The following is a 57,233-nucleotide window of genomic DNA, read 5'->3' on the forward strand; positions in this document are numbered from 1 at the left end:
ATTTGTACTTAGGGAATAATGATATCTTATAGCATCCAATTTTCTTTAATAATTAGTGTTACGAAAGGCAATGTAAGTACGAAATAAAGGTGAAGTGAAGGACATTAGATACGTGTTCGTCGTCTATCAAACATGGTATAGTCATTAACTTGTGACAAAATATTTTGTCGGAAAGACTTACAGTAATAATGTGTTTCCAATTGATATGAAATAGTTAAAACGTATAGTAGAACTGACATTTTCTAAGATGGTATTAAGGACAGTTTTTAATTTTTTCATGTTTTAAGTACAAGTGCATTCCTAGAGTACTATAAATGAAACCACGGACAACTGCGACAGGGAATAATCTCCGATCCGTGGCCGTCGTCGGAACCCAAGGGTACTGATTCCGCTGAAGAACATTCATAATTGTTTAATTAGATCACTAAAGAAGTGTATACGTAACGAATACGCATGCGTCAACGAATATGTCTCGAGGCGTGCACGTCGCGAGGAAGGTACACAGCAGGTCAAGGTCAAGTCATAAAAAGTACCAGGAATGATAAATAATAATATCACTGTCAATAAATTATAAATGAAAACTCATGTACATTTGTTTATAGTTTGGTGAACAGCTAAGTTTGCAAGCAAAATATTTATTCTGGAAAAAAAATTCAATTTTGACTGAATCAAGGACCAAAGATATGTCATTAACTGAAATACTAAATATATACAGCTAAATACACCAATCATTGTGACTGACAATTTGGAGACTCCAATGTCACAAGACTTCGGGACGGACGGAGAAGAGCAAATCGATATACTAAGGAAGGGGTGGGTATAAAAGCTTCCAAAATCACGACACCCCAATGCAGTACCGCCAACTGCCATTGATATTGGCGTTGTCATCGTCTGTATAATGAATGGCTGAAGTTCATCCTCTTTATGTGCTAAAATTGCGCAGGTCCCAAAATAATTATTATTATGCGTTGAAAATCATTGCGTAAACGTCAACATTAATGCGGTAGCGCTGTCATGCGGCCTATAACAATGCGTCTCTAAAACAGAATCATACCCTTAGAGTGCATTATCACTTTGTTCAATGGTATGGATTTAGTCATTACACTCAAGCAGTGACATGTTATTATTATTCGATGCAATAATGCGTTATTCATGACTTTTTTGTCAATGTGTAATTAATGACAATTTCCAAACAGGAGAATGTGAAACATATTTATCTACATCTAAAAATTCGAATAAGTCAGTAACGTGTTTTCTTTATTTGTTTCTGAAGAAAACCCAAAATACTTATAGATGAAAATGAAAGTTTATCAATAATACTTATAGAAGTTTTCTTAACTCCCCTTTCCGTTTTATAAGCCATATTTATCTTGTAGCATAAAATAACCATGGAAACTTAAACAATGATATTTAATCAAGTAAGAATTTTAATGGCCGTAAATCTTTGTCGCTGTAATTTCAAACAAGCCGTGTCAGACACTTGATCTATTATCATGTAGTTTCACAAAGTGATAAGTATCTACGGATTCTTCTGATTACCCTAGCTAGAGAAATCCTTCTGTTTAATACATTAAAATGTCATTCTTGTAAACTTGTCATTTGATATGGCTTCCAGCTTATAAATGCTTATGTTCATAATAAAATGAAAAATATCTATATCTAATATAAGCAAAGTAAGGATCTTTTATCATTGCATTCTTGGTCAATAGTCAAGGTAAACATATTGAAACAAGTTGAACTATTTGTAATAAAGTAGAAAGTAATACAAACCGTTAGTTATTTTTGTACCTACATTCTGCAGTCTTTTTTTACAATGAACCTTTATACATATTGTAAAGTACCTACATGTACATACGACAGCCTTTACTACAACAATATTTTATGTATGTTGTATGGTACATATATTTTGTAGCCTTTATTTAATGCATTATTATTTAATGAATATTGTATTGCTCAGGGATAAGACGCTTTAACCTGATATTATCCCTTACCTCTACCACCCACCTCCCTCCAGTCACTGTTACATCCTCCTCCCTTCACCCCCCCCCCCCCCGAGAAAAAATATATATGATTTAAAGTCAATTTCCACAATTAATATTCATAACAACAATTATATGACACTATTACACAATTCTCATTATACATTTATAATATAAGTTATACATTTAGATTTGGACGGGATTTTCGTTGTGTCATTGATTGTTTAGTTTTTACAGATGCAATAGCATTTCTTACGCAATTTTGCCTCCTTTCAGTGTAATTCAGACGTAGAAATATCAATGTTTATGTCAATCAGATCTTGTCAAATTCCAAGTTTTCGGCTGTTTCGGTGCTTGTTTAAAACAAAATATTTAACACTGCTTATCATGGAAGATGTCATTGTATACATATATCTATACTACATTGGTCGAGACCAAGTTTTTAAAAATATGTAGACTTTTGGCTGAGTAATGACATTGAATGCAGACTTGGGTAGAATCAAAGCACAGGAAGGGGAAGGAGTTGCAACCCTTGAATATAACTAATACTCTAGAGGTATAATGAAAATTGTGTAATATTGTTGTTGCTATGAATACTAAATGTGAAAATTGACTTTAAATCATATTTTTGGAGGGTTGTAACAAGGACTGGAGGAAGGGAGGGAGATAGCGAATAATTTCAGATTAAAGCGTCTTATAATACCTACATTATGTAGTATTCTGCAAGAACATGTTACTTACAGGTTTTGAAAATTTACCCTAAGACAAGTTATCTAGTTCTTGGTATTATATTTCTAAACAATATCTTAAATCGCTGCGTCATACAGTAATACAATAAACATTAGCTAATGAATATTTATGATCGTCTTTTTGTAAAATGGTAATAATTAGAATTACAATTGCAAGTTTAAAACAGTTCGTATATTTCTTGTTTATTGACCAAACAAAAACTTTTACTTGCGTATGAAAATATAAACCCTAATAGGTATTTCGCTTCACTTAGTCTACATTATATGTTATGTACTTTGCTGACGTTATTCTGAAGACGTAACGAAAAGTTCAAAGAACGTGACTGTAATGCATTTTGAAAACGCGAGTTGTAAACTTTATTATATTACGTACATAACATTGATATTTAATACACAATGCTGACCACGTGATCATTACTTTGTATATTTTTGTTATCACCATAACATACTTTGTTGTATTTACGTTAGCAAAAAAATATCTTAAAACAAAAGTGCATTTCTTATTTTTAGATAAAGTGTAAAGAATAAAGTATTTTAACAAGTTTCAAGTTTAACAAATGAACAAAACATGCCATTGAAACAAAAAAACGATATAGTAAGACATTGAAGAGGTGACGTATAATAGCGTAAGAAAATGCATAGTTTGTATCAGTATAAAATGATTATGATTACAATTTAGTACAATCTTGAAATTATTATCACAATGGCAAAATAAACAATTCATAAACAATTCATATTACAATATACTAATTTTGTCGCTATAAGCGACAGTCATATTTCTTCTTCCCGCCTTGTATTGTTTAGGACGAACAATGGCGTCCATTCTGCACAGCGGGCACTTGGCTCAGAGCACCGTTCTTCTATAAGTTGGCTTGATTTTTCAACATTCTCGACAAATCTTCGTCATAATGATTGTGTATAAAGTTGAATTCACTTTAATATATACAACAGGAAAATACTTACAGAAAACATGTGACCTTAAGATTTGTATCGAGAAGGTAAAAATACTTCCATTCGTTCATAAACATAGAATATATGAATAACATGACGTATACCTCGGCATTTCTCATTCATTCACTCATTAATTATGCATAATGAAAAATATCAAATATCCATCACATATGTGAAAATCAAACACAAATACTCGTTTGCAATTTGCATTAAATATATGTATGTATAGATTGGAAGAATGCACATCTCTCTGCGATATAAAGTATTGCAGTCAGGCACATTACTATTCCACTTCATTCTGTTAACGAATACGTGACAAAACTTATAATTACTTAATATCATGGCAACTGTCAATAGAAGTAATACACCATCCACTGGTCGTAACTATGTAATGTAGTGCCCAAAATGAAGAGATCATTATCATACCCGCATTTTACAGCAATGTTAAGGTTTTTTCGACTGTTAATCACAAAACTCAAACATTCTAAATGGTCTGCGTTTGTGTTTAAACAACCATCATCATTCGAGAAACAAAAGGTATTCCAATCACTGCAAAATATAGGAATTAATAACTATAAATCCATGTATATATAAACATGTTACTACCTAGTAACATGTTTAGGCATATTCAATGAAATATCATTTTAAAATACAAATGTAGATATACACATATCATTTAGATCTAATAAAATATAAAATTCTGAAATTTGATTGCAATCAAGCCTGTTGATGTATTGAGAAACAATCTAGCTGAAATTTTTCTACCTAAAATTTTACTTTATTGTTTCGTTTCCTGACACTTTTGTGGAATTTCTTCTTCTTCTTTAATCTTTTCCTATGATTCTTTGATCCTTTTAATTTCTTCTTCGTTTTATTGTATAACTTATGTCTTTTGCACGCTCGTTCCGAGTGTAGATGTGTGACGTCAATATTCACGTCATCCATAATAATGACGTCGTCGTCAAAGGCATAATTTTGATTGTCGTAATCCCTTTCAAATATAGTTAACAGTTGCTCTAAAAATATATATCAGAGAAATATACAAAATGCTATTGTTAATTTGTCCAGATATTATATTTAGAATGCATTTTTTTGTTGTTTTTGTCTTCAAATTGATGTTCACGCTTAGGACCTAGTTTGATCTCTATATGAGATGTAACTACTGTGGAGGAAATAAGCCAAACATTTACGAGCACCTTGCTATACATGTAGTTCGACACTTATATAGCCATATGCCTCTTTTGTTTACTTTAGTAGCTAATTAAAGGGACTCCACTGAGGCTTTTTGACATGATGGGACTGAAAATATTTTTCCAGATAAACGTGCTATTTGATGTAGGTTTAGACCACTTATCTTGGTGCAAAATTTCACTAAAAAGCATAAAAATACGATTTTCAATTTATATCAAAGTATTTTTCTTATCTATCTTTGCATATATTTCTGTTTAAAGTGCCCCAGCTCATTTATGTAAGAAATTTAAATGTTATGTTTTTAGGCTTTCAAACCTCAGTGGAGTCCCTTTAAATTCTTTATTTAAAATGGGTTCTATCCTTGCAATTAAAACACAAAATGTATGAATTCCATTTTTAGTTTGTAACAATGACTTTTTATTTCTATAAAGTTTTTGAGTGGTAGACTTGTTAAGTAATGAGTTTTTATTTCTATAAAGTTTTTAGGTGCTACTTGTCGATTTAAACATTCATAATCAACTTAAGGTATATTATAACATAACATGTTTTAAAAACATGGCAAATGCCGTAGAGTTACGAAATTCAGAGAATTATTTATTGTGTAAGGACAATAAATTGCGACGTTCCTCAAAAATGGCAGTTTCTTATTAAAAAAAACATACGCGTATATAAAGCTACATCAGGCTGCCTATAATCCGCTGAATATACATATAAAATCATAACGACGAACTACTCAAATGGTGTTAAAGCAGTTGGCGAACGCGCAATATCATCCAACGCCCTTTAAAATATCAGTTCGGGAACATTTTATCGGTATTCCTTTATAATTTATTTTATCTGTATTCCTTTATAATTTATGACCGTCAAATAAAAGGGACACTTTTTGTTTAAATATAACCACAATTAAAGATATTTTCCTTTTGATAACTAACTTTTGAATAATTGAATATCTAATAATTGAGCCGCGCCATGACATAACCAACATAATGGGTTTGCGACCAGCATGGATCCAGACCAGCCTGCGCATCCGCGCAGTCTGATCAGGATCCATGCTGTTCGCTTACCAACCCTTTTACAAGTCGAGAAACTGATAGCGAACAGCATGGATCCTGAACAGACTGCGCGGATGCTGGTCGCAAACCCATTATGTTGGTTTTGTCGTGACACGGCTCATATGTTAATATTTCACAAATCAAACAATTAATGATACGTTTTCTTCTTATCTCTAAAAGCCTGCAGAAATAAAAAAAAAGTACTTTAGAGTTTAAGTGATAACGTATAACCTGTATTATATGAGTTAGGGCACCCCTCTATGACGTCACTGTTTCTCTCCTGACCATGACCCGTGTTGGCGAGGAAGCTCTGTTTAACCAAAAGTAGCAACAATATCACTGTGCAAAATAACGGCCTTGTGTACGCCGTGTTATAAATCAATGACATGTTTTCCTGTATAAAAGAGAAAAAAGATAACTATAAGCATTTCCAAAAAACAGTAGAGCTAATGTTTCTTCCTTTAACAGAAATATTTCAAACATCGTTTACCCCGCAGAAGCCTACGCACTGGTTTCAGTTAGGATTTCATTCTATATAAAGGTAAACAGACAAAAAAATGGCGGATTGCGTTTCCCGTAGAGTTTTTTGGCATCCATTTTGTTCTCATTTGGTATTAAATTCTCCAGTCTGATTGGCTTAGGGCAAGCGGTGTACAGGTAGAAATCGTCAAATATTGTCAATTGTATATGTCGCAGTCCAGGAACGTCGGCAATAAAGGTGGGTGTTAACAAATTCATTCATGACTGATATGTGTCTGGTCGAAACTTTTGCCATTCAAAAACGATAAAATATGTAAAGTACATGTAGTTTACAATACTGCTCTATTACGACATGAGAATGATAAGTGCAAATTTCCACGGATAAACTTTGTCAAGAACACTCCAGATAAACTGGGCCTTCCTGAGTACATGCATTATTATTATTATTATTATTATTATTATTATTATTAATATTATTATTATTATTATTATTGCTTTTGTAGGAATGGTACAATACAGTTAATAAATCTCCTAAATATTAATAAGTTTATCGTATATTTGAAAAAAAGAATGTCTTTTAGAAAATCTGGAAACAAAGTCATCCCTCGGAAGCATTAATCACAACAAAATTACAAGAGAATACTTAGGTGTACTACAAACTAACCTTATCAGATATTTTTGTAAATTAAACTACAAATCACCAGCTGCCTACAGAAAATGGCCGTATTGGTATTTTCTATAAACATTGTAATAAAAACATAATTGGGGATGAATTTCATTATTTGCTTGAATTTGAGAGTTTAACTAAAGAATACTAATATCATTTCATCCAAATGCATATAAATAAATGGGAAGAATTAATGAGCTGTATAAATCAGTGTAAATTAATAAAACTAGCTTAACTTTGATTTTGTTGGTTGTCAAATACTGGTTATTCGTATTTGTCATTTTCTCATACTTGGAAAATATTCAAAAAGCATATAATAATAAATCAAGATTAAAATTGGGACAATTTTTGTGCATTTTAATTTGTAATGGTATGTAACATATATTTGATGAGTTATTGTTGTTTTGTAAATTGTTTATATTTATATGAAATATTTTCAAATGAATTAAGAATTTAATTGAATTGAACTGAATTGGTTTTTTTATATAATATATTCACTTCAATATTCGTGAATGTATGTTCATAAAGATATACTTGTAATGCTAAAAATAACAACAATACAAAAAACAAAGAGTTATTACATAACAAATCTTACAAATGCAATAACAATTACTTATTGTACATGACAGAAATATATAAAACCGTATAATACGGCCATATTTTAAAAAAGTACAATAAAAATAAGCATTTATAATTTTCCTCAGACGAAATCATATGATATATAAAAGTTCAGCGATAGGTTTAAGCTAACCTACGTTATAGTTAATTTCGATATTAATTCCAATATAAATCAAGGACCAAGCATTTACCTTTATTTCATAATTGTACGTTATGAGAGTCAAAAAGTTAAATGTAAATTAATAAAAAAACAAATAAACAAGCAAAGGGAATTTTTTTTAAAAAAAACATCCTTGAAATACGGACATAAATGGTTCTCTTGTTGAAGAATTAGTACTAGATCAGAAATCTTACATTATATATAAATATATTCAAAAACACACATGCAAACCGATAGTTTTGCAGGAATTTAGATTTTTATAGATTTTATTTTCATTGACAATGACATCTTTAGAATATTTCTAACACTATATAATTAACACATAAAATAGATAGAACAGATATAATACAAATATACACATATAATAGAGAACAAAGTCTGTAAAAATATATAAAAAATATTTAATCACAAGAAATCTCACTAACCTATGAAGTAGTCCATTAATTGTCCACATTCTCATTCTGATCACAAGACGCAATTCTTCTTCAATTTTAATTATAAAATTCAATTAATGATTCCATGTCGCGAAAATTCATGACATGCCATAGAATAAAGTTTAAGAAATAAGACGCACACAATTACATTAGTCGTTATGGTGACTTGTATCACATTTACCTGAATATTAAAGTAAAAATGATTGATAGTTCTATGTTATTACAAGCTAATGAAATGCAAATTCTTACAAAAGCATGGCTTATGTTCCATAGAAGAATATTGTATCCAATTTTCTCGTAATACGGTTGCTATGGTAAAAGCGATACAAGCATTGATTTAAGGAATATATGAGAAAAGAGCGACGCTTTGATTGTATATAGAAACTAGAGTGATTTGTGATGAATTACTACATTGGAACTACTTTATTTACCATTAATCTTCGGTAATAGAAAAGAAAACTAGCAAAGTCGGCAAATATCTTTTATAAACGAGCCCGTATGCGACTGAATATGTAACGAGATTAAAACGCATTGAATAGACAGAGGTGACGGATTATTCAGCATTTTGTGTGCATCTTTTGTCAACTTTCTTCAAAACATTATAATGAATTTATTTTAAGATAGAAAAAAGTTAATGTTTGGAAAATGAGTTCAGAGATTATACGCATTTCAGAGACATTGTGATTTCGTTTATATTTTACATATACTGCATTAAAACATTCTATGTTTCACGTATATTGAAGCATTTTATGTTTCACGTATATTGAAGCATATTGTTGAACGCACTGTATATTGAAGCATTTCATGTTTTACGTATATTGAAGCATTTCATAAAGCATTTTATGTTTCATGTATATTGAAATCTTTTATGTTTCGCGTATATTAAAGCATTTTATGTTTTACATATACTGTATTGAAGCATGTTATGTTTCACGTATATTGAAGCATTTTATGTTTAACGTATATTAAATCATTTTATGTTTCGCGTATATTGAAGCATTTTATATTTTACGTATATTGAAGCATTTTATGTTTCGCGTATATTGAAGCATTTTATGTTTCACGTATATTGAAGCATTTTATGTTTAACGTATATTAAATCATTTTATGTTTCGCGTATATTGAAGCATTTTATAGTTTCCGTATATTCAAGCATTTTATGTTTCATGTATATTGAAGCATTTTTATGTTTTACATATAATGTATTGAAGCATTTTATGTTTCACGTATATTGAAGGATTTTATGTTTTACTTACATTAAAGCATTTTTATGTTTTACATATAATGTATTGAAGCATTTTATGTTTCACGTATATTGAAGCATCTCATGTTTTACGTATATTAAAGCATTTTATGTTTCACGTATATTGAAGCATATTGTTTTACGCACTGTATATTGAAACATTTCATGTTTTACGTATATTGAAGCTTTTATGTTTCGCGTATATAGAAGCATTTTATGTTTTACATATATTGAAACATTTTATGTTTTATGTATATTGAAGCATTTTATGTTTCACGTATATTGAAGCATATTGTTTTACGCACTGTATATTGAAACATTTCATGTTTTACGTATATTGAAGCTTTTATGTTTCACGTATATAGAAGCATTTTATGTTTTACATATATTGAAACATTTTATGTTTTATGTATATTGAAGCATTTTATGTTTTACATATATTGAAACATTTTATGGTTTATGTATATTGAAACATTTCATGTTTTACGTATATTAAAGCATTTTATGTTTCACGTTTATTGAAACCTTTTATGTTTCGCGTATATTGAAGCATTTTATATTTTACGTATATTTAAGCATTTTATGTTTCACGTATATTGAAGCATTTAATGTTTCACGAATATTGAAGCATTTTATTTTTCACGTATATTTAAGCATTTTATGTTTTACATATATTGAAGCATTTTATGTTTCACGTAATTATACTATATTGAAGCATTTTATATTTTAAGTATATTGAAACATTTTATGTTTCATGTATATTGAAGCATCTTAATGTTTCACGTATATTGAAGCATTTTATGTTTTACGTATATTGAAGCATTTTATGTTTTACATATATTGAAGCATTTTATATTTCACGTATATTGAAGCATTTTGATTCAGGTATAATGAAGCATTTTATGTTTCCCTTATATTGAAATCTTTTATGTTTTACATATATTGAAGCATTTCATGTTTCACGTATATTAAAGCATTTTATGTTTCACGTATATCAAAGCATTTATGTTTTACGTATATTGAAGCATAAATAAGGAAATAATCGCACGTTTGCATATATAAGTAAGCCTATTTCCTTTTACATGCTAAAGGAAAATTAAAGCCAATTTATAAATCATGTTAAAAGAATAAACATCCAAGCTTTCAATAAAGCCTTCTCTTTTATACATATACTTTGTAAAACTAAAATGCATAGATCCAACAAATGTTATCAATATTTTTTAAATTTTTTTTGGTGATGTTTGCATTTTATCCCAATATATCCGCCAATTCTGTGAAAAACGTTAATCAGACACTTGACTAATTAATTTTGACGAGGACACATTACTTCTTAAAAGCCATTGTACTTCATTATACCATAGACTTAACTAAGAATTTCTGGATAGCCCGGATTCATTCTGTTTACTTTTTGCAAAAGTTCTGTATAATCCCATATGGCACAAATAAATTTTAATGAAAATTGGTTCTACATTTTGTCGCAACTTGATTATTTTGAATACATGTATGTAAAATTGTGAAACAACGTAAAATGAATGACACCGAAGAGTGTTTTTGAAACATCTTTCTAAAAAATTTATTTGAAATATTTACATCATGGTCAAAAATATCGTCGTTCGGTAATTAATGAAGGATCATAAATAAACAAAACATTCAGAAATGTTAAGCTTATTTGAAGGTTCGTCATTTCATGACTGGTCAATATACAATGTATAATATTCCATTTTTCAGCAACAACAAATGAGAAATAAAAGAGTTTGAATATGGATAGAGTGAAGACAAGATTTAAAAAATACCAAATAAGATTCTGTAGACTATGAAACTGCATGTAGTATGTTGCGTGTTACTTGGGTACATCAAAGAATTTAAATATTACAAAGTTTGAAAGGACCAGGAACGATATTGTCCGGATATAATATAAATGTTACACAAACACATTCAGGCTGTTAAGAGAATAAGTGACACCATTTATCATTGTATAAAATGCTTGTAGGAAAACAAAACGTTACCACAAAAAAGATTTTTCTGTAACGTTATTAGAAGAAAAGGATCTTCCAGCATTATTACATAACTGCAGCAGAATCTGTAAATGAATGTATTATAATACCTTTTGTTTATCAGACAAATAAATAACTGGCATGGAAAATGTCGTGGTTTTATTAAGCATTTGTTGCAAATAAATGCCATTGTCAAAATATTAATAGATTAAAACTTACTTTGTAAATAATGTTAGGCATCTCTCAGCCGGACAGCTACATAGCAACGTGATGGAGCTGGAAAAAAAAATATAATAAATATATAATATATTTATAACTATGCAAGAGAATGTGCTGTCAATGTAGGAAATAGAATCGCATGTCATGGGAAGCCGAGTTAAAACATATGCTAAGCGTAAATGAGAACTAGATAATATCACTAAACACATTGTCGTGATGCTGACTGCCAACACAGACTGGACTAATATATAGCCTGCTAAATAATATGGAATATACATGTATAAATAAGTACCATCAGTGTTACACTATTATGAATGCAAGAGAATTAGTTGTTACTATGGTGGCTGATTTGGAACACTTTAATTTGTGCGTCTTGTTGTCGCTAGGGACAGAAAGATAAAGCACCAGACGGCGCATTGTCGCACTGTCGTCCTGTCGCTAACGATGCACACCAAACGGCGCGTTGTCGTGCGGCGTGTTGTCGCGATGTCACATTGTCGCTCGGCTCAAATCGAAGGATTGGCTATTTCTATATATATAAACCAAACGACAGGGCGGCATCGCGACAGCGCTGCACAAAACGCGCCGTTTGGCATGCTTCGCTAGCGACAGGACGACAGTGCGACAACGCGACAATGCACCGTTTGGTGCTTTATCTTTCTGTCGATAGCGACAACAAGAAAAGACGACAAGACAAAAAGGCGATAATGATATAGGTTGTGTTGTCGCTATCGACAACGCAACGCGCAAAGTGTACAAAATCCGCCACCATATATAACCATTATAAAAACCAACGAAACCCAGACATAACAGGGGATAATTGTTACACCGGTTCGGGTGAGTGTAAGAAGTTTAGATTCCGGATCACGGCAGCGAGCCACATCAGATTCACCAAAGCAAAGTTTAGCTACTGCACCGTTCCTGTGTCAGCTGTTCAGCAGTTGTTCTGAAATAAGATGTCGAGCTGCTAGTTACATGCCAGTCCAGAGGTACAGTAAAAATGACCGTAAATCAATCACAACGAAAGCGACCTGCACCGTCCGGTAATCGAACCCTGGTTGCCCGATATTCTCAGTCCAACGCTCCACCAATTTATATAATCGAGCGGTGCTTTGAGTTATATACCATACACGACTTCCGCCGTAAATAGCGTACACCATATATATTTTACGTAATAAATAGTTTATATGTGAGCGGTTATACGTTGGTTAAAAACGCAGACAGTTTAGCTACGTAATGTTTATCCACTTTCGAGAAAACTTTTTTTACTAAATGTAAACAGCTCATGCCTAGTGACAAATAATAAAATCATCATCATTATCCTTATCATTACTTTTTGCCTTCCATTCTTCAGATATTGTACGGATATCGATCATCATCATAAATGACCTATTTTAAAGCTAGTAGATCTAAGTCATATTCAAGGTCCGATCAATAACGAAAAAAGTAATTTGCCTTTATTATAAGAGAATTTAATCATCAGAAAATGATCCCTATTGATTTTGTGGTAAGATGATTAAAGGCCAATGACCTTGTGACCTTATGACCATAACCACTCAAAAAGCCAGATTAATTACTGGATAACCCTTTCCAAGTTAGAAAATTAAGTTGGTCGTGATTAACAGATAACCCCTATTGATGTAAAATGACAAGATAACTGGCTAACTAACTGTGACTTTGTCCATAAATGGGTGTTAAATTAATTACTAGATAATCATTTGTCGTACAGTCCTCATATTCATGACTTTTGACTTTTTCGGGCCAGTAGTTCAAAGGACAAACTCACTGTAACCTTGACTATTTGATCCTCCTCAATCAATATCTAGAAAATTGATGTGACCTTGACCTTAAACAGTCTACACATGATGTACGAATAGATTATGCTTTGGCTTACAGTCCTCATATTTGTCGGGAAAGTTTTTATTACCAGTGAATTATCTCTTTTGATTTTGATTTATTAAGTTAAGAATGCCAACATTCAACAGTCTTGTCTTCGTTATTTGTAGTGGTAAAGGAAGTATAGTGTTGGTGGAAGTAAAGAAGTGATAGTAGTGGTGGTAGTAGTAGAAGTGGTGGTGGTGTTGATGGTAGTGGTAGTTGTCGAAGTGGTAGTGGTAATCAGATAAAAAGAGGTACTAGAAGTAGTGTTGAATGTGATATTGATGGTAGTTGTAGAAATTGCGTTAGTCATAGTGGTGTTGATCCGTAACAGATGAAATAAGTGGCAGTGGTACTGGTGCTGTCTGTAGTGGTGTTTGTGATAATGGTGGTGGAAGTGGTGGTTTTAAATACTATATCAATAGCTGACACTACCACTAATAATACTACTATCACTATCCCTGCAACAGTACCAACTCCGCTATCATTAGCACAAATAACACTACCACACACTACCATCTTTATCATCACCAACACTGCTACCATAACAACCACTTGCACTACTATTACAAAATGTATTGTAACTTTTAAAGCATCAACGTTTATCATTACCACCATTAACACTATCCCTTCTTACACTACTAACACTATAACTTTTATATCACATAACTAACATAACCATCATTAACGCTCCACCTTCTAACATTAATAATTATGACTATAATAATTTTTACAGCATCAACAGCTAACATTTAATTCATTAACACTAACACTTCTAACACTACTAACACTACAACTTTTACAGCATCAACAGTTTTCATTACCATTGTTAATCACTTCTTACACTACTATCACTATAACATTTACAGGATCAACAGCTAACATTAAAATCATTAACTAGCATACTGTTACAATCCACTTTCACTACTTTTATCAACCTCTTACGCTCGCCGATCAACCGTGCGTGAGGTTGCTTGTATATAGAGGACCAACCTTTAAAAAACACTTTGTACAATTAACCACTAAACCGTCTTGTTTGCTCAATAGATAGAGTGTTGGACTGTAAATTGGGCGACCTGGGTTCGATTCCCGGACGGCACAGGTCACTTTCGTTAATGAAATCCTGTCTACGGTCATTCGCACTGTACCTCTGCTCTTGTACGTACAGATGTAATCAGTTCCTTGCGAAAGACAAGGCAACTAGTACTGGGTACTTCGAGACAGCCTGTCCAGGGACGATGCGGTGGCTGGTAAATTCAAAGTGGCTTACTGCTGTGATCCGGAGTGAAAACTACCAATACCAACACCACTTACCCACTACGTCTGTTTTATGACCCTTACTCGGTGTAATCATAATAAATCTTTGTTTTTTACATAATTCATAGTTTTACTATAAGGACTGGTGTTTTATATATTTGAGTTCATGCAGGAAATATGGATATCCTTCAACACTTATCCATGATATCATGTAACACCAGTTATGATTCAGTTAGCATAAGAAAAACACCACAATAATAAATGCGGAATAGAATTTTGAAACAATTAGCGACCTTGTTGATTGTGGACGCATTAAATAAAAGAAACCATATAATGTTGACCATCACCATCCAAAATTAAGAAAGAAATTCACAAAAACGTATCTCAATATGGCCTATTTTCTTTCTTTTTTTACGTTACGTTACGGGGTAACAGAATTTCGTACATTTCTCGCTATTTTTAAAATTGTGCGTCTTGATATTCATTATTTTGATTTATACTGATACCGGTGACATTTTAATATGATATTATAGTCATCATTTGGTCATTCTTGGCTGCTTTATTATAAACAAGCATACAAAAATACACAAACTTATATACTTAGTCATAAATTGCAAGACTGACACAAACTCCTGTAAAAAGCATAGAGTTCCGTTTGTGTCTTGAAATACTGAGACGTATAACTTTTTTATGAAAAAAAAGTCAAGTAATGTCACATCATTACTTGAACAACGCAGCAGCCATTCTACTAAATTTTTTTTAAAATAGCCAAATTTTTCTATATAAAGAAATGTTCCATAATTTCCGTTAAATCTGCTTACATAAAACAATAATTGAAATGAAAATAGGAAAATGGCAAAAAGAGAATCATTAATAATAGAATAATTGCATTACAAGATAAATTTATGAAACCTGGGGCGTAAGATCAACATAAATTCTCTCATACAAATTTTGATACAATTGGTTTATTGACACTATCATTCCCAATATATATCTACATATAGTTAAAGGAGAAGAATTTTACAAGACCTAGTCTTTCGTTCTAATCCTCTTCTTTGAATATTGTCAAATTTTGTATGTGTATATATTTCAAATGTTATTACGTATATATTTTGAAAATAAATATGTTTAAACTAATATTACGTATCCCGCATATTGTGACCGACTCGTCCAGAGAGATATATGTTTGAAAAATAATAAAAAGATCAATAATGCCGATTCGTTAAAATCATAAGAGAGACAACTCTGTTGCAATCTTAGCTTTCCTTAATTTGAGTTTTTTCCCTTCTTGAATCAAACCGTTTCTTTATTAAGATGCATAATTCACATGTAATTTATCCAGTTGTATTGCTATCACGTGTAGCTGAAGGCTGCCTCCTTCCTCCAAAATCCAGCTAAATGCTTCCCTAATTTTTTTTTCATATTACCCTAAATATGCTACCTTTTCTTTGAAATAATCCAGCTAGATTCTATATGATTCTTGTGTATAAAGTAAAAGGGCTAAATGTGTTTGAAATAATCCAAGTTATTGTTACCTGATGAAATAATTCAGTCAAATGCTACATTGTGTTAGAAATAATCTAGCTTAAATTCTGATTTGTGTTTGAAATAATCTAGCTAATTTCTACCTTGTGTTTGAAATAATCTAGCTAAATTCTGATTTGTGTTTGAAATAATCTAGCTAATTTCTACCTTGTGTTTGAAATAATCTAGCTAAATTCTGATTTGTGTTTGAAATAATCTAGCTAAATGCTACCTTGTGTTTGAAATAATCTAGCTAAATTCTGATTTGTGTTTGAAATAATCTAGCTAATTTCTACCTTGTGTTAGAAATAATCTAGCTAAAATTCTGATTTAAGTTTGAAATAATCTAGCTAATTTCTACCTTGTGCTTTGAATGATCCAGCCAAATTCTACCCTGGTGTTTGAAATAATCTAGCTAAATTCTACATTGTGTTTGAAATAATCTAGCTAATTTCTACCTTATGTTTGGATTAATCTAGCTAATTTCTATCTTATGCTTGAAATAATCCAGCCAAATTCTACTTTGTGTTTGAAATAATAAAGCTATAAATGTTCATTTGTGTTTGAAAAAATACTGCTAAATGCTACCTTATGTTTGACATAACACAGTTATCTGTCACCAGGTGTTTAAAATTAAAGAGCCTTATACTACCTTATGTTTGAAATAATCCAGCAATCTGCTACCTTGTGTGTGAAATAATCTAGTTAAATTCTATCTTGTGTTTGAAATAATCCAGCTAAATGCTCCATTTTGTTTGAAATTATACCACTAAATACTCCTTTGTGAAAAAAAACAGCTAATTGAAATAATCCAGCATAAAACTACCTTGTGTTTGAAATAACACAGTCATCTAAAAACTACCTCGAGTTTGAAATAACACAGCTAAATACAACCCTATCTGTGCTTGAAATAACACAGCTAACAGCTATCTGTTACCTTGTGTTTTAAGTAATAAAGCTAAATGCCCCTTAGAGTTTGAAATAAGACAGTCATCTAAAAAATACACCTTGTATTTGAAATAACACAGCTAAATACAACCCTGTGTTTGAAATAACACAGCTATCTTTTACTTTGTGTTTGAAGTAATAAAGCTAAATGCTCCTTAGAGTTTGAAATAATACAGTCATCTAAAAACTACCTTGTGTTTGAAATAACACAGCTAAATACAACCCTGTGCTTGAAATAACACAGCTATCTGTTACCTTGTGTTTGAAGTAATAAAGCTAAATGCTCCTTAGAGTTTGAAATAATACAGTCATCTAAAAACTACCTTGTGTTTGAAATAACACAGCTAAATACAACCCTGTGCTTGAAATAACACAGCTATCTGTTACCTTGTGTTTGAAGTAATAAAGCTAAATGCTCCTTAGAGTTTGAAATAATACAGTCATCTTAAAACTACCTTGTGTTTGAAATGACACGGCTAAATACAACCCTGCGCTTGAAATAACACAGCTATCTGTTACCTTGTGTTTGAAGTAATAAATCTAAATGCTCCTTAGTGTTTGAAATAATACAGCTAAATACTACCTAGTGTTATAAATAACACAGCTATCTTTTACCTAGTCTTAGGAATAAAAGAGCGAAATGCTACCTTGTGTTTGAAATAATCCGACTATTTGCTACCTTGTGTTTGAAATGATAAACTAAATGCTACTAAGTGTTTAAAATACTACAGCTAAATGCCACCTTGAATTAATACCTCTAAATGCTACCTTAGGTTTGAAATATCCAGCTAAATGCCACCTTGTGTTTCAAATAATGCAGCTAAATGCTACCCTGGGTTTGAAATAGTATTGCTAAATGTTCCTTTCTGTTTTGAATATACAGCAAAATACTACTCTTTGTTTGAAATAACACAGCTATCTGTTACCAAATGTTTGAAATGATCCAACTTTCTCCTATTTAGTGTTTAAAATAACACAGCTAAATTACTACTGTGTTTAAAATAATACCGCTTAGTGCTACCTTGTGTTTGAAATGATTTTAGTTAAATGCTACCTTGTGTTTAAAATAATACCCCTAAATGCTACCTTGTGTTTAAAATAATGCAGCTTAATGCTTCCTTTGTGTTTGAAATAATACAGCTATTACTACCTTGTGTTTGAAATAACACAGCTGTCATTACAAAGTGTTTGAAATGATAAACTAAATGCTACATAGTGTTTAAAATACTACAGCTAAATGTTACCTTGAATTTAAAAATAAACAGCTAAATCCTATCTTGTGTTTGAAATATTTCAGCAAAATGCTACCTTGTGTTTAAAATAATACAGTTAAATGCAACCTTGTGTTTGAAAATAATCCAGCTAAATTAGAATAATCCAGCTAAATATCACATTGTGTTTAAAATAATCCAGCTAAATGCTACCTTGTGTTTAAAATAATCTAGCTAAATGTCACCTTGTGTTTAAGATAATCCAGCTAAATGCTACCTTGTATTTAGAATAATCCAGCTATATGCTCCTTTGTGTTTGAAATGATAAGCTTTATGCTACCTTCTGTTTGAAAGTTTTCAGCTAAATGTTTCTAAATATTTAGAATTATGTAGCTAAATGCTTCTTTAAATGTAATATTGCTACTTTCCAGCTTCCTGCTGTAGCCTCCCCATGCATTTTTTCAGATACGAAATGGAATCGGAGTAGAACCACAAACATTTAGTAAGCTAGCTGGATAGCTTCCTCACATGAAAGAATCAAAAGTCATTGACAGGATTCGAACCCACAGCGTTGAAAGGCAAGTGGATTAAAGTCAACAGCATAAGCCACCCGGCAATGAACATTCTATCAGAGGACAGAGGTCTGTCCAAGTTTAGTTCAACTCTCCTATGCAAGATGGAATCAGGTGGTACAATTTTGGATCAGTCAAATTACAAACAAACTTGCTGCGACACATGAACACAAATAAGCATCTTCTATTTACAAGTTAGGTTCAATTCAATAAATATGTTACTGTGCTGACAGACTGTGGATGGGTTCACTCAGGTGTGTGAAAAGTGGGAGATACAAAGCACTGTAACAAAAGTGTGAGTCTGACACCTTGATGAGCAGGTTTATGAATTCATTTTGTCATATCTTAATAGCCAGTCACATACAATTCTCCTACATAACTAGTAAGAATCTATTTTCTCCACAAGTGACTGACTACTATTCTCACATCATTTCTGAATCAGGAGTGGAAAGACTCATTGTCCGAATCAACTGACACTTTAGTCGTGCCCTAGAATCAAACCAGCAACCTCTGGAATACAACTTACAAGTCTGATGCTCTAGTCAAGCTAATAACCAATTACAAACAAAATGAAACAAATGAATATAGATAAGATATTGTATTTTCAATTTTTCATCTTTTTTTAAAACAAATATAAACATACATTTACGCACCACAACATCATATCAAAATATGAGCAAGAAAACTGTACAGAACATGTATAGACTGTTTTAAATTGTGGTCAGAAGTTTTTGTTAATAATTTCAACATTTAAAATATATAGAAACACATTTAATTTAATTCAATATTTAAGGGAAATTATAATGTAATCATATATTTCCTTGTTTAGGATATCATGTCAGTTTAATGATAAGTTTTAACAGTTTTATCAATTTTAAGTCCTAAACTCATAAGGTCAATGATTTTTCACAAAATATCTTCCGAAAATGAAGCACATTACTTTACTGTTTTTGGAAATTTTCAGAAAATAGTCGAAGCAATGTTCATAATTAAAATGTGTGTTAAAATAATTTTTTGTTTTCAAACATTCATTTGTGCAAAAATTACATACTTATCTATAGTCTATAGCATAATAGAAGAAAAAATAAAAAATTCATATTTATAAAGTTTTCACTATAATCAAACTTCTTTACCATATGGAGATTGCAGTCAGGTTTTAAACATTACTTTTGCATTCATAATATATCAACATATCTTATACATTGATAACGTATCATTTTTCAAAAAATTTTTTTCTGTAATTCAAAAAGCAACAAAATTTTAGTAATCAATTAAAAACCAATTAACTTTTTCTTCTAATTTATAAGGGGAGAAAAGATTTTTAACTTATTAATCATTTTAAATTTTACTGAAAATAAAAAAAATTATTCGAAAAGCCTTTACATTCAAATTTTTGTTAAAAAATAATTTAAAGGAGAACGTATCATTTTTTCAAAAATAAACTACAAAAAGAAATCACAATAAACATATATGGCAAAGTATGATATCTATATGAAAAGACATTTCAAAGCAAGTGTCTTGTGAAAGAAACTGTCCAACACAGGTAAAAATCATTTAAGGTTTTAGCAGACTGGGCCCCAAGAATAATTTTTGACAATTCTATGAAGTTTTCATAATCACATATGTATGACCTGTAAGACAAACACTGGTCCTGTGATACCTATATATTCAGTATATTCCCCTCTGAACTCATTTCAATAATTAGCACTATAAATCAGTTTAAATATTTCTTCATAAAATAAATTTAAAACCAGTTACCTGAGAGGATTTCATTTTACCCTGAACTAATCAGATTTTTTTTTCTTTCTTGTCTTTATCATATCCAAGACATTAAATTCTGATCGGAGAAAATCCATAAAAAGATGTTTGTTATTTTTTCAATGAATCAATCTTTAGAACAAGAGTTACTTTATACTTATTTTGCTTACATCATATTACATACACATATAAAAAATTTCATCAATTCTATGCATCAAATGATCATTTGTGCTTTTAAAAATTGGGAAATAAATCTAAAATTAGACTTTATCAAGGAACTGCTAAAATTACTTGTCTTTGAAATCAACATTTTAATTTGAAGTCCCACTTCAAGAAGTGGAGCAACAAATACAATCTTAATACACTTCTCACTGACAAGAATGCAAAATCAGCACATTTTCAAATTTCAATTTACATGTGTCTATTTACTCTGAAAAGGACATTGATTTAGTTTGTTCACTGGTTTTTTTTCCATTTTTCATAATAAATTTGATTTTTCAAAGTTCTTCTTTCAAGATTTCTTATACAAAACAAAAGTGTTTAAAAATTAGATGAAAAATAATAAATGTAAACTAAAACTAGTTGATGAAAACATATGCATTGGAATTGATATCCACTAGCCAGATCAAAATGAATCTAGTCTGTATTTTTGGACAAATATAAGAGACTGGAAGTGAAATCTTTAGTTCTGTTTTAAAATAGAAGATCTTTTTCTAATAATCCAAAGCGCAACAAAAATATACAGGAAAGCATATTCCAGCTCATAATCTACTAATGAATGCTAACTTCATAGTGTTAACAAAAATTCTGTTCCACTAACCCATATAGCATTTCAGATCATTGAAATAGTGACATATAATGATATACTCATCAATGAAGTAAGAAAAAAAGTAAAATAAACTATTACCATAACTGTATCATCAAATCAAATTCTTTAAAATTATAAATTTACAATTGAGTTAAATGTCAAACCGTCTGTATGTTAAATGACAATTTTTTTTATATTTTCATTTAAATATATCTACTTAGAAAGAAATCATATATAAATTTACAATAATAGTTTATTCCACTTTTCCTCTGTGAAAACATATGAAGATTGCACTTGTAAGGTATGGTGATCATCGGGACATAACAGCTGCTAATGCACCCAATCCCCCAAGAGTTGCTGTAAATAAAAGTCCTTTCCAAATTTTATCCTCTACTGCATTTTCATCTGAGAAAAAGTCTGCAAATGCATCCTAAAATAGAAGATACCATGATAATGTGAGATAAAGTTAAAATGAAAAATTATGAATTAAAAGTATATGACATATCTATATTCTTAATCAATACAGTCAATAAGTTCTAGTTCTACATCATACTGCTTTAAAATCGTTTACGATCACTCTAAGCAGGTATACATTGTATACATTTTTAAGAGACAGCTATGAGATACAAGGGAATCCGGGAACCAGCCCCTAGCTCTTATTGAATAGACCCCTTGGTTCTTTTACATGCCCAGTGTATAGCACTGATACATGCGAGGATTACCTGGATTTCTTACCAGTACACCTCTAGTTAGGTGGGAAACACTGAAAGTGTCTCTGAAAAATCCCAAGGTTATAACCCAGGATCGAACCCGGGACCTCAGGAGTGATAATCAGTGGTTTAACCAACTGACCTATCGCGCCACCTACAATAATTTATATTATTCTTCAAAATATAAGAAAAAAAAATAGAACAAAAATCAAAGTGTGCAAATAACATTAATGTTATGGCCAGTCGTCTTATTGACTCACACTCACAGACTTACAACTGGTTTATATGCAAATATAATATTTATAGTACATGTAACAAAATGGTCATATACAATGATACATACATATTTTATGTATGGACAATATTTCCCCTCACTCTCCCTCTAAAAGTTATATTTTGACTCAAGAACAAACCTAAATACACGTCTCAGACAGAATCTAGCTTTGGCAGTCAAAATATTTTGACAAGAACAAGATTTTAAATGCTGCCAAATTTCCAAATCTTTTTAATAGCTTTTTTTTTAACTCTGTTTAAGTCTTTAATGTCCGCCACAACTTACCCATCCTCCATTATCTAAAATCCATCGTCCAAGTTTATTACCGACATACTTTCCAACATAAAGAGATATCTTCTCTTCGTAAGTTGGATTTCCTTGTCTAAAGTAGGCATTTAATCTGGCCGCAAACGCGTAAACAACAATGACTCGTCCCCAATTTATTTGACCGTCTTCGAAGATTTCATCAGCAACATTTACAAAAGTAGCAAACATATTAGAATCATCAAGATTCAGCTTGTTGACCATTGATTTCAAAGCTATGTCATGTCTATCTGAAACTTCTTGCACTGTTTTTCTCATTGTTTTACAGAATCTGTCCGGACATTTCTTTTCACAGTCAAGACCAAAATTAACTACAACATCCGTTGCTATTATCTCTGCCTGTTTTCTTACATTTTCTAATGGTGATAACATAGAACCTGTTGTCTGTGTTTCCTGGTTGATGTTATTGAGCCCTTGGTTTCCTGGTAAAAGTCCCCAATGTTTATGAATTTCAGCGAACAGATTTGAATTGTTGTGAAAACCTCCATTCCCTCCTAATGATTTAATTCCACCGTATGTTGGACTTGTTGTCGTCATTTTAGTTTATATGGGCCCTTCTAAAAGCAAAAAACTGACCATAAACGGCCAAAAAATTCCTCCCAGTTTCTTCTCTTGTTGTTCAAAATGGCGACGGATTTCTCACGAGCAGTTGATATTACGCTTACTTCCGAGAATTCCGTTTTCTAAATTTAGACACAATTACGGGATAGTTTCAAAACATATTTTATTTTTTATGCTATTTCACCAATATTCCAATATTTTTACTAATTTACAATCTGTATCTCTTTATAACAACTTTATAACAACTTTTAACACATATTCATATTCAATAATATCTTTTTGACGTAAAAATTTAGAAATATAGCATTAAAAATATTTGCTGAATTGTTCCCTCTTGTTTATCTTTATCAGAATAGGGTTATACTTGTTACTATTTTTGGCATATTTGCGCATTGTTTCCCCATTTGACGTCACACGAAAGTCCAAGAAAGCTGAACACATAATAGCGAAAGCTGGTTAATTTCCTCATTTATTGTGGGATCATCGTCAAACCTGATACTCTTACGGTAAGGAATTTAATTTTATATCAATTAAGGTATGGGATTCTGTTAAGTAATGTTAAAGAAGGCTCTTCCAACAAAAACGATTTGAGAGGTGGGGATTATCCATTTAATACGGTTGTGTCTAAACTGGGACGATTAACATGTTGCCGTTGTCCCGGGTCGAATCAATGTGGCACTAAATATTAAGCAGTTAAACTAGGCCAGGGTCTTTCAAATATAAATTTAAAAGACCCTGGCTACTGTAGGCATATAAAGGCAAGTACATGAGATTCTGTTATCGAATATATTATAGGATAATGAATGAGTGTATAGGTTCAATAAACGAGTTGATGACACCTGTAGACGCCACTCTGCCAAAAATAGTTCGAATGGGACATCTGTTACAACGATAAAACTGGTTTTCAAACATTTTTTGCGCATATCGTTGTAACAGTCAGAAGTCCCATTCATGTATAAATGTGAGTGTGTGTTTACAAGGGCGTATCACGTTGGGGGTGGGACTGGGAGGAGTGGCAGACTCTGACTCGCGAGCGTCTTAGCTTGATGACTGAGTTCAATAAATTTAGTATTACATATGAATATAATATTCTGTTTATCACATATCCAAAAAAAGCACTGTTTACGGTAAAAAAAGAATCATCTTTTCATTGACGTGCATATAGTATTTAGTGTTACGCTAATGAGTGCGCATCTTAATATGCACGGCCGTGCAAAACCGTTTTTACATAGTCCAAAAGCGGCATGGGTGTATGTGATAAATATAATAGATTTTGTGTTACTTTTGTATCTCAACTATGATGTAGCCACAGTTTAATGCATATCTGTAGAATACCAGATGTTCTGTAAAATTGTTGAATTTATTATGTGAATTACATAAACAGTACTTAACAATTACCTTACATATAATACTTTCAGATAAACAAGTATGGCAGATAGCACCGAGGAAAGGCAAACAAACGAGTTTAAAGAAATATTAAAAGAGCACGTGAGTGGTTTGAAATCAGATATATCAGACACTTGTATGGAAACAGACAAAAAAGAAAATGAAGGAAAACAGGCATGTGAAAGTGCAGAACTTCATGAAATCAGTGACGAAACTATAGCTGCAAATTTGAATGAACATGTTCAAAATGAGACAGGTTCAGATTGCCTTATGCTTTGTGGAAGGATACTGAGACTTATAGGAGATGAAGCCACGTGCAGGGCATGTGGAAAGAGTCTTAGAAACATTGGTGATGAAATATTTTGTAACTATGCAACTAGAAATATGGTGCATTCGCTACTGAATGATTTATCCGAAAGTAGAACAACATCTGAAACTGTTCGATAATTGTGTTCATTTGCTTTGTTGTCGATTGTTTTCTTCCATAATTAGTCTTTGTCTAACAAGGCTTAGCAATGTTTACCTTTTTTGTAATGTTTATTCCACATGTTACTCAGATAAAGTCGATCAGTGATGTAAATACATGTATGTATACAATATTCCTGATTGTGTAAATGATATTTTGTTTGTTGTTGTTCATTTGAACAACACTAATCATGTTTAATAGGGCCAGATACATGATGTTGTTCATGCCAAATTGTATATTGTAGAATCGTTTGTAATTTTGCTCAAATATTGAATACATATTTTAAGATGTTATATTCCTAAATTGTCAATTGTTTTATGAATTGCAATAAATATGTTATTGTTAAACTTTTGTCTTCTTGTGACTCCAAAGGTTGTATGTATTTATCAAAGAAAGAAAGATTACATATATTTAATTCGATAAAATTATTCTTCATCCAATAAGTTAAGCTGAATTTCTTAAATGGACATTTCTAGCTTCCATCTTTGGAACTGTTCTGATATCACTACTGTCTTATGGAACACAGTTTAAATTGTATGCTGCATTGTTAACTAAAACTTTCGCAGCAATTCTGGTGAGTAAGTTATGTATTATGCCGACATGGCACGGAAAAACCTAATTCCATGACAGGGATTCATAATGTTAAGACAATGGAGATGCTTATCACTTGAAGAAAATAGCGCTGAATGTGAAGTTTTTATGCTCCCCGAAAAATTTTGGGGGAGCATATAGTCGTCGGGTTGTCCGTCCGTACGTACGTCCCGAATTCGTGTCCGACCCATAACTTTGTTATTTGAAGTCAGATTTTAAAACTATTTGACAGAAATGATCACCATATTAAGACAATGTGTCGCGCGCAAAATTTGGGTCGCTACCTTGAAGGTCCATGTCACAGCATGACCTTGCAGCAAAATCGTGTCCGGTCCATAACTTTATTATTTGAAGTCTGATTTTAAAACTATTTCACAGAAATGATCACCATATTGAGACGATGTGTCATGCGCAACATTTGGGTCGCTACCTTGAAGGTCAAGGTCACAGCATGACCTTGCAGCAAAATCGTGTCCGGCCCATAACTTTGTTATTTGAAGTCGGATTTTAAAACTATTGCACAGAAATGATCACAATCTTGAGACGACGTGTCGCCCACATCATTTGGGTCGCTACCTTGAAGGTCAAGGTCACAGTATGACCTTGCAGCAAAATCGTGTCCGGTCCGTAACTTCATTATTTGAAGTTGGATTTTAAAACTACTTCACAGAAATGATCACCATATTGAGACGACGTGTCATGCGCAAATTTGGGTCGTTACATTGAAGGTCAAGGTCACAGCATGACCTTGCAGCAAAATCGTGTCTGGCCCATAACTTCGTTATTTGAAGTCGGATTTTACAACTATTTCACAGAAATGGTCACCATATTGAATCGACGTGTCACGCGCAACATTTGGGTCGTTACCTTGAAGGTCAAGGTCACAGCATGACTTTGCAGCAAAAGCGTATCCGGCCCATAACTTCGTTATTTGAAGTCGGATTTTACAATTATTTTACAGAAATGACACCATATTGGGACAATGTGTCGCGCGCAACATTTGGGTTGTTTTTACACATTGAACTTTGTCTGTGACATAACTCTGACACTACAAGAGGTGTACCTTCCTGTGTCCAGAACCTATTCGGGGAGCATCACCCGGTTCAACCGGCTCTTTTTTATGAAGGTTGTCGATTGTAAACAAAGTAGTCTTCCATACAAAATGCTTAATCTCAATAATTGTAATAATTGCTAATATACAACAAAAGCATAAGATGTTTCAGGTAACTGGCCAGTGAGTAACCTTTTAGAAACTCTAACCGGACAGCAAAGGAATGAAAATAAATTAAAGTATTTATATATGAGCCATAGAATAAATTTAGTGCCTTTAAAATAAGCAGAAATGTTGGCATACACGCCTTTAGGCTTAAATTTGTCGTAAGTTAAGGCGTTCAAATATTTTTAGTTGAGCCCTGACTAAAATGAAAATGTTGTTTTTGAGAAACTCCTTGTTCCTTAGTAGAAACACAATATCCCACAATTCTAGTCGCACAAAGATAAGTTTCCACACGGCTTTATAATTTATATACGTTTTTTTTTTCAGATATATTTTATTTAATTGTGGAGTATTGTGGGATTTTGCAAAGTAAATTGTTTTATCATGGTTACTCTAGTTTAAAATTCGAAATATCATGCTTTTCAAAAAAAATGTTGCGTTGGGGTTGGGAGGCGATATTTTTTGTAGTTTAATCATAATAATGATAATACTGTTGTTGTTAAAAAATCGAATCAACAAGATCACAAAGTATTTTAAATTCTAAATTTTATAGCAACGCGTACCTAGATTGTGTAAACAGCCAACCATATTGACCAATATCTTATGTAACGCTCTGGTAGGAATTATAGATGCAGCAAAGTCAGCAGTCTTATGAATTTAATTATATTCTAAGCAGGACGGATGAAGCTCGTTTACGACTTTATCTTTACAGTCAATGAGTCACAGATCTTGATCTGTACGAAGATTAACCTTAGTATTCAAAACATTTTTTAAATACATTGTGTTACAAAAAATACTTTTTTCTTTTGAAAGAAATTGGCATTGTTATAACTTGTCATTCTTATTTTAAAGACCCTGAATTGTATTTGCTGCCATGTACACATCTATTTCACAATGTCTCATTGGAATAATTAAACAGCGTTTACGTAGCTGCATATAATTGTATTACCATTTGAATACAAGTAGAGATTTTGATGCTAAAGCATCAAGTCGCCGGATAGAAAATGACTGTATTATCATAAATATAAAAAAATCTGTTTAATTAATGGTTCAGGTATAAAGAAAAGAGGAACAATTTATGTTGAGTAACAGTTTATTCACAATAAAACATCATATATGAAGCAAACTTGCTTAGCAATATTGTTAAGGAACTGCTATGATTATTAAGCAAGTATTTCGTACGTTAGTTTACGTAACTTATTATGATTTATGCTAAAGATTTTATTGATAGTATAGATCTCGATTTTAAATTAATTAATATGTGGTAAGTATAGGACGAAGTTGTGACCTAGTAGGCCAAATTCGAATCTTTGAAAATCCCTTTTGCAGTTTTCATAAAACTATTTTTTTGCGCTATCGAAAAAAATAAGCTATTTAGTTGAAATCAATATTCCTGTCGTTACATACGATAAAGTTAACGTTTAATTGCCTTTCAGTTCGATAAAATATTAACAAAAAGATATTTTATTAGTTTTCATTAAATTATGTGTCGTACCGTTTTGGTAACCTGCGCGACGGAAATCGACGGAATATAACGAAGACGACGATTACCACTATTTATTTCAATAAATGTGGCTCTTTAGCATAAATCTATTTTGTGATGTTCAACCTAAACTAAACTATTGAACATTGACAGAAAGGGCAAAATTTAACCCTTTACCAAGATAAAATGAAAAGGTTTTGAAAATTTATTTAATTCTTTAATGTACTAATCCTTTCTAATAATATAAAATATGAAACTGATTAATGAAAGATAACTTTGTAATTATTTATACATTTGCATCTAATTAGCCCCCATACCAATTTCCAACTAGCATGTCTTATCAGCAATCTGTTACTATTAATAGATTCTATAACACTAACATACAACGTGTAGTCACGTGATTCTTACAATAGAACAGGGAGAATCTGTTTATAATTAGATAAAATAATGAAATATAATAGGTGTCATAAGATATAAAACAACCAGATAATTTAAATGTGTCATTTTAAATATCATTCATGATTTATCAATCATAAAATAGCAACGCTTGACACTTAGAAAAAAGTAAAAGTATCCCTACATTCAATGACTGGTCCATAGGGATACATTATTAATTCATTTTATGAAAATTGTAATGTTGCTTTTTAAGATGTCAATATTTGTATATTTCATTTCATTTAGCAACGTTAATTTATTTTTGAATTTTTAAGATTCTGAAAAATAATTGTGGTTCTTAATTGTTCAGTAATTGATTTGCTTTTATTTTCAGATTTTAAGGCCTTCTCCTACCATAGATATAATATTAAACTGTTACAAATATAGTCGCCGGTTTCTACCGGCGACTAATAAAATCTCACTTCGCCAAAGTCAACTCATAATACATCGATTAAATAATCGATAATGTTCAATTAAACTGAAAATATCAAAGTAGTATGAAGAAAAAGTATGGAACGATCTAATCGGAAAAAAATATAATTTCAACCTCTTATGTCTAAATCAAACGTGTCAAATATGATTAGTCCATAAAATTTAATAAGATAACAGAATAAAATGAACCCCCGAAAACACATATCATTAAAATAGAACTTTCCGCAGTTCATATTTTATAGAATTGGGTTTTTGTGAAAATTGATATGCTCTCATATAGTTATGAACAGATATTTTTTCTATAATTCACCTTACCGTTTTTGCGAAGAGTTAGATATATTTCTTAATAAAATCGTACAGCATTATTATATATAATATATATTATAATGTCATTCATACATCTGCGCTGTGAAATCATAAGCAAGAAATTTCATATGACTTAAGATGTAAAAAGAAAGGGCCGGTGTGGGACTCGAACCCACATCATGCACTTTAGAAGAGTGACGCTCTAATCCAGTTAAGCTAACCGGCCGTTATTCTATTTTAAATATTTTTCACCTTATAAAGTTCTCATGCAATAGTAATATTGTTGTGCAATAATTTGCCGTCTAATTATTCATACATTTAGAATTAGTTATTGTACGGTCATCATTAAATATTTTTCAACAATGTCGCTTACATAAAGTAAAAGTTTTATTGCACGTTGATTTTAACCAATATCGATGTATTTTCAAAGAAACCAGTTTGTATCCATAATATTGCACATTTTTTTGTAGACGACAACGATAACTTTCAGAATGAGTGAGCAGATTAGTATTTTAATGGACTATCGCATCTTCTTGGTCTATTCCGCCAAACTTCGGACTGTTAATAATAGCCGAGGAGTCCGATTGAACCAACGGAATGACGGAAACGGCCGTAGTGTTGCGATTGTTAACGGAAATGGCCGTGAAGTTGCGATGTCAAAATGTCTCAATATATGTATGACAATGAGAGTATAATATTTACCAAACAATGGTATTTGGGCGTTTCTACAGTTACGGCTTATAGTATGATAATTAATGTCTATCTTTTTCCTAAATAAAATATTGGTTCTGCCCTGTGATGATTAGAACGTTTATATATAAACTTTGACGTCATTATTGTCAACAGTTGTCGTGGCCGAGTGGTTAAGGCGATGGACTAGAAATCCATTGGGATCTTCCCGCGCAGGTTCGAATCCTGCCGACAACGATTTTTTTTTTCTCGTTCTTTTTTTTTAATCATTATCGATAGTTATATTTCCATCGTTCAGTAATAAAAATTTTTAAGATCACAAAACATATATATATTACTATCAAAATTACTCAAATCAACTGAAGCAATGTATTGATTGTTTGTTTGTTTCCTTGTTTGGTTGGTTGGTTGGTTGGTTTTACGGCGAATTTACACAGTCTAGGTCATATGGCACCGAAACAGGATTTCAAGATGAGCGGTGGGCAAAACCACCTCACCTGCTGGAGCTAAGAGATGCATAGACTCCAGTAATTCGAACCCATTTAGTCGCCTTTGAAACACACGCTTCTATTCCTACGAACAACAATTTCGCCTGGAGATCATGTTGATTGCAAAAGATTTCTCTAACAAGTCAGCGGCATGCATTTATTAGGTATATTGTACTTAACTTTCATATTATATGTACAATGTATTATATACTATACCTGAAGGCCTATTATTATTTGTGTTATTATTCTGCATGACGAACGCTATCAGCGTTGTTAAGTAGTTTAACGAATTGGTCAACTTATTAAACATTTTAATCTGCTGAGATAAAATTATATTTGCCTTAAAACAAAAAACAACTGAATATAAAAAAATGCACTGTTATTAATATGGACTCGTGCAGTTTACAGTCAATTATACCCTTTAAAGAAGGGTTATTAAGTTTATAATGAAATAAAATCAATGTGTCAGTTATTCGATCTGCAATACCACAGATCATGATATCTACGGAAAAATATTAATTTACGATAACACACAACGGGCGTGCTGTGACGAAACGTTTAGTTTACATGTCTTTTGATAAACCTAAAATCGTTTATTGAATAAATAATTTTCAAATATATCAAATGATCCGGCATTGACAGACGAGAATGCCTATTTCACAGTTTACTAAATATTAAAATGTCTTTAACGCGATTTAATGCCATATATAAGACTTTAAATATAGTCATATCATGTATGTTACTACAAATGTAAATGTATATGCTTGATTCCACGGTCTTGTTGATATAACATTAGTTTTATTTACTTACGATTTTTAGTGAAAAAGAAACAAATGTTTTATGTGTGTGACATGCGGTGAACAATTCTATATATGTACATGAAATATTTTGCTTTATAATAATAATTTATCAACTTTGGATTAATCATGGCAACTTCTCGTTTAAGACAGCGGAGACAGGAGGTATGATTTTCTTTCTTTATTTTTTTATAAGGACTAGATGCACAAAATTATGTGACATATCGAATATATAGATATTTTATTTTTTCATTAAAAGTGTAAAAAAGTGTATTTCAAGAGAACATAGTTATAGTGAAATTCTTAAAGGAACTCCACTGATGTCAAAAAGTCTGAAACTATAAAACTTGCAATTTTTACATAGATCAAGTGAAGCACATAAAGTGGCAAAATTTGCAAAGAATTAAACTCAAATGAAATTGGGGGAAAAACAGAAGGAAAAAAATACAACATTGCCATTTTTGGCTCGTTAGTTCATGTTTCGATTTTTTGTAAGTTATTGAAACACTCGAATCCGTTCGACCAGAACATACTAAGCAATGAGTTTAAAGTTTCTTGCTCACGAGTCATTTTGCAAATTAATTAAAATGATATTTCTTGAAAACCAGGGTGAGTAATTGATATGAAATTTAGCACACAAGTAATTAGTTCAAAAATCTCTGAAAAATTTTCAGGTCCCAAAACAAAAACAAAAAAAAAATCAACGCTTTTCACTCAAATCTAGCTAAGAATCGCAAACAAAAACGGGACATGTCTCAAATATCTAGGGACAGAGTGGGATATAGATGCAGAAATGCGCAATTGTTATTATTTTACGTTTCGCATGTGGTCAATTTAGAGGTTTTTATAAGAGCTCCAAACTAGCTAGGGTGTCCAAATCTCATTGCAAGCACTTCTAGCGAGGATTATAATATCTAACTGTCCTCAACCAGGGCCTTCACTAGGAGGGATTTGGAAACCCAAAAGCAAAACCTCCTGCAATTCCAATTAAGGGATCGGACTGCCGTTGTTATAATCACTTGGTGTGTTATCGCAATCGTTTAATTGTTAAAACATAGGTCTTCCATCTAAACATTGTCAAACCGATATTGCTGTATATATATTAATTATATTGATCCGTTATGTACATGTTTGCCGGGCACATGTAACTGTAACTATCTACATTATCAGTTTGCATGCATAAGTATATAAATTCGCTGCACGATTACTTATATCAATGAAACATTCACAAATGTGTCTGCTTGTCACACATCAGCTATACAGAACACCTAGAATATAACCTTCATTCTATATTGATACGATAAACTTATCGAATAATGATCACTGGGATTAAAATGCTTTACTTACATAAAATATATTATATTTATATCTTATGCCATGATAAAATGAAAATATTATGGCTGAATCATCTACCTTTGGAGTTACACTAGGTCAACATTAATAAATTGCATATAAATAAAAGAGTACAAGAGTGTCTTGCAATTACATTGAAATGTATATTGGTGGTCATAATAACAATGAAAGGCTATTTTCTAGCAGTTTAACAACTTTTAAAATGTTATTTTCATTGTTGTTTTAAGGGTGGAAACGGTCAAATATGCAACATTAGGTAGAATTGATAACAAACTTTAAACAACAAACAAGCGTTGGTCGTTTTATTTAACATACTAAATAGTTTCTCTCTATACGGTGTCCCGTTAGTGCCAGAGCGTTTTCTCTAAAACAAAAAGCGTGAAACACGACAATACGATGGTGCCAGTATTACAATGTGCGACGGTACAATGGTGACAGTACGATGGCGAAGCACGATATTACGATGGTGATAGTCCATCTTACTGACATACTGTCACCATCGTACTATCGCCTAAAATCATGCTCATGCCCATAATTAAAAATGAACATGGAGAAAAACGTTGACCATGTCATAAAAAAGAATAGGTCAAAAGTTACTTATCTTCATTTTGCCAAGCAGAGTGAATTAAAATTGTTTGTGCTTGCTTGACAGGAAGGGAACAGTACGATTGTAAAGCTCTACAGTATGATGGTGACACGATTGTGAAGGTGCGATGGTGACAATACGGCAGTACAATATGGACTGTATGGTGGCTGATTTGGTTCATTGTGCGTTGCGCAACATATATCCTTTCGCCTTTTCGTCTTGTCGCTAGTGACAACACGACAAAGCACCAAACGGCGCGTTGTCGCGCTGCCGTCGTGTCTCTAGCGAAGCAGGCCAAATGGCACGATGTCTCCCTGTCGCTTGGCTTATAAGCCAATCATTCGATTTGAACCGAGCGACAATGTGCCATCGCAACAACACGCCGCTCGACAACGCGCCGTTTGGCGTACATCCTTAGCGACAGGACGACAAGAGGAAAGTCCGACAGTGCTTTGTCCTGTTGTCGCTAGCGCCAACATGACGCACAAAAGCGTTCCAAATCAGCCACCATAGGACTGTCACCATCAAACTGTAGTGCTTCGCAATCTTACAGTCGTATTGTCACCATCTTACTTTGTGCTTTTCGTTCTGGCCCAACGGAACACCGTTCAAGGGTCTAAAATCTAGATTTTTGAGACAAGTTTAAAAAGAAAAAAAAATGATATAAGATATTTTCAAAAACATGACGCTTTCAAAAGGTACTTCACTTTTTATTTCATATTTACAGATTATGTCAGCTCCACCCATGAGTCGCCTTCCTCGGCTAGATTCATTTCAACTTCAAAGAGAGTTGACTCTACCAGGACGCCGCCAAGGTAATTAAACTTCCCTATGTGTAGCGCCGATATATGTCCAAACGCGACGATAAATGTCCAAAAATTGACGATAAATGTCTCAATCGCCGATAAATGTCCAAAACTCCTTTAACGATAAATGTCCAAAAATTAACGAAAAATGTCGCAACAAATTAGGTGTGTCGCAAACTTTGCGATTTTTTTGTAAGTTATACATGTTTTGATTCATTTGATAATTTTGTAATTTCATAATCTTTTATAGCAAAGTTAAATTGAACTACTTTTCATTTGAGTATGCTCCTGACTTTGTTAAAGTAATAAGAAAACTCCTTAAAATGTATTATTTCATTGTAAACTCCTTTCTCTTTTCCCGCCGCATGCTTTATATGCTTTTCTTGATTATTTTCCCGCCTTTTATTAGTATATAAGCTTAGATGATTTAGCATACAAGTCAGAAAATTCTTTAGGTTCTTAGTGTGTAAGGTCTTCTTGAAACTACTTTTGGATTAAAATTAAAGTGATATATTTTGGATATTTAAAATTATTTAGTTTCTGTGGTTACATTTAAAGATAAAAAAGAGTTTTATATTGAGCATAGTAAAATTGATGTTTGTTAATAAATCATAAAAGTTAGGTATCATATTAAACTGTAAAACGTTTCTTGTGAACCCCAGCTATTATATTTTCACTCGTGGCTACGCCACTCGTGGAAAATATTGCATCTGGTGTTCACTCGGTGAAATATTATTTGATCTCACATGTAAAACAAACAAATTTTCTGTTTATTTCATGATTTTTTAACGATTTTTACACCATTTTACTGATTTTTGCCGCGTAACGTCATGCTCTTATCTTCATGACGTCATCAAATAATGACGTCACAATGTTGAAGCAAAATATAATTCCATGATTATTTTTAGATTTTAGATGTTTTTCAGCACAACGTTCGTAAATATTTACGAACTACAGTTATCACGTACATTTTTTATTATGATTGACTACATTTCCGCTGAAAAAACATTCATTAATGATAAATATTTTATTTTTACGCCAAATATAGTTCGGCTACTGTGAAATTATATTTGGTAATCATTACTGTGAAATTATCAGAATATAATTAACCGTTATAATTCAGTAATCTACTGCAAAACATGTAATAATACTAAGTAATTGTTATGACAAATAGTTATAACAAATACTTAGTAGTAAAAAACATAATACAAAAGGTGAAATAAATTCAAACACTGTTTCTTTGTGGTATAAAGATTTCAGTCTATGAAAAATTAGTTAAAAGAAAAAGAAAGTCTACCACAAGGTGCTCATAAATGTCCAAATCGGTTATCGATAAATGTCTCAACTTTTCATATGTTAATTTGTAATTTATTGTATTAGATACTGTAACAGTCTATCCAACTTACCCGTGATTTTATCCTCTGGTTTACCCCCGACGTAAAATGTATCATACATTATTGTGCATGGCCAGTTGCATATCCGGATGGGGCGCGTGGGGCATGTGCCTTCTTAACTCACCAAAGCAATACGTTGTAGCATTATTTGTGTTCTTCAATATTTCTGTGCCCCATATAGCGTTGCCATTGTCCGTCCGAGTGTCTAAGTGTCCGTTCCGAAAAGTTGTGAACGGTATAGGGGCGTGGACAGAGTTGCATATTCCTTTACTATCAAGTGGTCAAAAGTTAAGAAAAATATGCAACTCGAGATCTATCTGGCAAACAAAGCAGTTAACCTGTATAAACCATGTGAGCTAATCAATGGGTTAACTGCTTTGACAGTTAAAATCTGACCTACTGATTCAACAGCGAACAGTGAAGACCTTGACAGGATGACGCATTTGCTTGTCGGGGATATGGTTCGACAATGGTCGTTATAAGCATATTAGCAACACGTGGTAAATGGGTTTTGTGACTTTTCTCTTAAGTGCTGCGAAGACGGTCCTTCTCATGCTACATTGATTTAAGACATTTGTATTTGATTATCACTCATTCGCGCGTGGTGGACTGAACGCCATTGCGGGGCCACCGCCTTATAAATACAAGGTGTTGAAAGGCTATACTTTCAGTTTGAACGCAAATGCGTCACCAGATGAGGGTATGCGCTATTTAACACCAGTAATTGGTAGTTAAGGTTTGTATGTCCCTACAGTGTGGCACTTTCAAGATCAACCTACATGGTTATACATGAATATAATGTATATATAATCAAGTAAATGTTCAACTAAATAAGGGGAAGTAACTGCTATATTACCATTTTACAGCTGCTTCTGATTGACTATAATTATGTCGTGGGAACAAGATAATTATTTCGTGGGAACAAGATATTATCTCGGGGGAACAAGATAATTATTTCGTGGGAACAAGATAATTATTTCGTGGGAACAAGATAATATCTCGTGGGAACAAGATAATATATTGTGGGAACAAGATTATATTTCGTGTGAACAAGATAAATAAAGACACCCATGTGTCACATCTGTGCCACCGTTATAGACACTTGACGTAATAGTATGTTTTCTTGCTGTGCTGGTTGGATACAAACATGTACATTTAAAAATTACTTATATGTCAAATATTAGCTTAACAATAATATTTAACATATTTCCGACAAGTGAGCGTAGAGAAATAGCATCGTTATTCAATTCATGGGCAGGAACGCTAACACTATTATTGGCAGTATCGGTATCACTTGGTAAGTTCTCCGTGTCATTGTTATCCAAATTGCCATTTGCAGTATCGATATCACTGGGTAAGTTCTCCGTGTCATTGTTATCCAAATTGTCATTTGCAGTATTGATATCACTTGGTAAGTTCTCCGTGTCATTGTTATCCAAATTGCCATTTGCAGTATCGATATCACTTGGTAAGTTCTCCGTGTCATTGTTATCCAAATTATCATTGGCAGTATCGATATCACTTGGTAAGTTATCTGTGTCATATTGTTGCTAACATGATCACCATTAGTTTCAACAACATATATCTGCTCTGATTCGTAAATTATATTTCGAACTATTTCCTTGTCATAGCTTAGGGCCTTCACCTTCGGGATAGTGACCTAGAACTATCATAGGTAAATTTTCATTTACCTCGCCGTCGGGGCCATTTGGACTTATTAGTGTAGTCCTGTTGTTTAAAGTTGAAACAATTAAAATCTGTGCATTATAGATATTTAACTCAAAACCTGATAAATACATTTTCAAAAAACAGAGAATAAATTAATTCTGTCGATAGACTTCAGCAATTTGATGGTAGAAGCAAGAATATAATATAAATATAGATGAATTATTATTGTACACAGACCACTTGCTCATTATAGTCAACGTTTTATTCTGCAAATCATTATCAAAAGTACATGAACAAATGATGTCTGTACCAAAGTCATATTTATGATACCTTCAAATCAATACTTATCTTGAAATCCAATTGATATTCATAATGAATTATGTAATTATTGTATATTTAATTGAACAGATCACCTATAACAGTGATCTTACGGGTGATTTGCAACTCAAACATTCCTCGGGTAAGTCGAAGAAGACTTTCAAATATGAATACCAATTCTACACTTGAGTGCACCTTGACCAAGGCGTCCTCAATTCGTCCTTAAGGGGGCCTTTCCCGAGTTTGAGTGGAGGTTGAGTTCGAGTGACGACACTGAATATAGCTATAAGTGTAGAGAAGTGCAATGCAGAGGTTAACAAGATATGGTTGTAAAACATGTATGCCCCCTCCCTAAACATAGCCAATTTAATATTATAACATTAGATTTTTAAATGTGTATAAAAATGCATAGTAAATTTGTTATGAAATACATGTATATCATTGCCATGGGGCAGAACCAATATGACCCATGGGTCCATGAATTGAGTAAACCCTGTAGTTGTCAATGAGATAATGTTATACACAAAATATCTTCTAAAAACAAGCTTTTCATGGTGAGGTCACTGTGACCTTTACCTTTGACCTACTGACCCCAAAATCAAACGGGGTCATCTACTAGTCATGACCAACCTCCACACCAAATATGAGGATCATCAGCCACAGCATTGTCTAGTTATTGAGCGGAAATGGCATGGTCTACAGACCGACAGACCGACCGACCGACATGACTGTGCAAAGCAATATACCTCCACTTCTTCAATGGGGGGCATAATAGCTTATTTTATTTGACTTTTTTATCGTTGGTACCGGTTGCCCATATGACCAACGTCCCCTGAAGGTTGTTAGTATATTATTTTTCGGGGGATAGACTGTATCCAACAATCAACTTATTTTTAAATACATTTTTTAAATTTTTCTAACAATCTCACAAGCATCCCGCTAGAGTCCTGGTGGTCGGTCGTGTGATCCAGGAACGACCGGGGTACGTCCGTAACTCTGTCGGCAACGTCCGGGATGATCAAGGGCTCTGCCGGGGCTCTACCGGTGATTGTCGGCACTCTATCTGACCGTACCGGGGCTCTGCCGGGATCACCCGGGCCTCTGCCGATATCATCCGGGGCTGTGCTAGCATGGATCTCGGCTTTTATGATCTCTTTGATCGAAATCTTAAAAGCGTTTGAATATTGTGTTAGGTCATCCGTCGTCCACTTACTATCTGCATTATCCGTAGTTTCAACGGGACTCTGCATGGATGGCCCGGAGTTCATCCTGGTTGTTATAAGTATGGAAATTGGGTATCGCCGTAGTGCTACCGGGGTTATTGAGACTGCAACAATATTTTCATCCCGGATCGCCTGGGCTTTGCCGGGATGCTGGTCAGTACCCTACTTAAATCGGTACTTTTAATCCCTATGGAAACTTTTATAATTGCTGATGCATTACTGTTGATCATAGAAATAAGTGCAATTTACATATGAAAAGTTGAGACATTTATCGTTAACCGATTTGGACATTAATGAGCACCTAATTTGTTGCGACATTTTTCGTTAATTTTTGGACATTTGTCGTTAAAGGAAATTTGACATTTATCGGCGATTGAGACATTTATCGTCAATTTTTGGACATTTATCACCGTTTGGACATTTTTCGACGTTTGGACATATATCGGCGCTACACCTATGCATTCTAATCCGTGATAACAGTAACAAATATATAGGGCTGGTAGACACCGAGCGACGTAATGTGATAAACGAGCGACGTAAAGAAATAAATAGAGGATATTGAATGAGTGTAAGTTCAATACTGAGTTTATTGCACGAGTTGAATAAAATTATATTATGCAATATTATTCAGTGATGACCTTACACGAATTTAATATTCTTTTTATCACATACCCAAAATAAAGACCGTTTAAAGTGAAATAAGAGTCATTTTTCATGGTCGCGCCTATAGTTTAACGCCAACATTTAGCGCGTCTTTAAACTATGTTTGTAGAGAGGATATTTGTTTGTAAGATAGGAATATATTTCACCAAGTGAGCACCAAAAGGTATATTTCACGAGTGGCGCATATGAACTTTTGGTATTCACAAGGTGAAATATATTTCGATGTTGCACTAAACTAAACAAATTTTCTTTTTATTATATGCAAAGAAACGTTTTAAAAAGACATTAAACCTAATACTGAATGAAAAGCGCGCCAAAATAATAATACAACGTGACGTCATTTACAACGTTACGTCATTAAGTTGGTACCCAGTACTGTGCACGCTGGTATTTCACTGAAACAACGTAAGGGGCTTAAATTCAAAACAGTGAAATTATCAAAGTGGTAATTTCACTGTTTCAAACAGTGAAATTACCAGTTTTAATTCACTGATAAACATGTATATACCACCGAAAAGCATGTAATAAATAGAGGATATTTGTTTAGTTCAGTGTAAGATCGAAATATATTTCACCGAGTGAGCATCAAAAGGTATATTTCACGAGTGGCGCAGCCACGAGTGAAATATGAACTTTTGGTGTTCACGAGGTGAAATATATTTCGATCTTACACTAAACTAAACAAATTTTCTTTTTATCATATGCAAAGAAAAGTTTAAAGAGACATTTAAGCATAGTACTAGATGAAAAGGGTGCCAAATAATAATACAACGTGACGTCATTTACGACGTCACGTCATTAAGTTGGTTTCCATTATTGTGAACGCTTGTATTTCACTGAAACAACGTACCGGGCTCAAATATTCAAAACAGTGAAATTATCAAATTGATAATTTCACTGTTTAAAACAGTGAATTATCAGTTTTTATTTCACTGATATATTTCTATAAACCACCGAAAAGCATGTAATAAATAACGCTATTGACGTCACGTCAAAATATATGCACAGCCCTGCAATACCATATTTACGGAGTCGCAAAATCGGCACGGGTGTGTGATAAACAAAAATAAATGAAAATTGCCAAATAACAGACATTTGTATTAATCAGATGCAATAAACGACGTGCCGTTTGTTGTTGTAAATGGTGTGTACCTAAAGTAATGAAGCTATGTTTAACAATGTATGTGACTGTTTGTGGATGGAAGTACTGAGGGAAATTAATCATTAATTATACATCTATAGAAACAATCGGAAGTGATGCTTGATATAAAATAAAAAATAATGGTATAGTTAGTAATGTTTTATATATAAGTGAGGAAATCCCGGAGTCATTGTATTCTTATTGTTTTTTCAAGAACAGAACAAGTACAACGTGATTTTAATCATTTAGATGTTGCAATTGTTTAAATTCCAACTAACACGTCATAAATAACATGATAAATCGGTCATATGTACTTTATTCTCTAGTTCTATAAGTTAACTGTCAACTTCTACTGACACAAGTAGGCTAGAAAATAAAACATATTCCTAAGTACCGTCTCTATGCACATGTATACAGCTGTTCTTCCCTTTTCTTAAACAGGAACAGCAAAAATCAGACAAGAATTTTTTGACAGCAGACGAGATGACTTTGTACAGGAAACATCTAAAAAGGCAGAGATAGAACGTTTAAAACAATACAGGCGATTCTTAGATAGTATGAAATTACTACGCAAAAACAGCGTGAAACACAACCAACCAGTGACAGAAAATAGTGAATGGGCAAGAGAAATCACAAAAATGTAAAAAAAAATCTGTTAAAAGTCAATTTAAAAAATGTGTTAATGTTCAAGTTTCTCTAAAAAAAAATCCAAAGAATATAAGAACCATGGAGGCAGCGCAATAACAGCAATATTTTTGTTTTAAATTTAATTATATTTTTGTCCATGATAATGATTTAAATCAGGTTTGTTCTCTCAAAACTTGGTACCGACACATATGATCTTTGGGGCATATAACTTTTATTTGTATATTAGTTCTTACATTCTTATGACTTAACGGGACAGCATACCCATGATACCGCGCAGTAAAACAAGAAATGTACATATATGAATGGTCAATGAATTTGTCCACATATCATTACCATATATTTATATTTTCAGAGATCTTCCAGAACGTCTGCCGATTACAGTACCAATACGACTGAAAAGCGCTCAACCAATACCACCACGTCACGGGCATTTACCAAACACAAACCCTATTTTCTACCGTGTGAGATTGTCTTCTTCCGCTGATGAAAATGAAACTTGCACGTTATTCACGGGAGACAATAAGTCACCGGTAAAACAGAAACCTCAGTACTTTATAAGTCAAGACTGGAGCTCTGAAAAGGCATCGTGGTTTAATCTTCACCATCGTGTCCCAGAATTTCAGAAAACAAACTGGATATGTTGTTAACCAGTAATTAACCAAGCAATTAACTGACTAATTTTCCTTTGATATTTAATTGTTCAGTATAAAAATGTAAATATGCTCACACCCTAAAGTCAGATTCCTACGATGTGAATTCTACAAGATCTAATAACAGTTACTGTAATGTGTAAATCTCATACAAGCACTGAAAAGGCTGCGAGGCTGTCAACTTCACGAATTTCGAATCTCCTGAATGAAAACTTTTAAGTTCAGCATCTTGAAATATAAAGATCGTGCTTGTAATGACATAAGGAAGTGATGATAGTGGCATTTCCGACTGTTCTCGTGTTTGTAATAACCGTTGCTTTCATTAGGTTGCTAAGCTGCCAATTTTAGACTGCCAGTTTGCTAAGCTGCCAACTTCAGACTGACAGGTTGCTAGGCTGACAACTTTAGGCTGGTAGGCGAACATGTGATAAATGTGCATGTTTTAATTAGCGACTATAGCCCTAGACCACATAAGCATCTATCGAATTTGTTTGGGATATTTTTTCTTCTAATAGCATTTTGATTAGCATTTTTAAATAGCCCTTATTTATAAATCAGAAACATAATGTGTTAATAAGGCGATTATAGATCTACTAACTTTATTCCATCATGGCTTAGACTTAGACATTTTAAGGTTACAATGACATACAATTCGTATGCAATTATAAATTCAAGGTATCTTTTGTATTTCTATGAAGTTTATAAATTATTAAACGAATTGGCAACATGACAAATGTTCGGTTTCAAAATTTAATTATCTTTGCTTCTATTCATTACCAGTATGGGACCTACAAATTGCAATCATTAATCTTGTATAAATCATTTCAGGAATTCTAAAATGATTAAAAAAAGTTAAGTGTCTATATTAAACGGGAATTTCATTACTAAAATGCTAAAATAATTAGCATTATTGATTTGTGTATGTTGCAGTGCATTTGAAGAAAATAACCGGTTGATATTTCTTATTTAATACAAACATTCATAATTAAAGTATAAAAGGTATCTGAAACATATTAATTGCTTATATCCTCTAAGTTAAGTATGCCACCTTATACTTATAACCGTACCAGAACACTTATTTGAAATAAGGGCATTCCGATTTAGGTTTTAAAAATTTATTTTCGTGAGGAAAATAAAATTGCCATCCGGACACATTACCATATTGTCTTTGAAATGTCTCGTATGATGCTGTGGTTGCAGTATGGTTTGTCATTTTTTATCATTTCTTCTCTGAATGAATCTTGGCTCATTCCTTTGATATTAATTTTATAGGTCAACGCCATGGTTTTGTTTTATAAAGCAACGGCAATTTAAAAGATTAATGTCTATATTAAATGTATTATATATGTAAATATTTTTCTCTATCTCTAGTGTAGTAATTGAAAATCGGGTTTTTAATTGTGAAATAAATTAGCACCATTCAAAAAGATTTCTTACTTCATGATAGTATCTGTGTTTGATTAACGTGTTCACCTTGACGAAACATCAGGTCTATAATAAAATGTACACTCAACAAACGATTTGTTTTCTTTCTTCTGTTTATGAACCTCTCTCCCCATAGTAACAATGCATATCAAGTACTAAGCTGGTCTACTTTAATCATAAATGTTTTATTTAAAGTTGACAACAGAGGGTCATTATTTTAGTGTAAAGAAGTTTACTTTTGCTCAATTGTGAAGAAAACTTGAATTGTCCGTGGCCGAGTGGATAAGGTCGTTGACTTCAAACCACTTGCCTCTCACCGCTGGTAGTTCGAATCAAGGTTTATATGTATAATTTCATTTATTGACGTATACATATCTGTACATAGTCATAATACAAAACACGTAATACATAAATCATAAGTTATGGTACAATCATATTGAAAATAAACATTGTTAAACAAAAGTATATATGGTGAATGTTCTTAAATCCATATTTACATTATCAAGGCAGGGACTTGGGATTGTGATAACTTATGTGAGGGATGTCGATGGTACTACTCAGGTGCCCGTTCGTGTCTGAAATAATGTATTAATACAACATAATATAATAACATCATTATCATTTATCAATACTGAATTATAATCGTGATTTCAGATAGATTCGAATCCTTTACAGCTAGATATGTCCACCAATTCAATTTTATTTTATCAGACAAGAATGAAAGGTTTTCTTTGCGAAACATACGAGACTTTGTTTGAGTCACCGTCCGTTAACATTGGTATTTTTTTACTGGTGCAACTCTTAAAATGGGCATTTTTAAATAATGCTTTCCCCGCTTTGCTGTTAAGCATATGGCACATGAGTATCCGCTTAGAAAGTCTCAGGTCGTAATTAAGAATGTTCCAAAATTTTTACTAAATACATATCTTTCTATAATGAAATGGGTGGAATAAAATAAATTTACTTAACTAACGCTAGTTCAATCCTGAAAGGAATGTGAATGTTTTTGGGTTTTTTCTTTTCTTTAAGTTTCCCTAAATTACGTTTACTTTCGTCGGGTTATTCATAAATAATTAAGGTCAATGCTATTGAAGGCGACTTTTGTGTTTCTACGTAGGCCTTTCAATACAAATCGTATATATTACTATTTTTAATATTCGGTATAAATGAGACATTTGCCATATTACACTTACAGATATAATGTGACCAAGGCCGTTTTTTAAGTAACACAGTTCGTGAGTGATGCACAGAAGAAACGCTGCATGGTTACCAAATAAATAACACTACCTGAATGACATTTTATCTGCTTCCGTGTTATAGAACTAGTAGCTTGGCAAGTGTGTAATTAAGTTATACTGAATATCTAGACAATAAATTTAAGTTTTAAATGGGTTCTTGTGCACATTTATTAATATCAAGGCGCCTTCAAAGCGGTAGTCATTCCTACGTAAGTACACATTCCTGAAAATACTTAAATATATGCCCTTATGTCATGGCAGCTGTATGACTATGCACTTATTCATTTTCTTTAAATTTGAATATCTTTTAAATACATTTATTTTGGCCTTTTACTTGCACACAAATCGTGCGCTAGGTAAGAGTGGAATTGGTGGTGTTCAGCCTATCCCCCCCCCCCGCTATTATTCATCTACGAAGAATTACGGAAAGGGCCGAAGTGTTGCTGATGGTTCCCAACAATCGCAACTACTCGGCCCTTTCCGTCAGTCTTCGGATTAATATTGTAGATAATAGCCGAGGCAGTTCCGAATGGGTTCCCAAAACCAATCGTAACAACTCGGCAATCTCCGTCAAGTTCGGAAATTCTTGATGTCGCCCGAGGTGTTCCGATTGTCCCAGAACCTGTCTAAATTATTTCCGTGTTTTTCCTCTGTCTATCTGGAAAAATATACGACTACAAACAGGAATCTGTGCTGGATACAAACCAGTAAGTCTGCTGTCACTTAATTTTTTTATACAAGCTACGCTCAAATATTCGCCAGACAGTCTGAGCAACTCTTGATATACCTGCGGTAACAATATTTTATCCGTTAAACTGTTAAAGTTTTGCAGACATTTTTTCTTCACTCTATCCTTGGTCATATGTTTTGTCAATTCCGTTGTTGTATTTTTCTTTTTATGTTCTAAAAGTTTTCTTTTTTAGTTCTTAAAGTTAACTCTATGAATGCAACTTTTTCAATAACAGTTGTCATTAATGATATCAATAGAATCTTATTTTGTTTTCCTTTATTAAAATAATCATTATCACTGATTAGGCCTATGTACCTTTTTAGAGGCTAGTCAGTGACTGCTTTAATTTGTGCCTCTAAACCATACCTGAATGTCTACATCTACATGATACTGGGTAACAATCGGAGTCATACCAGTGTAGATTGAAGAAGTCAAAAGTAAATCTCATCTTTGATGGGATTTTACTTATATTATATGTAAACTATGTTTTTAAATGCGTGCACTATAAAGCTAGTCTTATTCTATGTCATGGTATTGAAAAAAGTAGGGGAGATACTGTAAGAGGCTGGATAGCTAAGTCAGTAGAGCCGTGGTACTGTATTCCGAGGGTCCCGAGTTCAAGTCACGGTCATACAGGCTGCACATTAATTTTATAACCTTGTGACACCTACACCATACTTTAATTCCTACCAATGTTTGAAAAGACAATGTATAACAAGAACTGTCTTGCAGTTCCTTGTAAAAAAGTTGTTAATTAAACTTGTCAGAATAATTTGATGATGAAATACATTTTTATGTTATAAACGTTTTGTTTCTTTTGACATTCTTCTGCTAAATATGAACTAAAATGAAAATACTGATGAATTACCTTTTAATATTTCTTGAACTACTATACAATTTAACAACATTTTTTAAACATATTGTTTTGTTGTTTTTTTTCTAGTAATTCCAGTGACCAGATAATGAAGTGTTACAGAACAGCAGGGTAGAGCAAAATGAATGAAGATTACAAACCAAGAATCTTTCAACAAGAGAGTAGCTTAATGACTCTAGATGATACAGATGGGTCTGATGCTGACACTAGAAATTGTTCCAGTAATATTCTTGAAAACTTTCCATACCTGAAAAATGATGGACTTGGTCAGATTCAAGCACAACAGTCAACAGGACAGAATTCAAGGAATAATTTTGCACAAATTAATGTAGAAACAACAGGAGAAACGGTCCATAGTGGAAAAGTTGACAAAGCTATAAAGGATGAGAGTTGCAGCAGTACACAAAGCTATCTAGCACATGATGACTCAGCAATAAGTATGTCCTCAAAATGTAATGTACAATTTGTACTAAAAGGTAAATTGGGGCACAATATGGATACAATTGTTAAGTCTTTTAAACAAATGTTGATTGAACCCATTGATGTGGAGGAGAGGTTAATAGTGGACTATGTTTACAATTATTCAAGAGAAATAAAAACAGAGCCAATTGATGAACCTACTGTCTCAACATCAAGTTCACAAAAAATATCAGGGTTGGTTCCATCTTTAAAGCCATGTTTTCCAACACCTTCCCAGACATTTCATGAAGATACATTTGAATCTTCTTCATCAGTTAAAGGAATTACTTCTCAATCTAATACAGATGCTGAGTATACTGTTATAGATGCCAAAGACATGAGAGAAGTCAAAGATGGTGAAGAAAAACCTGTAAGATATACTGAGCCAAGTATTGCAGACATTAGAGCAAATCTTCTCGGTTCTTTCCAGTGCTCACAGAGCTTGTCCAATCTCAATGCTGAGTCTGATATTACTGAAAAGGAAATGGATGAAATAGAAGTTAAAGAGGAGAAACAGGATGAAGGTTGGTATGATACATCGCTTAAAAAAATTGCTAGCAATAGAAGAAAATCTGAGGAATTTGTTACAAATACTCCATCTGCAAATAAAGGTGGTCGAAGTGATCCAGTAAATCCTTTCGCTCTAACATCACCAAGTTTTAATGATTCAACTGCAAAAGCATTAATGACAACAACACAAACTTCAACAGCAACCATTATTATGATCTCCATTATGAGCATTGGAAGCAGAGCAAAAATTCTTCCAAAGATTGTTAATTCAAAAGCAGCAGAAGGTGGTCTTATTTCTATAGTAAATCCAATTGAACCACCTTTTGACAAGTCCACACAGTTGAACAATGATGAACAAATTTCATCAGAAAGAACATCCATTATGTCTAAACTTCGGAGGGAAAAATCTATGTCCAGTGATGATGGTAAAGCTGCATTTATGAATATTGACAGACTGGATGTTAACATCAAGATTGATGATGACCAGTATGTAGGTCATGGCGAGAATAAACGATGGCTTTGTAAGATCTGTCCAAAGTCCTACACAACAAAACACAACTTGGTTGCCCATATTTTAGATCATGGAGATATAAAACCCCATTTGTGTCTTGTATGTGAGAAATACTTCAAACAACTGAGTCATCTAAATACACATATGTTGACACATGACAATGTTAAACCATATGTATGTACATTATGTGATAAAGGGTTTACACAAATCAGTCACTTGAAGAGGCATGAGACAGTGCACATGGGAAGTAAACCTTATGTGTGTGACATTTGTAACAGAGGATTTGCATTTCCCAGCGAACTACGTATACATAAGGTAAGATTTAACTCTTCTGTTAAGAAAACATTTTGTGTCAACACAGTTAATATAGTTTTTGTTGTTGTTTTTTTCCATTTATTCATATTTCAAAAACATAATATTTTTTATAAATACAATCATTCACTTACATATACATTTTTAATAAAATCTGCCTCAGTTATTTATTAACTGTTATATCTGTACATTCACTTATTATGATATATGATATAGTCAATTTTGTAGACTTCTTTCTTCATGGCTTAATAAAATGTACAATGTAGCTGTCACATTTAGGCTTGATTAACATTTAAATCTGTTTTTCTAATAAAAATCAAGCATTTTGAATCTATCTGATAATTTTAAGGACAAGCATGTGTCTGGAAGTGAGAAATGTACGGACTGTGATAAGGAGTTTTAGTTCATAGACTGAGCCTTTTCCAAAAAAATTTTGGTTAAACATTTAACCATTTTTGGGGGGTTTTAAAAGTTTTAAAACATTGGGGACCGCATCTTTCGGTTCCCCCTCAGTTAAGAGATCCCCCATGGAAAAAACGAAAAGGGCCCCCGGGAATCCCCCCCCATATTTTCTGTACCCGAATGGGAATGGAAATTCAAAGAAAGTAAAAATATTTTGGGATTGATAAAAAATTTCCCTTTCCCGATAAAGACAAAATTTTATTGATTTTTTTCTTTGTTTAAAAAAACTTGGGTTTTAATTTTTATTTTTTAAAACCAAACCTTTTTTAAAAATTTTGGAAAACTTTTTTAGAAGAAATGAAAAAATTTACTTTTTTTTAAAAAATATTGATGAAAAAAAAAATAAGTGGGGCTTTCAAAACCAAAAAAAAAAATATAATTCTTATTTGTATTTATTAATCAGTTTTTATAGCGCATACAGAGTGATGTTATGTTGCTACTTGTAATTTGTATATGTATTTTTACATTTTATTTTTTAAGGAACATCATCTGAAGTCTCATCAGTTTACACATACTGGTCTACGCCCGTATGCTTGCCCGGATTGTGGCCGATCTTTTAACCAAAAAGCGAACATGCAGCGTCACATGTTAATTCATAATGCTGAGAGGGCATATATGTGTGAAGTATGTAGTAAAACTTTCACACAGCCACAAACACTGAAAGCTCATATGGTAGTCCACTCCAACACAAAGCCATACATATGTAAATTATGTGGTGTGTAACTTTTATATGTAACCATCTGTAAATTTGTGACAAAAAGTGATACATTATAATGATGTTCAGTGATAAATTGCTACAAGAAGTGGTTCATCAAATGTTCATTCTATCACTGCAAAGTCTACATTATTATTCATTGTTTTCAGAAGATTATCATATTTCGATTTCTTGAATTGTGCAATTAACTCAAATTACCTTTTTCTAAACAGAATAATATCTTTAGAGAAAAAAAATTGATATTTATGTTTAACTTCTTTCATATAAACTACTGGTACTTAAGTTTTGGAATTTTCTAAAATAAAAAAATGTCCTGTATTTTAATGCTATGAGATAAATCTTTCTAACATTAGCAGTTATTACGATATATCTGTCAGCATAACTTCAGGGCTAAACTAATTACACTGATGTGTTTTACATATTTCAGGTAAACAGTTTGGACGTCAGCATAATTTACAGGGCCACATGCACATGCATAGTGACAGTAAACCTTACACATGCTCTATCTGTCAAGCCTGCTTCACACTTAAAGGTAAAACAATATTTCTTGACATTAATCGCCCATAGGGTTCATTCAATTGGTGTAAATGATAACAGATAATAGTATGTTTGTCAGTCAGCACATGCTTTCATATCAATTTTATGTGCAAGGTGAAAATTTAAGCAACATGATAAAATTTGTGAATGACTGTAGCTCTTTTAATTATATGTTTACTTTTGTTTAGATCGAAATTTTGCTAGGAATAAAAAGAAAATGTCTGATGTCATGATATCTATGAAGTGTAAAATATTGTTGCTGTTTGAGGAGCAGCAAATCTCATATTTGAATTATGTGTGTGTGAATTGGTAAAAAATCAACTAATGCAGGTGGCAAAGTCTGTATTGCCCAGGTTGTTTCACAGCCTGTCTTAACCTTATTTAGCACAAAACACAAACACAGTTTTGCAATGGGCAAGGCTTACGATTGTTTATTATTTGAGCAGTGTGTACAAGTACATGTTATTGTAAAACTTCGTTTTCATACATACAAATATACATTATGATACGACAAACCGTATACATATAAAAAGATAAACAATTTCACTTGTATATTATCGTTTTGTGAATATCCTTACAAACTATATGAACCAAGATATGATAAGTCAGGTTAAAAACCAGAGATTAAACAATCAGCCCATTATAAGGAATGTTAAAAGACTCTGGAAAACTGTTCCTATCATACCAGGGTTAGTTACAGTATACCTATATAGCTTGTTACAAATATTTTATCAACATAAATGATTGTATGACTGTTACATATTTTTTTATATAAAATCTGTTTTATGTCTTATGTTTCCGATTTATCACAAATATTTATTACAAAGCCATTTGCAACAAATGGCTGAAATACAATATTCGAATTTGAATAAAAGTCCTTCACAATCGAAACCGAGCGTAGAACTGATTTCCACGAGCATTTTACCGCCTAAAACCACATGACCAATCACTGATCACGTGATATACGCATCAGTGATCCGCGCACTAGTTTATGTGCGACATAACGTTGAGACATACGTTCTGCGGCTATACTACGTAACGCGCAGAACTTAAAATTACTGACATGTGAAATTTTTCTAGAATTAACCTTATAAATATCATACGGACATGTAAAAAAATGTTTCCAGTAAAAAGACAAGTTGGCCCTGCTAATGTATATGAGACTTGAGTATATCTTCAAATGTTCTGAACAAAATGTTAATTGACAATACAATAGAATACTTGACATATTTTTTCAGGTAATCTGAATCGTCATAAAAAAGTCAAACATAATCTTGATGAATCAACTGAGGTTATGGAGGAGGATGCAGTAAACTTTCTCAGTACAATATCTGATCGAGCACGGGAAAACTTTTTCTCTCAGAGTGACCAAGAGATTGACCAAGACTCCCAGGATGGTCAATCTTCACCAGAATCAAGGTCCAATAAGAAAGGTCGGAAATCAGTGCCCAGGAAACGTTTCAGTTCCCAGTTAAGTGATGCTGATGTTGACAAAGATATTGAAAGTGATACTGAAATTGAAGAGCTAATAACATACAGTGACGAGGAACGAGAGAATGATAGAACTAATGAATTGAAATCGAAATACTTTAATGTTGATTCGTCGAAGAAGGAAAGTACAAGATCTACAAGAAAAACAGTTGTTGCTGCTGCTGCTGATGATGATGTAAAGGGAGATGGAAGTACGGACAAAAACTCTCCGGAATTCCAGCAAAATGACATAGACACAAGTATAAGAAACACCATGTCAGAGGTTAGATCTACACGGAAAAGGAAGAAAAAATTTTATGGTGATGATTTTACAGAAACTGGTTTAGATGTTGAATCACCGTCCAGGTCACAGAGGAAGAAGACAAAACTTGATAAAATAATAGCCTCAAAATTCAGTACATAGAATGCATAGACTAGTTGTAATAGTTTTGATTTGGTCTTAAAGGGAGACCCAGGCAAAATTTTCATTTCTTAGTTTTGAATTTTTCATTCACTATTCTGTAAATGCCCTAAAAATGAATACATTAGTCAGTCAAAAGAACAAAACTTTTCTCCATATAAATAATAAAATGATGGTTTCCTAACTTGACCCACATGGGCATGAAGCCCTAGGACTTCACAATAGTTGTCACAGTGAACACTGGAAACGTTAAAGAACATGTCAAATGAATGACTTAGACTTGTTTCAGTCATACAATATCCACAATATCTGTTATTGTACATTCAAGGGTTTGTTCAAGTCACATGACTTGTTTTAGAACTATTCAGTGATTCAATTGGCGTCTAAATTTTGTTCAACATATATAGATATATTTACGCTTCAAACCCAAAATATATAGAATTTAAACAGAAATTCAAGATGGAATTTGAGCTTATCTTTGTGCGGGAACTCCTAACCACATTTTCCGTATGTATTGGCTAACACACCATCGTGTGGTCTACTTCGTTAATTCGATTGGTTCTTCGGACCAGATTTCCCATGACCTCCAGAATTTGCATACGACTCTCTACTGTTCCCACGGCCATGAGACATCGGCACATGTCCACCTGTTCTTCTATTTAACTTTGAAACCTTGTGTACAGATCTTGAATTTTCAGAATTTTCCATTGCGGATGCTTGCATATCCGATTGTTCAAGCATACGTCCCATTGTAATAATGTCATCGAGTTTTTTTATCTGGTTCACATAACGCTCTTCTTCTAAGCTGATTTGAGCTGCCATGTTGTATCACTTGTTGTAAAATTTCATTGTGCACAGATCTTAGCCAAAGTTCTTAATTCAGTCACATATTCATCGAGCGTTTGTCCTTCTAATTGCTTGTATGATCTAAAGTTTCAATTTGAACGTTCTTTTTGGGAGCAAAATAGTTGCTAAGTACCTTTTTTGTTGCGTCATAAGTCGCTGCGCTGTCCTTTTTCTTTACATCATAGATGTTGTACACTTTTTCTCCAGCGTAATGTAGTAATAATGCTCTTCTCTGGTCAGTGTTTGTTATTTTCATCTCCACAAATAAATTTTGGAGGCGCCCAATCCATTTCTCCCAACGCGTGCCTGCATTGGATTTATCTGTTTCAAGATCAAAACTTGGACATGCTGGTAAATTGTTCATGGTTAACGTCTTAATCCATCAATTAACACATGAAAAATATATCCAAATATTATATAAGTAATTCCTTTTTGTTTGTTTTTATCCTTGACGCCAGAATGATAAGTCCTAATGGTGGATATTAATTGATAACAAGTATGTATCTGTTTGAATCGTGTTTACTAAGGTTACATTTTTTTCCGGAAGTCCCAGTCTCATATTACATACAACATACATATATACTATGGTGGTCTCACATACATTATAACATTAGTCTATAGGACATCACATCAGCTTTGTCAGAATTTTCATGATAGTGGTCACTCAGCAAGTTCAAATGCATTGAACATGTAATGCTTCTGAGGGATCACTTTTTAGCTCACCTGTCACAAAGTGACAGGGTGAGCTTTTGTGATCGCTTTTCGTCCGTCCGTCGTCCGTCCGTAAACTTTTGCTTTAAATGACATCTCCTCATAAACCACTGAGCCAATTTCATCCAAACTTCACAGGAATGTTCCTTTGGTGGTCACCTTTAAAAATTGTTCAAAGAATTTAATTCCATGCAAAACTCTGGTTGCCATGGCAACCGAAAGAAAAATCTTTAAATATCTTCTTTTAAACAACCCTAAGAGCTAGAGCTTAGATATTTGGCATGAAACATCTTCTAGTGAGTGTCTACCAACTTTGTTCAAATAAAAGCCCTGGGGTCAAAATTGGCCCCGCCCCAGGGGGTCATAGATTTTCCCTATATGCATATAGTAAAAACTTAAAAAATCTTCTTTTAAAGAACCCAAAGAGCTAGAGCTAAGATATTAAGCATGAAGCTTCTTCTAGTGAGTGTCTACCAAGTTTGTTCAAATAAAAGCCCTGGGGTCAAAATTGGCCCCGCCCCGGGGGTCATAGATTTTCCCTATATGCATATAGTAAAAACTTAAAAAAATCTTCTTTTAAAGAACCGTAAGAGCTAGAGCTTAGAAATTTGGCATGAAACATCTTCTAGTGAATGTCTACCAAGTTTGTTCAAATAAAAGCCCTGGGGTCAAAATTGGCCCCGCCCCAGGGGGTCATTGATTTTCCCTATATGCATATAGTAAAAACTTAAAAAAATCTTCTTTTAAAGAACCCAAAGAGCTAGAGCTAAGATATTTGGCATGAAAACATCTTCTAGTGAGTGTCTACCAAGTTTGTTCAAATTAAAGCCCTGGGGTCAAAATTGGCCCCGCCTCGGGGGGTCATTGATTTTCCCTATATGCATAAAGTAAAAACTTAAAAAAATCTTCTTTTAAAGAACCATATGAGCTAGAGCTTAGATATTTGGCATGAAATGTCTTCTAGTGAATGTCTACCAAGTTTGTTCAAATAAAAGCCCTGGGGTCAAAATTGACCCCGCCCCAGGGGGTCATAGATTTTCCCTATATGCATATAGTAAAAACTTAAAAAATCTTCTTTTAAAGAACCCAAAGAGCTAGAGCTAAGATATTTAGCATGAAACATTTTCTAATGAGTGTCTACCAAGTTTGTTCAAATAAAAGCCCTGGGGTCAAAACTGGCCCCGCCCGGGGGGGTCATTGATTTTCCTTATATGTGTATAGCAAAAACTTAAAAATCTTCTTTGAAAAAACCCAAATAGCTAGAGTTTAGATATTAAACATGAAACATCTTTAAGTAAATATCTACAAAGTTTGTTCAAATAAAAGCCCGGGGGTCAAAACTGGCCCTGCCCCAGGGGTGTCATTGTTTTTAACCATATGTGTATAGTAAAAACTTTAAAATCTTCTTTTAAAAAACCCAATGAGCTAGAACTTAGATGTTTAGCATGAAACATCTTCTTATGGGTGTCTACCAAGTCTGTTCAAATAAACAAATAAAAGCCCTTGGGTAAAAATTGGCCTGGGGGTGGGGGGGGGGGGCCTATATACAGGTGAGCGACCTCAGGGCCATCATGGCCCTCTTGTTTCAAGATATTTATACATCACAACAGCAGGTGTAAAGTGCTAAAATGTTGCTCCGTATTTCACTTCAGTGTTGTTATATTTTTCTGGTCCTTCTGGATCATTGATGCCAGCACTATCATGTGTTGACGATTGAGTGTTGCTCAAGCCGGTGCTAGGGGGCGCAAGGGTGTTGCACTTTTCCATTTAACCACATGTACAAACTCGATCAAACCAAGTCTGCAATTCTCATGTAATTTTGCTGTTTTTAATGCTTCTTAGACCATAAATAATTAGGTTGATAGTATATAGTATGATACACGACAACCATTCAAAAACTTTATATAACAGGTATCATTGGCAAGAGTGAGGTACATGATCTGATATTACACATCTTAATTCTATGTAGAATATAGCAGAAATAAGTTGCTTAGAACAAAATATTATTCATCATAGAAATGATCATGCTAAATCACTGAAGTCTATTATTATTTTGTAGTTTTTTCTAGAAATATTTCAGAAGAATATCCAGATGAAACATTTTTGTTGTTTTGGTCAATATTTGAAATACATATTAAAATGTTGTTTTGTTGTTGTTTTTTGTTGGGTTTTTTTTGTTGAAAAAATTAACCACCATTACTTTAAAGCTGCATGCCTCCACATAAGCCAACATATTTCATTTCAAGAAAATAACACTTGAGAAAAATGTACTAAGATTTAAAGAAAGTAAAAAGATTCAAGTAATAATTACCATAAATTATTTAATATGCAGTATTAATCAACATATTTTTGACTTTTAAATACATTTTGAAAATTTTCATGAAAATCAGCATGAATCTGGAGGCATGATGCTTTAACAGCATTAAAATTACCTTGATAAAGTCCCTATCAGAACATGGTTTGTCATAAAATGATGGTTAATAGAGGCCACCCTATCAAACAAAGAGTGAAATTATCTGCTATAAAAGGTCTTGTTTATTATAGTGTCACCCCTACTGAAAGGGCCAGCCATTTCTGACTTATGAAACATCTTTTGCTTGCATACCATGTACCTGGCAACTCGTACCACTATGCCAGGCACATAGAAATCGGTTACATTCATTTTAACTACCTCGCGGCTCACGAAGCGGCCATTTTGGAATGAGTCCCAAGAGAAACATTCATCCTTAAATTCACGCTCCCTGTGGGGCTCGAACCTTCGACCTACCTATTTGAAGGCGGACGCCTTAACCACTAGGCCAACGGTACTGGAAAATAAGCATGAATCTGGAGGCATGATGCTTTAACAGCATTAAATTTACATTGATATAAAATGGTTTGTCATAAAATGATGGTCAATAGAGGCCACCCTATCCAACATAGGGTGAAATTATCTGCTACAAGAAAGCACATTGGTCAAACTTCATGAAAATAATTTGCTTGATCTTTTCCAGAACAAAATTTTGACCCTTATTCTGCCGGGTTGTACTTTAGAAATGAATTATTTTCAATAGTGAAAGCAAATACTTATCAAGCAAAACTGAAATGTTTCTGTCCATTTAAAAGAAAAATCATTTTACATTGTTTAATTTAGAAATATCACAGGAAAACACTTTATAGACTACTTGTATATTTAAAATGAACATGCACCACTTGTGTGTGCTTGATACATCAGAATAGTGTAGGTCTAACAAGAGCTGTCCGTAAGACAGCGCGCTCGACTTTTTTATTGCTTGCCAATAAAAAAAGTTTTTGCAGTAAAAGGCAATACAAGAATCTCTGTATTTTTAAAGTGAACTAGTTGTTTGATACCCTTGAATATTACAGCAATGTTTATATGACATAATTTATGGTAAAGTGAACAAGTGGATAGGAATGAATTTTTTTAGATTTTTTAAGTTTTTTAGTGCTTGCCTATAATACAAAACATTGACAGTTAAGGGCCATAATTCAAATAAAATCTTTGACAGAATTGCCTTCTCCTGGACATGTTTGGGAATCATGATTGTAAACAAGTATTCCAACTTTCAAATTAATATCTCAAACAGTTCAGTCAAAAAGTGGACTGGTACTAAAAACTTAACCAAGATTCTAAGTCGATAAAAGGCCTTAATTTTTAAAACAAATCCTTGACAGAGTTACCTTCTCTTGCGTACAGATGGGGGTAATGA

At 32.8% G+C, this 57,233-nt stretch overlaps 4 protein-coding genes, 1 long non-coding RNA gene and 2 other non-coding genes across 7 annotated transcripts; 4 read left to right on the forward strand and 3 right to left on the reverse strand.

The window, feature by feature from the left end:
• Positions 1-2,978: 2,978 nt before the first annotated feature.
• On the reverse strand, positions 2,979-8,587 carry LOC132754524 (uncharacterized). Its single transcript, XR_009629094.1, has 4 exons — positions 8,273-8,587; positions 6,154-6,316; positions 4,445-4,695; positions 2,979-4,228 (listed from the first exon to the last, which is right to left on the reverse strand). It is a non-coding gene; the product is annotated as an uncharacterized LOC132754524 (long non-coding RNA).
• Positions 8,588-20,803: 12,216 nt separating this feature from the next.
• On the reverse strand, positions 20,804-23,658 carry LOC132754584 (bcl-2-like protein 1). The gene is made up of 2 exons (XM_060745243.1): positions 22,963-23,658; positions 20,804-22,123 (listed from the first exon to the last, which is right to left on the reverse strand). Exons 1-2 carry the CDS (start codon positions 23,536-23,538, stop codon positions 22,004-22,006), a joined length of 696 nt encoding a protein of 231 aa, XP_060601226.1. The 5' UTR covers positions 23,539-23,658; the 3' UTR covers positions 20,804-22,003.
• A 259-nt stretch (positions 23,659-23,917) lies between these two features.
• Positions 23,918-25,761, forward strand: LOC132754594 (uncharacterized). Its single transcript, XM_060745253.1, has 2 exons — positions 23,918-24,068; positions 24,981-25,761. The coding sequence occupies exon 2, from the start codon at positions 24,991-24,993 to the stop codon at positions 25,393-25,395; it is 405 nt and encodes a 134-aa protein (XP_060601236.1). The 5' UTR covers positions 23,918-24,068; positions 24,981-24,990; the 3' UTR covers positions 25,396-25,761.
• Positions 25,762-30,028: 4,267 nt separating this feature from the next.
• On the reverse strand, positions 30,029-30,103 carry Trnar-ucu (transfer RNA arginine (anticodon UCU)). Its single transcript has one exon. It is a non-coding gene; the product is annotated as a tRNA-Arg (tRNA).
• Positions 30,104-30,722: 619 nt separating this feature from the next.
• On the forward strand, positions 30,723-30,804 carry Trnas-aga (transfer RNA serine (anticodon AGA)). Its single transcript has one exon. It is a non-coding gene; the product is annotated as a tRNA-Ser (tRNA).
• Positions 30,805-31,585: 781 nt separating this feature from the next.
• Positions 31,586-43,812, forward strand: LOC132754533 (uncharacterized). Its single transcript, XM_060745176.1, has 4 exons — positions 31,586-32,017; positions 34,519-34,606; positions 41,446-41,644; positions 42,005-43,812. The coding sequence occupies exons 1-4, from the start codon at positions 31,982-31,984 to the stop codon at positions 42,297-42,299; spliced, it is 618 nt and encodes a 205-aa protein (XP_060601159.1). The 5' UTR covers positions 31,586-31,981; the 3' UTR covers positions 42,300-43,812.
• A 1,730-nt stretch (positions 43,813-45,542) lies between these two features.
• LOC132754474 (uncharacterized) lies at positions 45,543-55,667 on the forward strand. Its single transcript, XM_060745106.1, has 6 exons — positions 45,543-45,672; positions 46,639-48,364; positions 48,711-48,763; positions 49,252-49,538; positions 49,966-50,070; positions 51,314-55,667. The coding sequence occupies exons 2-6, from the start codon at positions 46,691-46,693 to the stop codon at positions 51,967-51,969; spliced, it is 2,775 nt and encodes a 924-aa protein (XP_060601089.1). The 5' UTR covers positions 45,543-45,672; positions 46,639-46,690; the 3' UTR covers positions 51,970-55,667.
• Positions 55,668-57,233: the final 1,566 nt, after the last annotated feature.

The sequence above is a fragment of the Ruditapes philippinarum genome, unplaced genomic scaffold, assembly GCF_026571515.1.
Source record: "Ruditapes philippinarum isolate M1 unplaced genomic scaffold, ASM2657151v2 ctg134_1_1_1_1, whole genome shotgun sequence".
NCBI classification, from domain to species: Eukaryota; Metazoa; Mollusca; class Bivalvia; order Venerida; family Veneridae; genus Ruditapes; species Ruditapes philippinarum.

Excerpts from the sequence above, each read along its gene's own strand:
- LOC132754584 (XM_060745243.1), bottom strand. The coding sequence starts at position 23,538 with ATGACGACAACAAGTCCAACATACGGTGGAATTAAATCATTAGGAGGG. Across the intron at positions 22,124-22,962 it reads TTTTAGATAATGGAGGATGG|GATGCATTTGCAGACTTTTT; the intron begins GTAAGTTGTGGC and ends CTTCTATTTTAG.
- LOC132754594 (XM_060745253.1), top strand. The coding sequence starts at position 24,991 with ATGGCAGATAGCACCGAGGAAAGGCAAACAAACGAGTTTAAAGAAATA.
- LOC132754474 (XM_060745106.1), top strand. The coding sequence starts at position 46,691 with ATGAATGAAGATTACAAACCAAGAATCTTTCAACAAGAGAGTAGCTTA. Across the intron at positions 49,539-49,965 it reads ATACATATGTAAATTATGTG|GTAAACAGTTTGGACGTCAG; the intron begins GTGTGTAACTTT and ends TACATATTTCAG. Across the intron at positions 50,071-51,313 it reads AGCCTGCTTCACACTTAAAG|GTAATCTGAATCGTCATAAA; the intron begins GTAAAACAATAT and ends ATATTTTTTCAG.
- LOC132754533 (XM_060745176.1), top strand. The coding sequence starts at position 31,982 with ATGGCAACTTCTCGTTTAAGACAGCGGAGACAGGAG. Across the intron at positions 32,018-34,518 it reads TAAGACAGCGGAGACAGGAG|ATTATGTCAGCTCCACCCAT; the intron begins GTATGATTTTCT and ends TCATATTTACAG. Across the intron at positions 41,645-42,004 it reads GCAAGAGAAATCACAAAAAT|AGATCTTCCAGAACGTCTGC; the intron begins GTAAAAAAAAAT and ends TTATATTTTCAG.